The following is a 72,089-nucleotide window of genomic DNA, read 5'->3' on the forward strand; positions in this document are numbered from 1 at the left end:
ATCGCCTGGAATTCTTCGTCGCTGATGATCTCGTCGCCGCTGTCGTCGTCGTCAGAATCAGATTCCTCTGGCTCGTCCTCCGCCTTCCTCTTCCCGCCCATCACGTACGCTCCGTGCGGCCGAGGAATTCCGTGGGGTTCTGGAGGCGGCTGCGTGGTCTTGTACTTCAAGGCGGAGGAAGAGGAAGATGGTGTCGCCCAGTCCGTCTCGGAGTCCAATCCATGCCTGCCCGGCCCAAAACAGGTACTAGGCCGAGCCCAAAGCGAAGCCACGGCCCACGGGCGCCTCACGTGACGGCACGTGTGGGCTGGCATCCGATGTGTGCCTGTCTGTCTGTCGCACGAAGGAACACGAAGCCCAGAGCTGAGCGACGGGGACAGCGAGAGATCGGGCGACCACCACCGAGTCGCCGGGGAGCGCTCGCCGGATTCCGCGGTGAGCCCCGCCGCCCGCCGCCCGCCGCCCGCCGCCCTCCCTCGGGCGCGACTCCACGCCCAAACTCCGCTCCTCTCTCTCCCTTCTGGAGTTCTGACCCGCCGCCGTGCCCTAACAGCTGACGCCGCGCCGCGCCGTAGCGTCGCCGCCACCGCCACCGCCGCAATCCGCCCCCCACGCCCCCCACGCCCACCCAAACACCCCCGCCTCTGACGCGCGTCGCAGTTGCTGCTATTCCTCGCCAGGGCATCGCGTTCCTGCCGTCCCAGTCAATGGCTCTGAGGTATGTATCATGTATGGGGCTGTTTAAATTAAATCCAGTGACTAGTTAGATTCCACCGACCTTTCGCAATTTCTGGGTGGGCACCCAGCACGCCATCTAGATCCAACCCTGAACTGTAAACAGTAGCGAATTTCAGTTGAATTAACTGCTGTATTGATCATATTGCCTCTGCTAGTCACTCAACTAATCAAGTCCAAGTCGAGGGACTTGATCCCCTGCTCTGTTTTGTGTGTGACCTCGAGTCTACTTTGCCCCTTGCCCTATTTAAGGCATTGTTTTAGTCCCATTCATGGCTCATTTTTATCGCAATTATCGGTTGCATTTATGATATATATATATTTTTTTTAAAAAAACTCAGACAAGACATCTTGTTAGAACTTAATTTTCAAAGAGGAATCATGTTTTGTGGGGGGGGGGGGGGGGGGGGGGGTAGTAGTACTATATGCAAACTGTTCTCCCTTGCACCTTTCCTTTCTCTGTTTCATGTTGGCTGACTCCCCTTTTTGTTTGTGCAAGCAATGCTGCTTGCTGCCACCATTAGCAGGTGAACCGGAGCAGAGTACCAATGCCCATATCTTGTGAGATGGATGATGGGCCCACTGTACTGCAGTTATATAAGTGGGAAAAGCCACAGCCCTTTCTCGAGCTATCGAAATTCCGGGAAGCTTCCATATCTCCTACAAGGCGCCTGTTTGGACTGCTCTCGGACCATGGTGAATCGTTGTTGCTTTCCTATATGCTCTATTATTCCTTGGTTCACCACCATCACCATCATCTTCGTCTTCTTATTTTTCAACTGATTATGTTTTTATTATTTTGCAACCCAGGCGATCTTGTCTTGTCAACGGTCATTGCCAAACCATCACAGGTTGAATCACCTAGGACTCTCTCGGATAGTGGCCTGCCAGTCTTTAAGTGCTTTTCTTCTATTCCCGGAGTGAAGTCTTTAGCATGGGGACACTGCTGTGATGCTTCTAGCAAACCTGAGGTTCCGGCTTTTAGTGAGTTTCTTGTTTTATCTGGTGATGATGCACTCACAGTTCATGCGTTTTGTCATTCATACAAAAGCACAGTAACAGTTAATGGTGATACTGAAGAGTTGCATGGGGACTGGAAAGAATGGTTTCCTACTGAGGGCTCACTGTCGGAGGATGGCGAGCCAGGTCGAAAGAACTGCTTTCGTTCTTTTCTGACTACAATCAGTGGGTCTGTTTGTAATGGAAAATACCAAGCCAGATTTCCCCTAAAATCTTCACTACCTCATTCAGCAGAGGTGGTATCATTTAGCATATATGACATTACTAAGTCCTTTTTGAAGTTCTGGTCTAGCAATAATACTATGGAAGCTAGGATGGAGACCGATCTTCTTAGTCATGTACCTGTAACTGAAGCATCATGCAGCTGTCAGTGGGAATGTTCAAAAGTTCTGCCAAGTCCTTCTGGTCATTTGATTGGTTTAGTCTTGACTCCTAAGGAATCAGTAAGTTGTGAGGTCCATGAACGCAACACAAACGATATTTTGGTGGCTATACTTGAGCTAAACCATTGGGGTATACAGTGGAACTTTGTGGTGGACCTTCAGAATGTATATAATGATGTAGGGCCCAATCCACCGTGGGTCGATTTCCAACTGTCAGATATATTTCTTGCCTCCCTTAACGCAGTGGGTATTGTTGCCATTTGGAATGTGAAAACTGGTCACCCTATCACCTCTTTTAGTGTTCTTCAACGGTGCAGAATAGATCTGGAGATGCCATTGGGGAGCACCATACCCGCTGTAACAAATTTAGATGGAGAAAGCACATGTGGTGGGAATGGCGTTGGCAGAATGTTTAAGAGGTTAGTCTTGGCACCATATTCTCTACTTGTTGCTGCCATAGATGAGGTTGGGGTAGTCTATGTGTTCTATGCTGATGACATCTTAAATTTCAAAGCCAATGCACATGAAAACTTTGGCCAGCCTTCTATGAATCAGTATGGTGACAATTATGCTGCCTGGGAAACTGCTGGCCGTGGGATTGGGACAACATTTTGCAGTCACCAGTCCAGTCAACAAGGGTCAGAAACATTGGTTTCTGATTTTTCAGAAAGAGACAATGCTGGTGTTGTCCGAGCTAGGAAAAGAAGAAAATACTGGAAAGGTAATGAAAATCAACTGGATAGCTGGCCAAGTGGTTTCAGTACTACGCCACAAATAAAAGATGTGGTAACTTATCCTTACACAATGGCAGTTTGTAGTCCCATGCGAAGAGTGGTCCTTCCTCCACACAGATTGCAGGATGATATATTAAGCCTCTCGCCATTTGGACTATCGAGGATCTTTAAAGGTTGCAATGCTGATGGAAACAAACACATAACAATTGTTCACACGAAGTTGCTTATGGCTTCACGTTTACTCGACGAGAGAGATATTAATGATGGTTTTCTGGACAGAAGGCTCTTGTTTCAGAAGGATTTCTCTGTTGCTGGAGAATCTGCTGTTTGCTCGTTTCAAGGATATGTATATTTGATTTCGCAAGATGGCCTTTCTGTTGTCCTTCCATCAGTGTCTACTTCATCCTTTTCATCTTGTATCGATGACATCCAATTTTGGCAACCTGGGTTTTCTGGTGGTAGTGCATGCAATGCTCTGAATTTGACATCAGTAAATAGACCTGAAACAAGGTGGAAGACTTGGCAAATAGAGGTTTTGGATAGAGCATTGTTGTATGAAGGACCTTCATTAGCAGACAGGCTTTGCTGGGAGAATGGTGTGTTGCCATTCAGTTGTCTCTGTCTTTTATTTCATCTTGTCTGCTATTCTTATATTCTTACTATGTTCTCCTAGCCTAGTTTCAGTATGTCAGTTGCGGAGTTGCCTGTCCTATGCTGTGTCCTGTCTTTTATTTATTTATTTATTTATTTATTATCTTTCTAGGTTTCTTTTATGGGCATGATGTAATCATTTTATTGACTGTTGAAACTTGAAATAATAGCTCAAATTTGCTTCTACTTTTAAGCTTAAAATCAAATGTTTGTGCGGGAAACACATTATGTGCCAGGTTGCAAATCAGTTTGGATCCATTAAATTGCTAAATTCCTTGAAGGCGTTATTCCCACACATTATAATTTTTTGCATCTGGTGATCTGGTTGATGTTAAAAATACCATTCTTGGTAACTGGCCAATCAGCATTTACTGAAATCGTGCACTGTGCTGGTGCTGGTGACAGTAATGAAAGCTTCATTGGCATGACTGCTACCTGAACATGATGCATCTATTAATTTAAAAAACGATGACAAGCAAGAATCTTCTTAACCTCTTTCAGTATAGATGTATTTTCCAAATGAGACATGTATGAGTCCAATTTCTAACAATACTACCTCCTGATGCTTATGACTTGGATATTCTGTGAAACGGTTATATCGTTCAGAAAACGCATCACACCCTCTAATGTTATTTATTGCATTGGCAGGATGGGACCTGAAAATATCTAGGCTACGTTGGGTACAATTGTCATTGCATTACACAAATATCAGTGATCTGGAGCAGTAAGATCCTCTATTTTCTTTAGTTTCAGAATTATTTTTTATTTTTTATTTTAACTTTGGCTTAAATTATATATCTCTTAGTTCTGCATTCTCATTTTCATAGATTTATGTTAGAACTTATGGAATGTAATTCACGATGATATGGCTTGATAATTTCGATGGAACAGTACTATTGCTTGGACTCCAAATACTGTATTCAAATTAACATTTTAATATAGAGTGAATGTGTGGAAACTACCTCCGTAGTTAAATGCATCTGTACAAGAACAATTTTTTTTCTATATTTACTTACCTTTATGATTTATTTGGAGGTCGACAACATATTTGGTCTTTTAGGGATGAACTTGAATTAATCGATGAAAGGATTTCTTAGGTTTATTCCAAAGTTAGAAGCTAAAAATAGATGATTGCATTTTATCTTGGATCTTCTTTTGGTAACTCTGATGTCCCAATGCAGTTATATGTGTATATTTCTGGCTTTGTGCTGTATGTGTGTTTTTGTTGTGTAGAAGAATTTTTCCAAGTTCTAATTGATGTTTATATGATTATTCTGTATGCATGAATGTTTTACATGAATCATTGCTAGATCATTATATATGCTCGCGGAGGTCAATCTTGCAGAAGAAGGTGTTCTGCAACTGCTATTGGCATCTGTATATCGGCTATTATGTACAAGAGGAAGTGATTATGAGGCTGAAGTGTCATCCAAGTATATTTCTTTTCTGATGGCATATTTATATAATTAGGATTCTTCTGTAAAAAGATCCATTTTAAGAAATATCCCGCTCTCTGTCTAATATCTGTTTAAGCTATATGTGCCAAACACTCACTCAGGTAGTACCTCAGTGTGTAGCCTGAAACTTCACTTGCATCAGTTTTAATTGATTGAGCTCATTTTACATCCTATGAACATAATGTTTCATTTCAACTGTTCATTATCTTCACCTGCTTCCGCAAGGGAAGGAAATTGCATGAGTTACATACTAGCTAAACTTCTTGAGCAGAGTATTACATATTGAAAGTTTTCAGATATTCATCATTTTGCTAAATGATTAATCACACTGAAGAACATACTTGTGATATGCATTGTTAAATTCCGCCATATGGTCAAGAATAATTTATGTACAGAAAAGGTGGAAATTCGAATGGTACGCACTTGAACTTATGTTTAATGATGTGGGCAATAACAAAAACATGTTTCAATACTTTCTGTCATCCTGCAAAGATTATATAGGGAAAATCATTTGATGATCTAGTACAAATGGACAGAAACTTGTGCTGTGTGGTGCAACTCAACTATAATGTTGCGTTGACATGTCTTCAAACTGCTGTGGAATATGTTAGAGTATGCCACAAGGAAGTGTGGCTTGTATTCCTTGTAGTTTGTACTAGTTGGACTTATTTAGTTGACGAAGCTTGCAATATGAGATATGCTTGTAGCTTTTAGCTTCATGTAATTTGTAAGCTTACAGTGTGAAAACAGGTTATTGGTTTTAGCTGTCCGCTTTGCGACAAGAACAATCAAGAGTTATGGGCTAAATAAGCAAAAAGAAGGTAACACCTCTTCTCTCTCTGTCTCTCTCACAGCGTACATTTTGTTCTTTGTGAGGTTTATTCTATTTTTTTTTTCTCTGACAAGCCAGACAATTCAGTAAAGCTTCATGAAATGGCTTTCCTTTTGGGGGTAATTAGAAGTATCCAGGGCCGAGTCATTGCAAAGAACCAGAATTCTATCCGGATGGTAACAATGATAGCTTCTTTTTTTAGAATTATTTATCTTCTAATGTTTTCTTACACACTCTATCGAAATATACTAATCAAACAATTCTTCTTACTTGTTGTGTTATGCTTTATAGCAGGGAGATGATAGAAACTCGCTGAAAATAGACAAAGAAGTGCTGCAAAATGATTCTTCTCTCCCAATTGTTGTAGTGGATGGTGTTTCATCAGGACTACCAGGTGGTTTAGATGCTGATGACAGACAAGGATCAGCATCTACTGTGTTTGAGTTTGTTCCTGGTAGCAGTAGGCAGTTAGCGTTAACACCAGTTGAAACCTCTCTTACTACTCAGTTTCACGAAAATAACACTGATCAAGGAACCACACAAGTTGTAAGACCAGTTACTCAAGGAAATGTCAAGGATATGATGAACCGTTGGGAAACAAATAAATTTGACTTGAAAGCAGTAGTCAGGGAAGCACTACAGTCTGGTCGCCTACCTTTGGCAGTTCTTCAGCTGCAACTATTGCGCCAGAGGGAACCATGTTCCAGTTATGATTCTGAAGATGCTTTCTCCGAAGTCCGTGAGATAGGAAGATCCATTGTTTACGATTTGTTAGTGAAGGTAATTTTTTGCCCTCAGCTTACAAATGTATCTATCCATCATTCCCTGTTGTCTGACACATAATTTATAGGGTGAAAGTGGATTGGCTGTAGCAACACTAGAAAGACTAGGAGATGACATAGAGTCGGACCTTAGACAGCTTATGCAAGGTACTGTCAGAAGGTCACTTAGGCTACAAATTGCCGATGAGATGAAACAGCGTGGGTACATGAGGTCAAATGAGTGGACAATGTTGGAGACCTTAGCACTGATTGAGGTTTGCTACTGCACACTGCTATAGCTAAATGATAAAATTATGTCCATACAATAAATTTTGTTTTTGGCATACGTTTTCAACACATACAGAAAAAGGTAAATGCTTGAACTGTGTTTGTTTTTGTACTGATCAACCTCTTTTGCTCTGTGGAAAAGCGGTTTTACCCAAGCAGCAGCTTCTGGGACACGTATCTTGGCAGGGAGAATGTCATTCATGATGCTGCAAATATTGTTACACTTCCAGGGGAAGATAAACCAGTGCTAACTCTCAACATCTATAACCATCCTGCTATTGAATGCGGCGATGTTGATGGAGCTGTGCTTGGTTCTTGGGTGAATGCTAGCGATTACACTGATTTAAAGGAGTTCTCTCAAAGCAACCTTTCCGATGGTTATTGGGCCTGTGCTGCTGTGTGGTCTGATGCTTGGGATCAAAGAACTGTGGACCGTGTAAGTCATGTTTTGCCCTTTCACTTGTTAACTAGACGATTACACCTTATTTCTGATAGTAGCCATGTGCTGTAGCTCATCTATAGAAGTGTGGGAATTTTCTTGTTCCTTCACCATTGCTTTTTTCCTTTATTGAAAATGTGTGTGGTGTGCGATTTATTTTTTGTCACAATGTTTTTTCGGGGAAGTTGAATATATTTTAGCACACCAAACTCTAAATTAGGGCCTGTGTTACTTATTTTCTTAACTAAAGACTTAAGATTCTTATTATATGTTTTTTAGATAATACTGGACCAGCCTTCGGATATGTCTGCTCAATCCAATCTCCCATGGGAATCTCAGTTTGAATATTTTGTTGCTCATAGTGATGTGGGGGGAGTCTGCAAACTCCTGGACATGATTCCTGACAGTGTACTACTGGAAGGGATTCTTAGAGTTAATGTGGACAATTCACGAGTTGGTTACAGCACTTTGTCTGATGTGACGGTCCCTGATTATAAAATGTATATATGTGACTCAGAGGAGCTAGAACCTGTTTGCATGGAGGTACCACATGTCAAAGTATTCAGATCCTTGTCTAATAATGAATCAACATCATGGATGAGAATGCTAATGCAGAAAGAACTGGCAAAGAAACACATCTTTATGAAAGAGTACTGGCAAAGTACTACTGAGATTATACCTGTACTTGCTCGTGCGGGCATACTTATTAATACAGAAATTGGTTCCAAGAAAGAATCTTCTATGCCATTTTATGCTTCGGAGATGCCAGATGATGATGAACGTCACCGGGCTTGTGAAAGAGCATTGCATAAACTAGTCATGCGTTTCTGTGTGCAATATGACTCTCCGTACCTACTTGATATCTATCTGGACAACTGCAATTTTGTTCTCGGAGAAGACTCTGTCCCTCTGCTCAAAGAAGCCGCAGTAAGTCATGCTGTATTTTTAGTTTATGATACTTCTGTTTCTTTGTGTTCAGCTCTGATTCAAACCTACCTAACTTGCCAGTTTTGTGACCCCCAGCAGTGGGGATCAGGCTGGTTGTTGCAGATAAACTTGTTTATTTTGTTAGGATGTGTACTTGATAATTTGGCTGTCACATGGGTAGTGTTTATGCGGAGTCGAGTTTTTATGATAAGTAATGGCTGAGTTTGCTCCTTCTCAATTGTTCCATGAATTTTACATTTTAGTAACTAGTTTTACATTATTGTTTAGAAAATATCAGAAAGTTCAAAGTTCCGAACCTTCCATTTTCAGTGGGAATCTGCATGTGCATTCTTGTCACCTGTTCTTATCTGGTTCCCTGTTAAGTGACCAACTGCCCCTTTACATCCCCATTGAATGGTAACTGTGTGACACTTGCTACCCTGCATCTTGGCACCTCCATGCCGGGTATTTTAATAACCAGCTACTACAGTGTTATTCGAACCATTATTGGCCCATAGATCTGTCTTATTTGTTGACACCAGGAACATGCTATTATGACTACTTTATGGCCACTTGTCCAGTAGTGGTAGACAAAATCAGAAAATACTTCTAATGCTGCCTTATGTTACAGATGTAAGATTGCTGCTCAACCTGTTTCCCAGTTTAATAAGCATTAATCTGACTTGGTTGTTATGGCATGTAATTGCTCAGGGTGATTGCAAGTGGGCACAATGGCTACTCTTCTCCAGAGTCAAAGGTTATGAGTATGAAGCATCCTTCTCTAATGCCCGTTGGAATCTGTCACAGAAAATGGTTAATCATGGCAATCTAACTGCAATTGAGATAGATGAGATATTGTATACTGTTGATGATATGGCTGAACGGATCGGGGAAATGTCTGCACTAGCTACCTTAATGTATGCTTCACTACCAATTCAGAAGTCCATATGTACTGGAAGTGTGAACAGAAATCGTGGGCTGTCTTCTCAGTGCACATTAGAGAACCTAGGTCCTTGTCTCCAGCAATTTCCGACACTATGGAAGACACTTCGTTCTACTTGTTTTGGGGAAGATGGGTATGGCTGTCAAAATTATTCTCCAACTAATGGTAATCAAGATACAACTTCATTACTTTGTTGATTTTGAAGCCAAACACTACTCTTTCCCTTTTTAAGAAAAAAAAGAATGTAAAGAAAAATCCTTTTCCTTTTCAGTTCCTGGGAAATCCTCAATTTCAGAGTACCTATGCTGGCGCTATAACATTTTTTCCTGTGCTGGAGGAGACACTTCATTGCTGCAAATGCTTCCGTGTTGGTTCCCGAAGTCTATTAGAAGGTTAATTCAACTATATGAACAGGTTTTTTTCTGTCTTTTGGATAGCATCTTGCAGCTAGTTTTTTTTTTTTTGAATTTCAGTATCGGTTTGCATTTTGCTCTGAATCAGTATGTTTTGTAGTTCTACGCTCTGCCCCACATGTTATTACTTTCGTTTATGTTCCTGTTACATAAATATAGACGGGGATTTTTCCTAAAATTCCTTCTGGAAAAAATCAGAAAATTACATTTTTGTTGTCAATATCTTTGTTGTTTCTCTGTGGAGGGTATTTGTAACTTTAGTTTAATTTAGTGTCTAATTTTGGTTACCATGAAGGGAAGCAGTATATGGGGGACATCTTTTGGGCTTGTGCTTATGCATAAGCCAGCTTGTAGAAAACGGTGGGGGGAAACTGTGGTGGGAAGAAGCTCCTAGAAACTAGTTCCTCCCATGGGCTTCTAGAACCTTAGCTTATTTGATGTAAAATCTCTCTAATGCCCCTTAATTTAGAAATGTGCTCTAGACAAGTGCTGATTATCAAAAATTTACAGTGACGTACATGTGTTATTTCATACTTAAATTACTATAGCAGAATTACGGTCATATTCAGATAACAATTGCAATCAAATTGAGCAGCAAAACATTCAAAATCAATTGACCAAAAAAATCTCGAGGTGCTACATCGTTGGGGAGGACGAACTCGATGAAGCAGGTTCGGGGCGAGGTTGCGCGCTGGCTAGGGAGGTCGCCGCCTCGGGAGGATGACACCGTCGGTCAGCCGTTGGGGGCTGAGTGGCCAGCTCGTCCTCGACGCGGACATGTGGATCTAGTCGCCGGCGCGGGTCGCTGCTGCTGCTGATGGGATGGGGCCGCGCGGAAATAGAAGGGGAGGAGGTGGGAAAGGAGGCTGGTTGTGTCCTGTCGGAGCAGCAGAGCCGGCGGCGGGTCCGGCGGTGCAGCGGCGGCGCTCGCGGAACCCTAGCTCGCTCGGGCCTCGCTCTCGCTCGAAGCGGTACCGCTCTGGAGCGATACGGTCGCTGTATGATAGTTATTTTTTTCTTTTTTTCTTTCATCTCCAAACAGTACCCCTCCAGAATGGCATTGTGATGTAAATTCGAGCAACAACAGGGGCAACCCTGTGTACCGTTTCGCGTCCGCGGGGAGAAGCTCGGGAAGCTCTCCAGAAACAGGTCGTGACCAGTTTCTCCCTATAGACAGGAAGTGGGCTTCTCGGTGGAAATAAGCTAGATAGAAGCTGGAGAGTTCTTTTGGGCTTCAGCGGTGCACCACCTCGAAGCTGGGCTAGAAGCCCAAAAGAAGTCCCCCTAAGTATTTGAGATATATAAGGCTAACTTACAAGCTGTGAGAGTATTTGAGATGCCAAACTTCCCTAGGATAATTCTTCTTATTGACCACATCTTTGATCAGGGCCCTTTTGGAATGCAAATGCTATCAAGTGCACTATCATCAGAAGAGTTATTTACTCACAGCGTCACAGATTACATATACAATACCACTGGATATAGTGAAATCAATGCGTTGTCCTTAGAAGCATCCATTCAAAGAAGTGTTGAAGAAGAACTATATTCTTCCCTTGAGGTATGCTTATCTTGCAATGAATATACTCAATTGCTTATTGGAATAAAGTTCTTTGTTTTTGTATCTTGCATCACTTCTGCGTCATGTTATTTTTGAAATCCAAGCACTTCATATGTTATCTTGAATGAGTGCTAATACTCTAGTTGGACTCTGATCAAGACTATGCAAAATACTACTTCGTCATGACAAGGGCCAGAGCAAAGGTGCTTGATAAGCCTAAGCCCTAACAGGCTTGAACTGCAAATGGGTCGTTTTGAAGGATGCTTCTCCATATAGCATAAACCCATCTATAGTAAATAAGCACAAACTTGAATGCTTTTTCACTTACATATATTTCTTAAACTTAGGGAACTTAGGGTTATTGCTCACATTCTTGCTGTGTTCTGTTACAGTATTATAGCTTTTCATTTGAAAGTAGCAAGTTTAATTAATCCCCTCCCCCCTTCAGGAGAAAGACTTGAGGGTGGAACATCATTTGCACCGTGGTCGAGCACTAGCCGCTTTCAGGCATCTTCTTGGTAAAAGAGCTTCACAGTTAAAATCAGCAAATGCGGGCCAAGTGATCTCCACACAGTCTGATGTTCAAGCAGATGTACAACTGATCCTAGCTTCTTTAAGTCAAACTGAACGACCAGTTCTTCTATCGGTACGTTCATGTTCCTTACTTGCTTTTCTTTTTCTATTAACTAATTTGTACTGATCCGATATCCATCTAGGCTTTACACTGCCTGATTCAGATTTTTTTTATCTGAATACTATGATTAATAAAAATATTGGGAAGGTGGACTTCTAGTGAAATTCACATATGTCACTTATGAGGTGGCAATGTTTGATATGCCAAACTTTTGGTACCATCATAGTAGTATGCTTAATGCCTGGATGATAGAACGTATAACGAACATAACTTTGTAAACACGTTTCATATATTATTTATTATTTTGTTGATTTAGAAATAAGGTTCTCAGTTTCTACTTTAAGTTATAATGCTTTAGTTTCCTGGATGTGCTGTAATATCTTATCACTTCTCCAGGTGGCTCCACTAGCAATTACAAACTTTGAGGACTCAACACTAGTTGCTTCCTGCACATTCTTGTTGGAACTCTGTGGCATGTGTGCCAACATGCTTCGTCTAGATATTGCTGCTCTTCAGCGGATCTCTTCCTACTATAGCTTGGCTCAGCAAAATAAAAAATATGAGCTGTCTTCACAAAGTAGCCCTGGGTTACATGTTCTCTCCCATGGAGCTGATATTGCCCCTGCTCTTGCTCGAGCATTAGCTGATGATTATGTCCAGTCTGATCATCTTCATGTTTTGGAGCAGAAGCAAAACTCTGGGGCTCCCAAAAGGGAACAGCCATCACAGCCTCTTATTGCTATATTGGAGCACCTGGAACGAGCAAGTTTGCCACTATTAGATGAAGGTAGAACCTGTGGATTTTGGCTGTTCAGTGGCATTGGTGATGCATCTGTTTACCGGTCACAGCAAAATGAAGCCAGCCAACATTGGAATTTGGTCACAGAATTCTGTCAGACGCACCATCTCCCATTAAGTACAAAATATCTGGCTTTACTGGCTAATGATAATGATTGGGTACTGACACTTTTTTTCCTTATCTTGTACTTTTATATGTCCTTCCACTGATGTGATCATGCTATTGGCAGGTTGGTTTTCTAACAGAAGCCCAGAGGGCTGGTTTTCCAATCGAAGTTGTTATCGGAGTGGTACCTTTTCTTACTGTAGATAGGAGTTCTGTTAATAATTATAGTTGAGAAAACACTATACTGATTCTTCTCCCTGGTGTTGTTTTCAGGCTTCCAAAGAGATAAGAGACTCAAGATTGAGGACTCATATACTAACAGTTCTGAAACACACACAGTCAAATAGAAGGAAATCTTCTAGCAATACACTCTCAGGAAGTAAGGAGTCATCTTTCTTGTCTGTTGATGGTGACGACCCCATGGAAATTTTCTGCATACTAGCTGTTTGTGAAAAGCAAAAGAACCCTGGAGAGGCACTTCTGAATAAAGCGAAGCAAATGCAGTGGTGTTTACTGGCATTGATTGCTTCATGTTTTCCAGATGTGACTATTCTCTCATGCTTAAGTCGTTGGCTTGAGATTACAGCTGCAAGGTAATACATGAGTATTGTAGTGGTTTGTGATGTATATGACATGTTGCAGGATTCTATTGCTATTCTTGTGTAATTTTGTCGCGTTAAATATTTCTTGCTTGTCTTCAGGGAGTTGTCCTTGATCAAGGTGGACGGTATTTCATCTAAAATAGCTAAGAATGTTGGATCTGCTGTTGAGGCCACGAATAAATTGCCAAGCATGAGTAGGAATGTTGAATTTCGTTACAACAGAAAGAATCCAAAACGAAGACGGTTCTTGGAGGCCTCTGCAGATAGCTTCACAGCAGGTTTCTTGTTGGACATCACATGTGGGCCAAATGCTACTGCAATTTCCAATCCTTCCGATCTCAATGCCCAGCAAGAAAAAAGAAAGCCCACCTCCAAAGATACTAAAGTTCCAGTTGATATGGATGAGAGGCTTACATCTTTGTCAAGTATAATAGCGGTGCTCTGCGAACAACAGCTATTCCTACCATTACTTAGAGCATTTGAAATGTTTCTGCCCTCCTGCTCCCTTCTCCCCTTCATTCGTTCCCTTCAGGTTAGTAAAACTAGATCAGTTAGGGCATGCTTGGTTGACAGCCAAAAATTGGCACGCCAACATTTGGCAACTCCAAGATTTGCAAGGTACTCCCTCCGTTCTAAAATAATTGTCGCAATTTTATCTAGATACAGATGTATTTACAACTAAAATGCGTCTAGATAAATCTGCATCTAGACAAAGTACCGACATTTATTCTAGAACGTAGGTAGTATGTTGGTAGCCAATATTTTTCTTGCCTAGATATTGGCAAGCCAATTTTTGGCACCAAACCAAGCAGCCCCTTAGTTTACTCGTGGCATACCAACTAACTTGAGCATTTTGTTTTTGTTACCATTAAAAGGCATTTTGTCAAATGCGTCTGTCTGATGCTTCTGCACATTTGACATCATTTTCGGTGAGAATAAAAGATGAAGCCTCTCAGTCGAACTCATCCAAAGAATCATCATCTATAACAGGATTGGTAGTTCATACGGCTGTAAAAGCCGCAGATGCAGTACTCTCAACCTGCCCATCAATTTATGAGAAGAGGTGTTTGCTACAGCTCCTTGCAGCGGTTGATTTTGCAGATGGTGGCTCTTCATCAGCTTACTTTAGCCGAAGTTATTGGAAAATTAATCTGGCTGAACCTTCCTTATGCAAAGATGGTGATATCTACAAGTGGAGCGATTCCATGGATGATGCTTCTCTCATGGCAGCATTAGAAAAGGATGGCAGATGGGAGGAAGCTCGCACTTGGGCAAGACAACTTGAATCAGGTGACACAGCTCGGGAATCTACATTTGATCATGTGACAGAATCACAGGTATTTGGCTTGTATCCTTTATTTCCTATATGACTCATAATTTCTGCTTCAACTATGGCTTGCGATTTATTGCTGACATCCATCTGTCCAATGTTTCAGGCAGAAGCTATGGTTGCCGAATGGAAAGAGTTTCTCTGGGATATTCCACAAGAACGTGCAGCTTTGTGGGGCCACTGTCAGACACTTTTCATGAGATATTCTTTGCCTCCTTTACAGGTATTGAGAGTGCATTGAGACATTATATTGGTGATCACTAATCTGACCTATTCAAGTATATGTGCAGGCTGGGTTATTTTTTCTTAAGCATGCTGAAGAATTAGGAAAAGAGATACCAGCACAAGAGCTTCATGAAATACTCCTGTTATCTTTACAATGGCTTAGTGGAACTATTACCAAATCTTCTCCGTAAGCTCCCTTTATCTATATCGGTGTTACGTTCGGTCCCATCTTCTCCTTACAAATATATACCTTTTTTGCAGGGTATATCCTCTCCATCTTCTCAGGGAAATTGAGACTAGGGTTTGGCTCCTGGCTGTTGAGTCAGAGATTCACTTGAAGGCTGATGGTGAATGCACACCTTCTGCTGTTACTCAAAATCTAGCTATTGGAAATACTACCAGTATCATAGAACAGACTGCTGATGTTATCACAAAAATAGACAACAGTATGAGTTTGCCTAGCATGAGAGCTGCAGAAAGAAATGGCATGATGGATAATAACCTATCACGCCATCAACATTTGCAACTCTTTGAATACAACAGTGAAGCAACAACAACAAATAACACAAGAGCAAAGCGAAGAGGAAAAACAAATCTACCACTTAGACGAGGTGTCAATGACAATTCTGGAAGTAGCACAAGTGATTCTGGTGATAATTCTAAATTTTTTCACCATTCTAAGATTGACGAACAAGCAAGAAATTTACTATCTGAAGAGGAATTTGCAAAGATGGAAGCGTCTTTGTCTGGTTGGGAGCAACATGTCAGGCCTGCAGATATGGAGAAGGCTGTTCTCTCCTTATTAGAATTTGGACAAATAACTGCTGCTAAGCAGCTCCAACAGAAGCTATCTCCATCTTATGTCCCTGAAGAACTTGTTCTCGTTGATGTTGCACTAAGAGTTGCAGATAATGGCAGTAATGGAGACATCAGTTTATTATGCTTTGACACAGAAGCCCTTTCAATACTTCAATCACTCGAAATAGCAAGTAGAAGTAATATGATTGATCCATCTCAGGTCTGGTTATTTTGTTCTGTTCATTTTCTTTTCTATTGAATAATAGTGACCACCAAATGTCAACACTGATTATTTACATCAATTAAACATAAATTATAAATTTTGGAATTACGGTTTACATTTGCTCAGGTGTTCTGTCCGGTATACTAGTTCAAGGTTGGAGATTCAATTTAGTTTTGACATGTCTCATGGTATTCTAGAATAGAATGAATACTCCTGACATGAACATGTAAAGACTAGGGTGGAACTTCAATTTAATTTTGGCATGTTTATGGTAATCGACGTAGAATGATTACTCCTGACATGATATGAAAAATTTACATAGCATTTGTATTCTGGAAACACTGGCCTGACTATGAACATGCAAAATAACTCCATATGTTTTCTCTAGTTTATTTGGTTTCCACTGTTCAATTTGCCACAAAGAAATACATAAGGTTTAAAGGCTAAACTTTTTATCCAATTTCCCGACCATTTTTTCTTATAAATTTTGCACTAAGATTCTTGTTGCTGACAGTCTGCTGGGAACAAACAATCTTCATGTTGAGAATATACACAAAAGTCACAAAGTTGTATTGCAAACTGGCAGCCATGTTGTAAACTTTGTTCAGATTAAATAAACGGCATAGTTGCTTGGTACATCAAAGGACTTTCATTTCTTTTGAAACATATTGATCTAGTAAATGTTAGACGGTTATTTTCGAGATATGGTTTCATTTTATTGAAAAGATAAGGTTTAGTTTAATAGTTTTACAAGCCTCCTAGGAGGTGGGTTACAGCATGATAATGAGGATCCTAGTGAACATCCCAGGTTGTCAGCAGTGCCGTCCTGAGACCAAGGACGCCGGCTTGGGCCCATAACGCTGCTTCCTCCTTAATTCTGGCCATCAGGTCGCTGGCTGAGGGTTGTGCTCCTTCAAAGTGGTTATTACCAGATTCTGGTTATAACTAGTCCAATATCACACAAAACATTTTCTTTTTTAACTTTGAGCAAGTTGACCTGAATAATTCTTGTGAATAGGAAGTTCCTAATCTAGGCGTGAAATTCAAAACTATGCAGTTATTGTGAGATTAGGATCTGAGGGTAGTAGCTATTGCTTTTGTCAATGGTTGTGATGTTAGATTTACTATTATTGTATGATGAACTTTGTTGGTAAATGTTGACTAGTAAACAGTCCATAAAAAAAAGATGTTTGGCTAAAAAAAAACAGTCCATAAAAAAAAGATGTTTGGCTAAAAAAAAAGAACAGTCCATCAATCAGATTATTATTTCATGTCAGGCTATGGAGAAATTAGCCATGAAATGTGGTGAAGGCCGTGGGCGAGCTCTTATTAGGAGAATAATAGCAGTCGTGCAGACTGCAAAAATACTGGGACTGTCATTTTCTGAAGCATTTGAGAAACAGCCAATTGAACTTCTGCAGTTGCTTTCCCTGAAAGCTCAGGACTCTTTTAATGAAGCTAAATTTCTTGTGGAGACACACATCATGCCTGCATCTAGCATTGCAAGAATTCTTGCTGATTCATTTTTAAAGGTATATGTCTACTGCACCAGCATTTATTAGTGCACTTTGTAATTAGGAGGAAAACACCCATATATTATGTTACATGTCTTGACTGATACATCCAATAACTATAGGGGCTTTTGGCTGCACATCGTGGAGGCTATCTGGACTCCCAGAAGGAAGAAGGCCCAGCACCACTATTATGGAGATCAAGTGACTTCTTGAAGTGGGCAAAGCTATGCCCATCTGAACCAGAAATTGGCCATGCTTTAATGCGTTTGGTGATGACTGGGCATGAAGTACCACATGCTTGTGAGGTTGTGTTACCTTCTGGTTCTTTTATTCTGGTTTCAGTTTCTTAATATATTCAATGTTTGCAAGTACTCCTTTCCATACGCCGGACTGGCATTGCTGAAACTGGCCTAGAGAGGTGCTTAAGAACAATATAGGATCATCACCAAACCTGATGTAAGGTAGGGATTAGTGGAGTGGTATGAGAGCTACACTGGGTATGGCGAAGCTAGAGGTGCACACCGAAGTCCCATATGGCTCAACTGTCCCCCAACATAAATCTTGGGAGTTAGGATAGTCTTCAGTGGTGTTGCCAAACAAGACCAACTGTGGGAGGATGATGTGGCTATGGCGGGTGAATTTGGACGATGACAGTGAGTTGGAGGGGATGTGGTCTGGACGATGACAGTGAGTGGGGTGTTAGGTACTAACACCTGGCAGATTTGCTGGGAGGTTATTGAGGATGACAGTTCGGAAAATGCAGGCATCAGGGTGCAAGTGGGCCGGTTCGCGGGAGCCCTCTTATATGCCGCATGGGCCCGCGATGAGTAAGAGGGACGCCGCTGCAGCCTGCCAAAAGTAAAGCGCACTTCCGCATCTGCCCGCTTTTAGGCCCGCATAGAAGTATAGGCCATAGGATCCCAGGATCCCAGTATTTGCCTATGTTGTATATGCCACAGATTCAGATCCCGTTCTTGTGTCAGTAAGTACTGTAGTTCAGAAGCTGTACTGACAGCTAAACGCATACGCGCATGACGAGCACTGCTGCTGCTTGTGCCGCTCCCACCATGGCCGCCCCATTTTTTGTGCTGCCTCCACATCGGGCGATGACCATGCCAACGCCGCGGCACGGAACTCGTCCAGCCGACCGACTCCGACGCGCCGCCGGCGCCGGGGAAGGAGAGCTCTGCGCGCAAGATTTCTACAGCTTCCTCCGCGCCCTCCTCCTCTCCGTGTTCCTCCTCGCCGTCGACGTCGCTACGCACGCGCAGGTCTGACACCTCGTCGACCTAGGGGACGTCGAGGGGCTCTTCGCCGCCGCCTATGGTTTCCGGATGAGGCTCTGCTCTTTCTTATTATTTGGGATTTTTGTGTACCACGGTCGGCCCGCAAAGTCCCGCATAGTTTTTCCTTCTTCCTGCGGGCCTCCACCAACGACTTTACGTGGGGCGGGCTGTGCAGTGCCGCAGACGGCCCACGTCCACTTGCAGCCTGATGCAGGCAGCCATGCTGGTGAGTGATGCTGGTGCCTGCAACTCTGATGGGGGTGCGCGCTAGATGGTGGTGTTTGTGTTGATGTGGAGGAGATTAAGCTGGAAGATTGATATTGCCGTCTTATGGTGTTCCTCTATCCTGCTGTTTTTAAGTATTGTAAGTTAACCAATGATAAGAGATGACGAGGTTTAGGTGGTCAAGGCCTTGAACACCAGGTGTTAGAAAACTGCAATCGTTCGGTCCTGGTTTGTTTGTCGGTAGCCGGTGGTTTTCTAAGCCCTGGCTGCATGCATTTTGTCTTGATTGGGCTAATATAGTGAAACGAAGAACCAAATTCCTTATTCAGATGACCTTTTCAGTGTAAACCAGCAGCTTTAATTTTTTTTATGAGCGTGCACTCTATTCATTTCAGTAATTATAATATTATATAGTTAGAAATTGATTATTTGCGTACTGGAGCTATTTTGTTGAATAGTAATATGCAATACTCTCCAAAGCTGCATTAACATTTTTATCTTTGCTGTTGTATAGAAACTCAAAACTCAGACACAGACAAGATACATTTAGATCAAGTTCTTTCTGGTTTGAGATTTACTGATTTCTTGCTGTTCTTTACCATCTCAAAGGTGTTCATGTCAAATGTTGTTGCAGGTTGAACTCCTTATACTGTCACATCACTTCTACATGTCGTCGTCTTGTCTTGACGGTGTGGATGTTCTGGTCACATTCGCGGCTAATAGAGTGGATTCATACATTTTAGAGGGGGATTTTACTTGCTTAGCTCGTTTGATCACTGGAGTGAGCAATTTTCACTCCTTGAGCTTCATTCTTTCCATCCTTATAGAAAATGGGCAATTGGACTTGCTGCTTCAAAAGTATTCTTCCACTGACACAGCCACAGTGACACCCGCATCAGTTCGAGGGTTCAGGATAGCTGTTATTACATCACTCAAACATTTTAACCCTAATGACGACGAGGCTCTCTCTTTGGTATGTATCCCCCTCTCTCTCTTTCGCTTGCTCTCATTCAGTTCATAAGTTTGTTAACATTTTCCCCTGAGACAGGCAGTAGAAGTAGGTCCAAAAGCATGTTTAGCACGTTCTGTAAACTAATTTACTAACCAATAAACACTTCTGAGTATCTTGGTTACTTGCTTGTTTGTGTTGATCTTTTTTGTGAAGAATTGATTGAAAACTCAATGTATGGAAAAATTGAAGCAAGCGCTTCACGACCTACATAGCTTTACTGAAGCATAAAATCTGTCGATTCATGTCATGCTAGTTTCTCATTAGTTCGGAATGGAAATGTACTGAGCACTAGTAGCTTGTTCCTTACAAATTGGCTCCTATCATGACAAGATGGGACTTCCTGCTGTTTCCTTTCGTCCCTCATGTAATCTATGTGTCTGATGCAGGTATACACACACTTCGATATGAAACATGAGGCTGCTTCTCTTCTGGAGTCACGAGCAGAGCAGTACATGAAAAGCTGGTTACTTCGGCAAGATAAGGAACGGCGGAATGACGAGCTCCTTAAGGCTATGCATGACCTTGTACAAACGGCTGAGGTTCTTTCAACAATTGATGCTGGCCAACGGACACATCGTGCTTGTGCTCGTGCTTCCCTCCTATCTCTTCAGATTCGTATACCCGATCTTGTATGGATTGGTCTTACAGAAACCAATGCACGTCGGATTTTCGTGGATCAATCTAGGTTCCAGGAGGCCCTTATCGTTGCTGAAGCATACAGCATAAACCAGCCAATGGAATGGGCCCCTGTCTTTTGGAACCAGATGCCGAGACCTGACCTGATCGAGTTATTTGTGGCTGAGTTTGTACTTGTTTTGCCCCTTCAGCCACCAATGCTCGTCGAGCTTGCTAGATTTTACCGCGCAGGGGTTGCTGCCAGGGGTGAGCAGCCGCACTTCTCCGCCTGGCTTTCGCCTGTAGGCTTGCCTGCTGAGTGGGTGAATCTCGGCAGATCATTCAGGAGCCTGCTGCGTAGAACGAGGGATATGAGGCTGAGGCTGCAGTTGGCAACCCTTGCGACGGGGTTCAGCGATGTCGTTGACGTCTGCAATGGAGTTCTGGACAAGGTCCCTGAGAAAGCTGGCCCGCTAATTCTGAGGAAGGGCCACGGGGGTGCATACCTCCCTCTCATGTAAATCATCTTCATCCGATGCATCTACTTCCAGCCTGGTAGCGCTGTAAGGTGGATAAATTTGTATAGGACGAATGCACAGTCGTCCAGCAATCAGTTTTCTCTCATTTTTCTCTTAATTCTCTGAACGTGGGTGAGAGCCATGATGCCATTCGTGCTTTCGGTTTGTATATAAAGCATTTTGAGTGTACAGGTTGGACACAGCCGATGGAAGTCAGTTTTGCAGCTCATCCGCCCAATATGTATTTCCCTGGAATGGATGGCGATCTTCCATGGACCCATGATGTATTTGTAAAAAGGTGGCTGTTTTGGCATATCAAGCTTAGGCTCTACCCTAGAAATAAACAAAAAACAATTTTCACTATTGAAATAGTACAATTATATTTCGTTCTGCTGGGTTTTGATCTGTTGATAGTTTTGTGTATTGGAGTCGCTGTCCTGCAGTCATCAGATCATGGCATGCTTATGATGATAACAGACCATTCAACGGCTGGCGATTCTTGCTCCTTGAAGCGAGCAGCTGCATGTGCGAGGTCCTGGCGCAAGCTGTAGGAAATGATCCACTGTTTGATACCGACAAGAGTTTTGTCTGCCTCCAACCAACCCCTCCACGGAATCACGGGTAGCATCTCCTTCGGCTGCTTGCCCGTTAAGGAGTTGGATGGATGGTCGCCGGCGGCCGGAGCCTCACTGAGGCGATGTCTCCGGTCGTTCGGCCGCGCTGGTCAGGCCTGCCGCCGCCTCGTCACCTGGCACAGCCGCAGGTCGCCCGAGCTGTGGCCACCATTTGCTTCAACCACCGATGTAATGTTACTGAGCCCTCTTCATACACCATGTTTAGACTTCAGAGATGCAGAGCCAGTGGTAGCCTAGAGAAACATGCGCGTGGCGATGAATTACTCGTTGATCTCTTGGCTTAGAGTATCTCTAGTCAGCATCCACAAACCGTGTAAGCGTTGGATCGAGTGTTTGAGGATGCCGTCGCTTGTTGCTGTTTTTGAGGAATGTTTGTTCCGGCTATAAGATCACACTGGCGCGGGTGCCGACGCGCCCGTTCGGTGCCCTGTCCGAAGGGTGTCATTGGAACAAAGAAAATTTCCGTAAGGTCGAATTATCTTTTCTACTCCGTATTAAATTTTATGAAAAGTAACCCATGATGAAACATTGGGTGCTCACACCAACACAAACTTTATACAGTATAATTTTTTTTATCTTAGAAGTAGATTTGCCCAAAATTCTGTAGAACTCTTTTAAACCAAGGACACCCTATCATGCACCTTTTCATTCGAACAAGTACTTTTGTGCCCTAACAAAAAAAATGCCTTTTCCATTCCTGTAAAATTAATATGACATCCATTTTCACTCTTGTACTGTATATATTTGTACACTTCCAAAATCCACAAACCAAACGGACCTCGAAGTGAAACTTGCGTGTCTCTCTCCCTACCACGTGTGACGTGTCCCACCTGAGACGTACAGCTAGCACCCTATCAACTGACGTGGCCCCTTGTTCAGTTAGCAATCCCGATTCCAAACCCAAATCCCAAACCCATCATTCCCTCGCCCATCAAACAACTCTCGCCAACCGAACCCAACGACACCGGCACGGCTCACACCCCCTTGGAACCCGCAGATCGCCGCCCCCTGCCGCTCCGCCGCCGCCGCGGGTCCCCAATGGCCGCCGCCGGAGGCCACGACGCCGCCGCGGGCCCCGCGCTGAGCCGGAGCGCCAGCATCGACCGCATCCCGGCGGAGGCGCGCCGCATCCTGCACCGCCTCGCCGGCGAGCTCTGGGGCGCCGACGTCGACCCGGCCGCCCTCGCCGTGTCCCAGCTCAAGGGCGCCCTCACCAACGAGGTCTTCCGCGTCACCTGGCCCGGCGGCGAGGGCGACCCGCGCAAGGTGCTCGTGCGCATCTACGGCCAGGGCGTCGACGTCTTCTTCGACCGCGCCGACGAGGTGCGCACCTTCGAGTGCATGTCGCGGCACGGCCAGGGGCCCCGCCTCCTCGGCCGCTTCCCCCAGGGCCGCGTCGAGGAGTTCATCAATGCCAGGGTATCGTCACCATCTCCCGTTTCGCAATGTCCCTTGTCTTGTTGTTACTGACGCCATTTCTACTTTTGCTGTGGCTGCCTCGTTTGCTCAGACGCTGTCGGCGCCGGATCTGCGCGACCAGGAGATCTCCGCGCTGATTGCCAGGAAGCTGCGGGAGTTCCACGAGCTCGACATGCCTGGACCCAAGGACGTCTCGCTGTGGCAGAGGCTCAGGTAGCCTTGCTGAATAGTGATTCCTTCTTATATGCTATGGCAGCAAACGTGCTATGTCAACGGAGGCTAATTCCTCTGTTGTATCAATCAGGCGGTGGCTCGAGGAAGCTCGTGGCAGGTGCTCGGCTGAGGAGTGTAAGGAATTCCGGTTGGACTCGCTTGGCGGCGAGATCGCAGAGCTGGAGAAAGCACTGTCGGCGGTCGATCAGGGAGTAGTGTTTTGCCATAATGATCTGCAGTATGGGAACATTATGATATATGAAGAGACCAGACAAGTGACCCTAATTGTAAGTAGAGTTCTTTCTGATCTTGTTTATATAGATGGATACAAATGAGTATATGTGGATCGTTGCTGAAAGACAAACTAGTTAGCACCTTGTTGCACATACAGACAGTATTGGGGGGAAAATCTGAATCAGGGATGGTCGACTCGTAGTTACTGCTAGTGTAGCCTAGTGATTCTAGGGAGCAGGCACAATTCAGTAGTGTTTTGCCATAATGATCTGCAGTATGGGAACATTATGATATATGAAGAGACCAGACAAGTGACCCTAATTGTAAGTAGTTCTTTCCGATCTTCTTTATATAGATGGATACAGGTTCTGTTCTAAATATATGGATACAGATGAGTATATGTGGATCGTTACTGAAAGACAAATTAGTTATCACCTTGTTCCACAGACAGAAGGGTATTGGGGGAAAAAATCTGAATTATGGATGGTGACTCGTTGTTACTGCTAGTGCAGCATAGTGATTCTAGGAGCAGGCACAATCTGGTTGCCACTTTTATTTATTCTACCTGATTGCGACCTTGTTGATCTTTTTTATCCTCCAGGACTACGAGTACGCCAGTTTTAACCCTGTTGCGTTTGACATCGCTAATCACTTCTGTGAGTTCGCTGCTGATTATCATACTGCTACACCCCATGTGATGGACTTCACAAAGTATCCTGGTTAGTTCTATTGACAGCCAAATGTACAGAGTTTGAACAATGCTACGTGTCTTGTGCTTTCTCATTGTTGATTTCCCTGCTTAATTTCAGACATGGATGAACAGCGGAGATTTATTCAGACTTACCTTGGTTCTTCAGGTAACTGGAAAGTTCTTTAATTACAACACGTTCTGCTACATTGAAAATGTTAATACTCTTTTGTAAGCTGGTATCCCCAGCATGCCCGATGTCTGTACTCGTGGCCGTGTGTGGCTTTATTAATTTAAAGCCAGGCTCTGTCCAAAAAAACATTGAAATGTTAATACTTCAGAATGCACTCTTGTTTGTCGCTCAAGTACGTTGCTCAAGTGTGCTGTTACTAAATGCTTCCTCTGTCTGTCAGGTGAAAACCCATCTGATACAGAAGTCGAAACATTACTTGACTCAGTTGCAAAATACACTCTTGCAAGCCAACTCTTTTGGGGCCTCTGGGGAATTGTCTCGGTAAGCTCCATGAAACAGCTATAGACACTTACCTAATTAGGCGTAATCTATCAAACCTGACTGGTTTCACTTCCTCCTCTATGTCTGTAGGGGCACGTGAACAAAAACATCGACTTCGAGTACAAGGAGTACGCGAGGCAACGGTTCAACCAGTACTGGCACACAAAGCCTAGAATATTACTGAAAGCCTGCAATCCGACGTGTTGATCTTGCTCAGAGGCTCTTTCTTTCTTCTAGTTTTATGGTCTCTTGAGTAAGCTCCGTCGAGTCCTCTGAATGTTGTTTCTTTGCTGCAAATCGTTCATGTCAATAGAGTGTGTTCTGTAATCAAGTTACAGTTTACACAAACTTTTTTTTAGAGGAAATAGCTGCGTTTATTTATTCAACTAGCCCGGCAAGATCCGTAGCCAAACAGTTCACAATGCAACTAGGTGGTACAATAAACCAAGTCGTAACTAATTCTGAAACCCAGCCTTCCTGTGATAATTTGTGAGCAGCTTCTTTCGCCGAGCGCCTCGCCCACTTCACCGTACGGTCTCCCAATGATCGAAGCATCTCCTTTGATCTCAACAAGCGGACCATGCACCGATCTATCCTTCAATTCAGCTTGCGATATAGGTGCCATCATGATCACGAATGACCACTCCTCCGTCGCCTTTCCCTGAAGATTTTGCCACGCCATCAACGTTCACCTTAAACCAATCTCTAGCTGGGGGAGCCCAGCATTCTTATCTCTAGCTGGGGGAGCCCAACATTCTTTTGGCTTTTCAGGTTTTGGAGCTGGCAGGCTGCGAACATTACGCCATTCTTCCAGTACTCCTAGCGTCCTGTTAGCAATGCTAGCTGGATCATCAGTTTTCCTAGACTCCCTGGCGTCATTTCGCGAAAGCCAAGTCTAATAGATAACTATCATAGTAGTCTCTATCTCCACATCCTTCAGTGATCCCAAAACGTCTAGAAACCATAACATCATGTCCCTCTGACAACGGACATCCTTCGGTGGTTCACCAACAACAGCTGTTTTGGACACAGTTCCAAACCTGTTGCGCATAAGGGCAGTGCCAGAAACGATGAAGAGCCCTCTCCTCATGTCCGCACGCCACGTAGACAACACCTGCTTTGATCCGCCGTCGTGCTAGCTCGGCTCCCTCAGCCAAACCATTTTTCAGTAGCCGCTAGACATGGATTTTAACCTTGCCTGGGACATTCGTACTCCACAACACCAGCTAGCCTCTCAGAGACATACACGACGAGGAAGATTCCGTCATGCCCGTCTTCACCTTCTTTAGTTTCATTGCCAAGTGATAGGCAGACCGTACGGAGAAAAATCCATTTTTTTTTTGTATAATTTCAAGCGTGGTAATCCTCCGTGCTGGCTCCTCCTGCTGATATGTGCTTGATGTCGTGAACATCTTGATCATAAAAAACTTCCTGGAGTTTCTCTTCATTCCAACCTGATCCATCAGCAGTAAGTAATTCGCCGACTCTCTGAACATTTGTATTAATTTTGCTTACGACCCAGTGCTCGTTGAGCGCTACCTCTCGGTATCCAATTGCTTTCCCACATCTTCACCTGAGAACCATCACTTATTCTCCAGATCAGGCCATTCCTAAGGAGATCCCTGCCATACAATATGGTTCTCCAAGTGAAGGAACCTCTGGCTGGGCAGTACCGTTCATGCAGCAAATCTGTGTTACTGAAATACCGAGCTCTAAGCACTCTAGCACACAATGAGGACGGCACAGTAAGGAGACGCCAGGCTTGTTTGGCTAGCAACACCAGGTTAAAGGCTTCGAAATCGCGAAACCCCATCCCCCTTTCCTTCCTTGAGTTGCACATATTCTCCTAGGAGATCCAATGGACCTTGTGTTGTCCATCAGCCGAGTCCCACCAGAAGTTGGAGGAAATTGAGTTCAGATTTTTTGCTTTGCCTCCTACTAAATCTTTTTTTTTTGCGGGGGAGCCTCCTATTAAATCTAAAGCAGCTCATCGGATAGGTACGTGTAGCCTGCAAAATGGATTTCATTGAAAATTTTCTTTGCCGTTTTTTTAGAAAGGCCTTGTCCTTTCTACCCTCCCACCTTCGCTACTGAGCTCTCCGTCACATATTTGAAGATGCCTTCTTTCGATCTACCCAACTCAGTTGGTAGACCTAAGTACATTTCATGAAGAGCCTCTGCCTCAATACCACAACTCCTTTTCAAATTATTCTTTAGAACCGATTCACATCCTTCACCAAAATAAATCAATAACTTTTGAAGGTTAACCTTCTGACCTGAGGCTGCTTCATACGACTAAAGTACCTCCTTTAGTGCATGCATGCTCTCCACCGAGGCTTCCAGAAAGACAATGATGTCGTCCACGGAAATAAGATGGCTAATATGATCCTCATCTGATCCAAATTTAACGCCCTTGATCATAATATCGTCACACACTTTCTTTAGCAGTGTGGAAAAACCTTCGACATGGAAAAAGAATAAGTAGGGGGACAAGGGATCCCCTTGGTGGAGCTTTTGTGAGGGAATAAAAGCATCTGATAATCCCCCGTTCAGTTTTACATAAAACCTCATAGTAGACATGCATATCAAAACCATATTAATCCAATATTGATTAACCCCCATCCTTTACATCATCGGGAAGATCCACTCGACTCTATCATACGCTTTCATCATGTCCAACTTCACCACACAAAGAAGATTTTTCCTTCTCCTTATCCCGATTGAGTGAACACATTCATGTGCAATAAGGACATTGTCAGTTATAAGGTGCACCAGCACAATCACAGTTTGCTCCTCGGAACATACTATTGTTGAAAAAATACAATTTTCTTTACCACTAGAATTAAGAGTAATACACTATGATTTGCTAGCACTAGCACATCGCAAAGATAACCACAATTTGCACATCAGCCACTACATAAACATAACACATCAAACATTTGTAGATCATCCTTTCCTACTAATCGAAAAGGAAAAACTACTACTTGCCCATGGAAATTAGGGTTAGTATAATGTAAGACACGATAGAACGAAAATTATAATTTATACCAAACTTTTATACTTTTAGAAATGATAATTTTGTATACAATAATATTTGGCGAGTATAATTTTATATGCATTTGGCATAGTTAATCACATAGCGTGGTGCTAAATGTTAAACGTAATGTTCTTTATCATAGTTGTAATGTTCATCTACAAATATATTTTTTGTGGTAAACATAAAATGTATTTTTTTTAAAAAATTATTTCTTGAATTATTTCTAATATTTTTCATAAACTCTACAGTTTAAATGTTCTGTGCAAAGATCTCTAAAGTGTACAAACCTAACAAATATTTTAGTAGTGGTTTCTAGTACATGTCTTACGATCTTGATTGAAACTTATTGAGTATAACTTGAACCAGCCGTATGATTCTTTACTTGTTTTTTCATGGTCAAATATGACCGCGAGTCACAGTGAGTTCAATGACAGATTTCGCTGTGTGCATGATATGTACTTGACGTGTGCATGCTATGTACCTTGTACTTTATTAAATTAGCATCATTATACACTATATAAAGTTCAATCAGTTCAACGCACTCAAGATTGATTTGAGTACTGTTTATGTGGTAATTTCTGTGGTTTTCCTCCATACATTGATCGCCACGTGCAGTACTTCCCGTTCTACCCAACTACTGGTTATTTTCTTCTGGTTTTTTTCCAGATGAATCGGTGACCGGTTACCGGAAAGTGCAGATTTAATGCGTGTGTTGTTGAGGTTTCCCCGGTCTCCACGTGATTGAGCGTAAATATTGCGGTGGCTGTTTTAGACGGTGTGCGCCACGTTATTTCTGTTTACCCTAACGTGTCGCCTCTATATTCTCATGCAGGATTGACGCGTCGCCGCCCCATGTTTCCTCCTCACTTATCATTCTTTCCTTTCTGGCGATCCCTTATTTTCTCTGTTCGTTGGCGTTTGGCGTCATGGAGAACTCCGAGGTTCACAGCTTTCGTTTGCCGGTCTGTGGTGGCGCTGGCGAGTTTTGCCATTCCCTTCGTCGTCTGCTGCCTTATTTTTCTTTGTTCCTTCGCTTTATCTAATGTGGTTTGTTTCTTCTTGCAGGTGCTCTATGAGTGCGCGGGGCTCTGCTGGCCGACGAGCGGCCGGCCTCCTTCCTTTTCTGATTCTCTGTTGCTGCATCGGCGGCATGGTCCGGATGTCATGCTTTCACGGCCTTCTCGACCTGGTGCCTTCTCTGACGGTTCAGGGTTTACGGCGGCCGGGTAGGCCTCCGGGTCATGGTCGTTCTGAGCCAGTGCGTGCCGGATCGGTTCTTTTGGCTGGTTCTGATGTTCTGCCTGTGGACGTATGGGCTGCGTCTGTGCCTATTTCGTCCGGTGCCGTTACTGCTCCGCTGTGGGCAGGAGGAAGCTGACGGTTGAGGCATGCACGCACGCGGTGCAGAACGAGTGGCTCTCGCTATGCGTGGTGCTGCAGGCGCTCTTTTTCGAGCAGCTGCAGCTCTGGCGCGCCATCACCGGCACGTTCCTGGCGTCCACGGGCGGGCTTCCGCAGCAGCAGCCGCGCGCGGCTCTGCGACACACGGCCAGACCCAGCGATACATCGCGGACGACGGCGATGCAGGAGAGCCAAGTGTTGCGGGTGGACATGGACGGCATGCGGAGCCGGGTGCTGGGCCTCGAAAGGGAGTGCTCCAGCATGCGGGGGGCCATCATGATGGTTGACAGCCGCCGACGACGTTGCGGACGCCGGGTCGCCCGGCAGGGCGGACGCCGCCTCGAATAGCTGTAGGTCGCGGTACCTATGGGTGCAAGTTCAGCAGTTTGAGTTCGACTCGCAGGCGCGCGACGCGATTGGGTCCACGGCGTCCAGGATGGGGATGAGCCCGTGAACGAACGCATACAGTTCCGTTAGGCCATTCCGTTCGTAGGCGACATGTATGATGACCAGAAATCACTCGAGACTAAAATGGTTGAGAGGATCCAGGTTAGTTGTCACGACTCACTTCTTAAAGCTCTGCGCAAGAAATCGGTATACTGTTCATAATTCTAGGCTAAACATTCTCGCCCAAATGCAGGCCCAAGGGCTCTAACATCATGCAAGCCTCAACATTAAAGGCTCTGTCGCCGTAGAGATTCAGTCGGAAAGTTGTCATGCACATTTCCTGAATCAGGAAATGCAGAGACCAAGAAACAAGACAGGATGTGTGGCTAGGCTTCGTTGATGTGGACCATGGAGTATAATTTATTGACTTCTGTTTTGCTGCCTTGCACACACTTTAGATCAGTCGAAACAGATGTGTGCCTTTACTTATATCTATCTATATATTAGCATATTACACTGCTTTACATTATACTCGCTGTGCAGCTTCTCAGTTTAAGTCGCACTTTTAGCAACAAGCAACTCCCATACATACTTCATCTGGGTTCTTTTTGTATCTGAACACTGCCTTGCATGGAAAAAAAACCGGATGAATCAAAATAGATGATGCATCTTTAATTATACTTACTTATCATTATGGTGCGCTGTCTTACATTATACCCACTTTCAGTAATTTCACACATTAGTGATCTGCATTTGAGATTCTTTTTGTGTCAGAAAAATATTTCTCATGTGAGTGTCCTCAAACTCATGCTTCCTACACTGTATAGTTAATTTTATGCCATGGAGATACATCAAGAATATTTCTCATTTCTACCGATTCATGCATATACCTGACCTCTTGAAGTATACTCTGCGCAAATCTCTTAAATGACGTCTGCATCCACTCCATATTGAACAAAATGGACAAGGTAGCCAAATGTTCCTCCTGCCATGATTATTCTTTCTTCAGTTTTCTGCAGTTAGTATTTGAATTTTGTTCTTACCATAGGGAACCATAATTTGTTTGAAACGAGTGGGAATCATAATGGAACGGTGTGCTCGGTATTCAATCCCCGAAGCCCTCCACTCAAATTAAAACGGCGCCATTCTTAGACTGGACGCGTGGTGTCGGTTTAGAAGGGTCTATCGTGATCCAGATCGACAGCAAGCAACAAAGCACAACTAATTTGGGGTACCAGCAAGAGAGTTGCTCAGAATCGTCAGTCTCCACTCCCCACAATACCTACATCTACTATCTAATTTGGCTAGAACATTCATAGGCGTCATTTGGGTGTAAATGTGAATCGCCTTGCTGCAAAATAGTTCGGTAACAAATGTGTCTCCGTCATGTAAGTTATTGTATATACATATGCTACTACCTCAATATATCATCTGCCTAAGTAAATTCAAACTCCACGAAAAAACAAAATACCGCAACATAATGCCTCTAACACACAACTCTATCATTACTATTATGATTGCACCACGGGCGCGGCGTGCCGCCGCGCCTATGCCTCCTAGTTTAACTAAGCACTAGTGACCATAAAAATATTTGGCTCTACTATGTTTGCATACAAACAATTTATTTGGCATGCTCGCCTGCAATGCATTTCTTATCATCTAGCGTATACAAATGCTCTGTACTCATGTAAAAAGTGGTGGTCGCAATTAAACATGGAATTTAGTTAGCATATATTTTGGTGTGACATAACTAAGCTTGACATGGTCATCCTATCTATCTATATCTCTTATAAAGCAAAATCCCACTATGGATTCATTTAAGTTGTCTATCTCCACATGCAGCCTGTCCACATCATCTATTTATAGCCGCTTGATTCTGATCATCCTATTGATTCCCGATCGTCCGATCACATGCCTACTCAAAGTGTATGTGTCAATTTCTGCCACCACAACCTGATGACTGATCTGCTTCCAACACGCTATGCAGAATTGTTTTGCTTATGCGTCAGTCTACCTCCCTCAATGTCAGTTGATGCTACTAAATGGTAACCGAGTGCATGGTTGATCTTCTCTCAGCTGGCAATCAATTTATCATACTAGCATCACCGCATGATAACATGGAGTTTTACTGGTGACGTTGTGCCTCCCACGTCCCTTCACTTCCCATCCCATGAACCTTAATATTTGAGGCTTTTTACGGTAGGGATTAACAAATACCAACTGTTCCAACTAACAAATTGGATGGTTCAGATTTATCAATACTTGTTGATTGGAGTAGTAGTATATTTTCAGCGAAGGGCAAACTGGGTACATGCAAAAATAGAAAAGGGAAGATCTTGCATGTATGGCAGACTAGATTGTTGATATTTCGGCAACGCAACCATGTAATACAAGAACATAACTACTATACTAAAGCGTAACAGGTTCGATTTTTCTCCTAAATTTGAGTTATTTTTTGGATTAATGTGATGCTGACACGTCTCTGTTTGATAGTTTGATTACCACTGGGTTTTTTATGTGTACAGTTTCGGTGCCCTCTAAGAATTTTTTTCGTTTAGCCGTCTCTCTTCTCTTCTTCTTTAATGCTGCATCGTGTGACTTTAGCATTTTATGGTGGGCCAGCTGATCTCCTCAATTCTTGCGTGATGGCCTTGGTCTTGAGGCGCCGCTTTGACCTGCTGCTTTGTCTCTCCTTTATTTTATTTCTCTAGAAGACTCCCGTCGAGTGAGTGCCACGTCCTCCGTCATCTTCATTGTCTCGCCATGCTCTACCTCTGCCATATTCCCCTGCTCTGGATTCTTCCCCTACATGAGTTCTTCCGTGGCCGGGTACTCCATCGCCTGGTCAGCGGACTTGCTTTTAGGTTTTCCGACGCCGTGGTCATCGCCGAGGCCGCTCCGTCCGTCCGTGATTCAGCAGACCAGTTCGGTTGGCGCTCTAGCCTCTCCCTCTTCCGCTCCATCAGGTGGGCACAAGGTGCTGCTCTAGATCTCCTCCCGATGGGCCGTGGCATGGATTGGGTCCTCTGACGTCCCAGCCGTGCTGATTCGTCCGCCGTCTTATCTCGAGAGGGGCTTGGGGTGGAGGCGACGCCGTGGCATGGAGGCGGGGCGGCGAGCAGGGAGAGGCAAGGATGGTGATGCTCTCGCCCACCACGGTCCGACGGCCACCGGTGGTTACGCCCGTCGGGCGTCCATACGTCGGCTCCATGGCTACTTCTGTCAGCCGGCGTGCGTCGGGGTTTGCTAGCAGTTTCGGGCGGTACCAGCAGCGGCGGGGTTCGGGTGAGCACCACAGAAGGACGGGAGAGCTCCTTCCCCTGCTAGAACGTTGAGCAACTGCATGTCCTGGTGAGGATGAAGAGTAAGTCCACAGCCGAGCTTTCGTGATCTCTGATTTCTTTCTAAGTTAATTTCTTCATCCTTGTAGTTGCAAATTAGATGTATAATTAAGTTCCTAATTTACTTCGCTACTGGTTATGGACATCTTCTAGGTCAGTCATGGTTAGTGCAAGCTTTGTCAATTGATTGTTGTTCTCTTTCTGTATGTAACGTGTTTACTATTTGGATTTTTTGCGTGTAGTCAACATTCAGAAGACTTCCTAAGAAAGCAATTACTGTTAAATTTAATTTTATTCACTATTTTTGCTCTTCTTTAGACCATCACTGATTGCACAATTGTTTCTCTAGGAAACTGATTAATTTCCCTTTAATTTGTGCCTTTTGGTTTTCCTGAATTTATTTTGTTGTTTTGGCCTTACAGCTAGCTGGAGGACTTGGTTTTGGTCTAAGAGGTAGAGCATGAAGGCCACTGCGCAGAAGTTGCGCAACCAAAGTAAGGTAAAGTCTCATGCAAATTGATTTTTCTCTGTAGCATGGTCTAAGTTTACCAAATATGATCTTTCAGTTTGTTATGTAGAAAGTGGGAAGATATATCTTTTTCCTATGTGCTCCTTCAATAGGTTTTCTTACAAGCTTGCATTCTTTTTGTAGGTGGTTTACCAAATAATTGACCTTGCTGATGATTATTTTCTTGAAAGGTGAGCTATGATTGAATCACATGGTGCTCTATCAGATTAGAAGGTGTAATTAGTTGTCTTTGTTTCCTTCATGTTCATTCAATTGGTTTACTTACAAGCTACCATTATTTTTTCATCGCATTATAATATATATTATTAGCTATTCTGACTTGTGAGTTCATGTTTGTCGAAGGAAGTTGGATGCAGTGGACTCTAACTTGGCTCATGAGAATCTTACTGATATGCAAATAAACGAGTTATTTTGAATTGAGTGATTGCACAAACTATGTAGGATGTTACAACCAGAAGTAAATAAATTATTTTGAAAAACATGTACTATGTATGATCACAACTCGCCATACAATCATTTCATTGTAAATTATAATGCATGATACAAATGCTACAAAATGACATGTACAGTATTTTTCAGCTGACACTAAATGTTGCAGCCTACGTTGTCTCCAAACTTCCATTTTATCACTCTTACTACATCGATATCTTTGAGTTAGCTTCTCCAATTCAGTTGTTGTGGCTTTCTTTGTCAATAAAAATGCCTTAATTCTGCGATTAGATGTTTTTGATACATAGGATTGTGAAGTTTTTGTTGGACATTATCTTCTTGTGGTCCATACTGGAAACGATGATGACCGTCTCTGGCTCTTCTGCTTATTTTTTTTTTGATAATGATCTGATGTTACTTGAGTGCAGTGTCGCGGATTTGGGCGATCGGGATTTTCTTTGTGAGGTGCTGCACTGCGTTGTGACCTGCGTTTTCTTTGGTCGGGGTTTGATTTGGGTCATCGTCTTGCCGGTTAATTTTCCTCGATCTTTTGCTTTTTTTGCTTCTTTGCTCGGATTATTTGAGTGTTGCTTTTTGATTCTGTAAAAAGATTTTCCCCTTGTGCACGTTGTTGGACTAGGCTGCTACTTTTATGAGTGATCCACATTTTGCTGGCTATCGTCGAGGTGTCTCTCCTTCTGCCTCAAGATGGTCTATTTGCCTTACTGATTCTGAATTCAGACAGTTATTGTAGAAGATACATGTTTCAGACATAATGTCTAAGATTGCAGATTTGCTTCTCCCCTTGCTGTCAGTTCATCTACCGCAGCATCAAATTCTGATTCCATGTGGACTTGTTTAAACATGAATAGCAATGATAGATTTAATTCGCTCCCGACGACGATCAAGAACTCACCATGCTGACAAGATTGTTCTACCATTGTCATATCTAAAGACAGGTACCTAGGCTTCACATTATTCTTCAATAGAATAGCTGGCAGCTTATTCAATCCTGCATCAGCTTTCCTCCCAAGATTCCTTACTTCTTCTTACTGTTGGCAAATTAATTTCCGAGGAAAACAGTGGCCTTCTTTTCCTTATTATGTGAGTCATTGTTCAACGATTTACTCTCCTAAAACAAAGCTAAGTATCATTCCCGAAACAGGGCCAATTGTTCAATTCTGCATTTCCTGTCACCGAAGATAAAGAGTTATTTTGTAAGTGCCAACATCTCCACCAAAGAGAAGCTTTGAAATCATATCATTGTTGTACTGACTTGAAGGACTAGAACCCAGTCAGTAAGTAAGCTACTGAATTTGCTATCCATAGGCAAGGTCCAATGTTATTTTAAGCGGTGTCAAAGACCTCTACCTTTTGAACAAACCACCATCCCACAAGTGATAAGTGGGAATCAGATCCAAGCTTACACGTCGGTCGGTGGGTAATGAGAGCATACTATATTGTCTTGCAAAGTGCTTGCAACAGAATTATGCATTTAGAGTTCTTCAGTTGCAGGCTCGAGGTGATGATACCATACATTGTTTTGCATGCCGCAGCATATGTTATTTGTCAAAACGTACTAGAGAAACAAGATTGAATTAATAGCTCAATCAGTTTTTAGTTTGCAAGGCTAAACGTAGTGCTCTAAAGTATTCATGAATTTCTGCTAAAAGTCCGTCTCTCTCCATTCTTTTCTGTTTCCATATGTGTGTATGTATCTCTATGCTTGATGGATTCACTTGCACGCAGGTTACAGGGACAATTTACACTTATTAAGTTAAGGATATCTTGCTTCGAGCCCATCAATGGAAATATTCTATGTGCATCAGCAGCGACGGCTCTGCCTGCTCTGCCCATCAACAGCCATTCAGATTAGAGTCGCAGATGATCTGCCCCCTCTATAGTTTAGCTCAAGCCAATGTACAAACCTGCAGAACAGCCCCATCTGTTTCAGGCCAGCGGGAAGATGTATCGGCGCCCTCTAAACCATGTAATGTTGTCGTCTGGCCCACTCCGGTGAACTGGCATATTCTCCATATAATCCAGTGTGAATGTTGTTATTCACCTAAGTATCCCTGCTTATATTATGCATGCCTCAACTTAGTTCAAGTATATTATGTATGCTTCAACTTATATGCGTCATTTTTGTTGTCACAGTGTTCAGAGACTCTGATTTTAAAAATGCTGCAATCAAACAGTCTATCGTATGCATAGATTTCTTAATATTGATCACATATGCCAAAGATGGGCACGGAACCACCGTATTTTGCATGGACCAAAACAGTAATGACCGCATTTTAAATTACCGTAGAAGCCAAAACAGTATTTACTAGCCCATCCATTTTTACATGAGCCAAAACAGTAACCACCCTATTTTAGGCGCCCATAGGTATTTACTAGCACATCCATTTTTGTTAATCCGATTTATTATGCATATTACAATTTAAGTAGTGTATCATGTTTTTTTTACCAAAACTTCAATTAGTCGGTCACTCTGTTGGCACGGCGTGCCGCCGTGCCCATCTTTTGCTAGCTCCTTATATAGCTATACTTGCTTTCATATCTTGACCAGACGATCTATTTCATTTTACATGGTCGGGAACATCTCCACGGAAGCCCCCAAAAAGAATAAAATAGAATATGAAATTTAACTGAAACATGACAATTTCATGTAAATATTTAGGATTTTTAAAATTTGAACAAAATTTAACTAAAAATGTCCTAAGCCCTAGATTAGTAGTCACGGAGGTCGAATGGGCGCCAGTCGAGGCCACATCTGCCACTGTTCATAAGGTTGCCGCCATCGCCAATGTCATCATCCTAGAAAGAGGGCGAGAAGGTGCTCGACTCGCCGCTATCAACCTTGAAGACTGAGCCGCTGCTATCCTCCACCGACCGTCACTTCGTGAACTCTTCGTCCTCCGCGGACCGTCACTTCGTAAACTCTTCGTCCGCCACCGACACGCCGTTAGCGGATTTTGCCAGCACCTTGCTGAGCCCCAATGAGTCCTTCGGGTTTTCGGGGGTGTGGAGAGCCACCTTCTGCCGAGGTTCTCCGTGGAGCACTACATGTTCTCCTTCTTTTGCAACGATGGCGACAACCAGCCTCTTCTTGCCGGGGCGCTGGGGAAAGCGGCACCCCCGAGGGGGCATTTCCCCTTCTCCTTCTTCGGGGCAACGAGCAGCTCGGTCTTTGGGACAAGGTGTGGCTCGCTCTTCGAGACGACGAGCGGAGCATCCCAGAAGACAATGTCAGTGGAGCAGCGAGGTGGTGGTGAAGGTTCCGTCTTGGGGACGAGCGGCAGTCTCGCACTTGACGACCCGTTGCGTGACGATGACCATGACACGCTAGTCGGGAGACAAGGTGGGGACTGGGCCACGATGTGGCATGCCATGGATGCTTCGTGGCCGGCCCAAAAAGAGTGGTGTCCGACGCAGTTGTATGGCATGCCGTATGGCCCGTAGGTGGCCATGAGCGCTGCCTCGTGCTCCACCACGGAGAGCGGCTGTCACAACGCACTTTTGAGGGCCTAGTTGGGGTCCACCCTTTATATAGAACTTGGTAAATTTTGAAAAAATGGTCATATTTGTGTAATAAATATTCAGAATGATAATAATTTCTCCACGTAGTGAAACAATGTACAACTTGCTTTTGGAGTAAATTTTTGCACGCATAGGTTCGCTAGTGTTGGGTGTCCAATGACAGCCTCGGATTTCAGGAATCCTCGCTTGATTGATGGTTAGACAAACACAATTTAAAATAGATCAAAACTCTATTGCAATGAAGATGAATTTCTATCTAAATGCCAGTGGTAAGTATTGTCAACTTGACCAGATGGTTCTTGGTTCGGGCCACCCTAGTTTTATCAAGTTGCTATATTTCTGATTTTAAAATTTATTTAAAATCATGTGATATATTTTATTTGTCCGCAAACCCATATATCTTGTTGTATCATATTTATACATCTCATAGAGGAACTCCATATATCGTCCAACAGTAACGAACGATCGAGTGTGCGGGGATGCAACCACTAGTAGCCGCATACGTGGGGTGCCTCTCCAAAGCCACCCCTAGAATGATTTTAAAATTCAAAGGAAAACTTAAATTTCATTAATATTTTGTTACATTTTATAAATTAGAATGAAATTCAATTAAAATTTAAACTTAAACCAAGCTAAAGCCTGTCATTGGAGTGATGGTAGTATACCAACTTGTAGTCAAACTTCTCCTTCTCCCGTGTCATGCGGCAGCCAAAATAGGACGCCTTGCCTGCCACTGCATAGGAAACCGTCACCGCATTAATCAAGGCTGACTGGCGGTTGACCGGCATTAAATTAGGCTGGCCAGAATGTGCTAATGACATAGCTGGCCCGCCGGAAAAGACGTGGCGTCGACATCGGCTTATGTTCGTTGCTCTCGCAACACCAGATTGGGACGACGCCACGTATCCTTTTAGGACCAAAGAAAAATATTCCATATAGAGATACATTATCATACCCAACAAAATTACCGAAAATTTTGTAATTGCGGAAAACATTTCGAATTTTGGTATTATTAATTCAAATATAATTTATCTAAAACTTGCATGGAACCTTCTCTGCCTTTTTTCAAAACAGGTAAATGAAGGAGATATGCCCTAGAGGTAATAATAAAGTGGTTATTATTTATATCTTTATGTTTATGATAAATGTTTATATATCATGCTATAATTGTATTAACCGAAACATTAGTACATGTGTGATATGTAGACAACAAAGAAGTCCCTAGTATGCCTCTTAACTAGCTTGTTGATTAATGGATGATTAGTTTCATAATCATGAACATTGGATGTTATTAATAACAAGGTTATATCATTGTATGAATGATGTAATGGACACACCCAATTAAGCGTAGCATAAGATCTCGTCATTAAGTTATTTGCTATAAGCTTTCGATACATAGTTACCTAGTCCTTATGACCATGAGATCATGTAAATCACTTATACCGGAAAGGTACTTTGATTACACCAAACGCCACTGCGTAAATGGGTGGTTATAAAGGTGGGATTAAGTATCCGGAAAGTATGAGTTGAGGCATATGGATCAACAGTGGGATTTGTCCATCCCGATGACGGATAGATATACTCTGGGCCCTCTCGGTGGAATGTCGTCTAATGTCTTGCAAGCATATGAATAAGTTCATAAGAGACCACATACCACGGTACGAGTAAAGAGTACTTGTCAGGAGACGAGGTTGAACAAGGTATAGAGTGATACCGAAGATCAAACCTCGGACAAGTAAAATATCGCGTGACAAAGGGAATTGGTACTGTATGTGAATGGTTCATTCGATCACTAAAGTCATCGTTGAATATGTGGGAGCCATTATGGATCTTCAGATCCCGCTATTGGTTATTGGTCGGAGTGAGTACTCAACCATGTCCTCATAGTTCACGAACCGTAGGGTGACACACTTAAAGTTGGATGTTGAAATGGTAGAACTTGAATATGGAATGGAGTTCGAATATTTGTTCGGAGTCCCGGATGAGATCCCGGACATCACGAGGAGTTCCGGAATGGTCCGGAGAATAAGATTCATATATAGGATGTCATTTTATGTGAATTAAAATGACGCGGAAGGTTCTATGGAAGGTTCTAGAAGGTTCTAGAAAAGTCCGGAAGAAACCACCAAGGAAGGTGGAGTCCACATGGGACTCCACCTCCATGGCCGGTGATACGTCTCCGACGTATCGATAATTTCTTATGTTCCATGCCACATTATTGATGATATCTACATGTTTTATGCACACTTTATGTCATATTCGTGCATTTTCTAGAACTAACCTATTAACAAGATGCCGAAGTGCCAGTTCCTGTTTTCTGCTGTTTTTCGTTTCAGAAATCCTAGTAACGAAATATTCTCGGAATCGGACGAAATCAACGCCCAAGTTCCTATTTTCACCGGAAGCATCCAGAACACCCGGGAAGGACCAGAGGGGGCACGGGCCCCGGACCATAGGCCGGCGCGGCCCAGGCCCTGGCCGCGCCGCCCTATGGTGTCGTCACCCCTTCGACCCTCCTGCGCCGCCTCTTCGCCTATATAAAGCCCCTGGATCGAAAACCCTGATACGTTCGACGAAACCCACAGAAACCTTCCAGAGCCGCCGCCATCGCGAGGCCAAGATCTGGGGGACAGGAGTCTCTGTTCCGGCACGCTGCCGGAACGGGGAAGTGCCCCCGGAAGGCTTCTCCATCGACACCGTTGCCATCTCCACCGCCATCATCATCACCGCTGCTGCTCCCATGAGGAGGGAGTAGTTCTCCATCGAGGCTCGGGGCTGTACCGGTAGCTATGTGGTTCATCTCTCTCCTATGTGCTTCAATACAATAATCTCATGAGCTGCCTTACATGATTGAGATTCATATGATGATGCTTGTAATCTAGATGTCATTATGCTAGTCAAGTGAGTTTTACTTATGTGATCTCCGGAGACTCCTTGTCCCACGTGTGTAAAGGTGACAGTGTGTGCACCGTGTGGGTCTCTTAGGCTATATTTCACAGAATACTTATTCACTGTTGAATGGCATAGTGAGGTGCTTATTTATATCTCTTTATGATTGCAATGTGCTTGTATCACAATTTATCTATGTGCTACTCTAGCAATGTTATTAAAGTAGTTCTATTCCTCCTGCACGATGTAATGGTGACAGTGTGTGCATCCGTGTTAGTACTTGGTTTATGCTATGATCATGATCTCTCGTAGATTATGAAGTTAACTATTGCTATGATAGTATTGATGTGATCTATTCCTCCTACATATGCATGAAGGTGACAGTGTGCATGCTATGTTAGTACTTGGTTTAGTCTTTTGATCTATCTTACACTATAAGGTTACTAAAATATGAACATTAATTGTGGAGCTTGTTAACTCCGGCATTGAGGGTTCGTGTAATCCTACGCAATGTGTTCATCATCCAACAAGAGTGTAGAGTATGCATTTATCTATTCTGTTATGTGATCAATGTTGAGAGTGTCCACTAGTGAAAGTGTAATCCCTAGGCCTTGTTCCTAAATACTGCGTTACTACTGCTTGTTTACTGTTTTACTGTGTTACTACTGCTGCAATACTACCACCATCAACTACACGCCAGCAAGCTATTTTCTGGCACCGTTGCTACTGCTCATATATATTCATACCACCTGTATTTCACTATCTCTTCGCCGAACTAGTGCACCTATTAGGTGTGTTGGGGACACAAGAGACTTCTTGCTTTGTGGTTGCAGGGTTGCATGAGAGGGATATCTTTGACCTCTTCCTCCCTGAATTCGATAAACCTTGGGTGATCCACTTAAGGGAAAACTTGCTGCTGTTCTACAAACCTCTGCTCTTGGAGGCCCAACACTGTCTACAGGAAAAGGAGGGGGAAGTAGACATCAAGCTATTTTCTGGCGCCGTTGCCGGGGAGGAAAGGTAAAAGGTACTCACACTCCGGACCTCGGCTACTAAGCTATTTCCCGGCGCCGTAAGTACTCAAAGCTATTTCCTTTAGATCCTGCAATTGCAACTTTTTGTTTCTTGTTTACACTAGTTTGGCATAATGGACAAGAATGAGCTTCTTATTCTATTTCCTGATTTAAAACATGGATTGTTTGACGCGAAAATTAAAAAACCTATTGAATCTTATTTGCATGCTGGTAGTAATATTAGTATGAACGCTTTGAACACCATTGTTGATAATAATATAGAAAGTTCTAAGCTTGGGGAAGCTGGTTTTCATGATCTTTTTAGTCCCCCAAGCATTGAGGAGAAAATTTTCTTTGATGATACTTTGCCTCCCATATATGATGATTATAATGATAGTGGTCTTTTGGTTCCACCTACTATGGAGAGTGAATTTGATTATGATTACAATATGCCTCCTATATTTGATGATAGCTACTTTGTTGAATTTGCTCCCACTACAATTACTAATAAAATTGATTATGCCTATGTGGAGAGTAATAATTTTATGCATGAGACTCATGATAAGAATGCTTTATGTGATAGTTATATTGTTGAGTTTGCTCATGATGCTACTGAAAGTTATTATGAGAGAGGAAAATATGGTTGTAGAAATTTTCATGTTACTAAAACACCTCTCTATGTGCTGAAATTTTTGAAGCTATACTTGTTTTATCTTCCTATGCTTGTTACTTTGCTCTTCATGAACTTGTTTATTTACAAGATTCCTATGCATAGGAAGCATGTTAGACTTAAATGTGTTTTGAATTTGCCTCTTGATGCTCTCTTTTGCTTCAAATACTATTTCTTGCGAGTGCATCATTAAAACTGCTGAGCCCATCTTAATGGCTATAAAGAAAAGAACTTCTTGGGAGATAACCCATGTGTTATTTTGCTACAGTACTTTGTTTTATATTTGTGTCTTGGAAGTTGTTTACTACTGTAGCAACCTCTCCTTACCTTAGTTTTGTGTTTTGTTGTGCCAAGTGAAGCCTCTAATCGAAGGTTGATACTAGATTTGGATTTCTGCGCAGAAACAGATTTCTATCTGTCACGAATCTGGGCTGTTTTCTCTGTAGAGAAATCAGAAAAATATTCCAATTTACGTGCGTGTTCCTCAGATATGTACGCAACTTTCATTAGTTTTGAGTTTTCTGATCTGAGGAACGGAAGTATTTATTAAAAATTCATCTTTACGGACTGTTCTGTTTTGACAGATTCTGCCTTTTATTTCGCATTGCTTCTTTCGCTGTGTTGGGTGGACTTCTTTGTTCCATTACCTTCCAGTAGCTTTGAGCAATGTCCAGAAGTGTTAAGAATGATTGTGTCACATCTGAACATGTGATTTTTTGATTATGTACTAACCCCTCTAATGAAGTTTATGAGAAGTTTGGTGTGAAGGAAGTTTTCAAGGGTCAAGAGAGGAGGATGATATACTATGATCAAGAAGAGTGAAAAATCTAAGCTTGGGGATGCCCCGGTGGTTCACCCCTGCATATATCAAGAAGACTCAAGCATCTAAGCTTGGGGATGCCCAAGGCATCCCCTTCTTCATCGACAACATTATCAGGTTCCTCCCCTGAAACTATATTTTTATTCCGTCACATCTTATGCACTTTACTTGGAGCGTCTGTATGTTTCTTGTTTTTGTTTTGTTTGAATAAATGCTTGTGTGGGAGAGAGACACGCTCCGCTGGTTTATATGAACACATGTGTTCTTAGCTTTTAGTACTCATGGCGAAGTTTCTTCTTTGTTAAATTGTTATATGGTTGGAATTGGAAAATGATACATGTAGTAATTTGCTATAATGTCTTGGGTAATGTGATACTTGGCAATTGTTGTGCTCATGATTAAGCTCTTGCATCATATACCTTGCACCCATTAATGAAGAAATACATAGAGCATGCTAAAATTTGGTTTGCATAAATTGGTCTCTCTAAGGTCTAGATAATTTCTAGTATTGAGTTTGAACAACAAGGAAGACGGTGTAGAGTCTTATAATGTTTTCAATATGTCTTTTATGTGAGTTTTGCTGCACCGGTTCATCCTTGTGTTTGTTTCAAACAACCTTGCTAGCCTAAACCTTGTATCGAGAGGGAATACTTCTCATGCATCCAAAATACTTGAGCCAACCACTATGCCATTTGTGTCCACCATACCTACCTACTACATGGTATTTTCCGCCATTCCAAAGTAAATTGCTTGAGTGCTACCTTTAAAATTCCATCATTCACCTTTGCAATATATACCTCATGGGACAAATAGCTTAAAAACTATTGTGGTATTGAATATGTAATTATGCACTTTATCTCTTATTAAGTTGCTTGTTGTGCGATAGCCATGTTCACTGGGGACGCCATCAACTACTCTTTGTTGAATTTCATGTGAGTTGCTATGCATGTCCGTCTTGTCTGAAGTAAGAGAGATCTACCACCTTATGGTTAAGCATGCATATTGTTAGAGAAGAACATTGGGCCGCTAACTAAAGCCATGATCCATGGTGGAAGTTTCAGTTTTGGACATATATCCTCAATCTCAAATGAGAAAATTATTAATTGTTGTTACATGCTTATGCATAAAAGAGGAGTCCATTATCTGTTGTCTATGTTGTCCCAGTATGGATGTCTAAGTTGAGAATAATCAATAGCGAGAAATCCAATGCGAGCTTTCTCCTTAGACCTTTGTACAGGCGGCATAGAGGTACCCCTTTGTGACACTTGGTAAAAACATGTGCATTGTGATGATCCGGTAGTCCAAGCTAATTAGGACAAGGTGCGGGCACTATTAGTACACTATGCATGAGGCTTGCAACTTATAAGATATAATTTACATGATACATATGCTTTATTACTACCGTTGACAAAATTGTTTCATGTTTTCAAAACCAAAGCTCTAGCACAAATATAGCAATCGATGCTTTTCCTCTATGGAGGACCATTCTTTTACTTTCAATGTTGAGTCAGTTCACCTATTTCTCTCCACCTCAAGAAGCAAACACTTGTGTGAACTGTGCATTGATTCCTACATACTTGCTTATTGCACTTATTATATTACTCTATGTTGACAATATCCATGAGATATACATGTTATGAGTTGAAAGCAACCGCTGAAACTTAATCTTCTTTTGTGTTGCTTCAATGCCTTTACTTTGAATTATTGCTTTATGAGTTAACTCTTATGCAAGACTTATTGATGCTTGTCTTGAAGTGCTATTCATGAAAAGTCTTTGCTATATGATTCACTTGTTTACTCATGTCATATACATTGTTTTGATCGCTGCATTCACTACATATGCTTTACAAATAGTATGATCAAGGTTATGATGGCATGTCACTCCAGAAATTATCTGTGTTATCGTTTTACCTGCTCGGGACGAGCAGAACTAAGCTTGGGGATGCTGATACGTCTCCGACGTATCGATAATTTCTTATGTTCCATGCCACATTATTGATGATATCTACATGTTTTATGCACACTTTATGTCATATTCGTGCATTTTCTGGAACTAACCTATTAACAAGATGCCGAAGTGCCAGTTCCTGTTTTCTGCTGTTTTTGGTTTCAGAAATCCTAGTAACGAAATATTCTCGAAATCGGACGAAATCAACGCCCAAGTTCCTATTTTCACCGGAAGCATCCAGAACACACGGGAAGGACCAGAGGGGGGGGGCACTGGGCCCCCAGACCATAGGCCGGCGCGGCCCAGGCCCTGGCCGCGCCGCCCTATGGTGTCGTCACCCCTTCGACCCTCCTGCGCCGCCTCTTCGCCTATATAAAGCCCCTGGATCGAAAACCCTGATACGTTCGACGAAACCCACAGAAACCTTCCAGAGCCGCCGCCATCGCGAGGCCAAGATCTGGGGGACAGGAGTCTCTGTTCCGGCACGCTGCCGGAATGGGGAAGTGCCCCCGGAAGGCTTCTCCATCGACACCGCTGCCATCTCCACCGCCATCATCATCACCGCTGCTGCTCCCATGAGGAGGGAGTAGTTCTCCATCGAGGCTCGGGGCTGTACCGGTAGCTATGTGGTTCATCTCTCTCCTATGTGCTTCAATACAATAATCTCATGAGCTGCCTTACATGATTGAGATTCATATGATGATGCTTGTAATCTAGATGTCATTATGCTAGTCAAGTGAGTTTTACTTATGTGATCTCCGGAGACTACTTGTCCCACGTGTGTAAAGGTGACAGTGTGTGCACCGTGTGGGTCTCTTAGGCTATATTTCACAGAATACTTATTCACTGTTGAATGGCATAGTGAGGTGCTTATTTATATCTCTTTATGATTGCAATGTGCTTGTATCACAATTTATCTATGTGCTACTCTAGCAATGTTATTAAAGTAGTTCTATTCCTCCTGCACGATGTAATGGTGACAGTGTGTGCATCCGTGTTAGTACTTGGTTTATGCTATGATCATGATCTCTCGTAGATTATGAAGTTAACTATTGCTATGATAGTATTGATGTGATCTATTCCTCCTACATATGCATGAAGGTGACAGTGTGCATGCTATGTTAGTACTTGGTTTAGTCTTTTGATCTATCTTACACTATAAGGTTACTAAAATATGAACATTAATTGTGGAGCTTGTTAACTCCGGCATTGAGGGTTCGTGTAATCCTACGCAATGTGTTCATCATCCAACAAGAGTGTAGAGTATGCATTTATCTATTCTGTTATGTGATCAATGTTGAGAGTGTCCACTAGTGAAAGTGTAATCCCTAGGCCTTGTTCCTAAATACTGCGTTACTACTGCTTGTTTATCGTTTCTTGTGTTACTACTGCTGCAATACTACCACCATCAACTACACGCCAGCAAGCTATTTTCTGGCACCGTTGCTACTGCTCATATATATTCATACCACCTGTATTTCACTATCTCTTCGCCGAACTAGTGCACCTATTAGGTGTGTTGGGGACACAAGAGACTTCTTGCTTTGTGGTTGCAGGGTTGCATGAGAGGGATATCTTTGACCTCTTCCTCCCTGAGTTCGATAAACCTTGGGTGATCCACTTAAGGGAAAACTTGCTGCTGTTCTACAAACCTCTGCTCTTGGAGGCCCAACACTGTCTACAGGAAAAGGAGGGGGAAGTAGACATCAGCCGGCCAACCCTAGTTGGGGTGGAGTCCCAAGTGGACTCCCCCTTAGGGGGCCGGCCAACCCCCCCATATGGGAGGTGGAACTCCCACCTCTAGTGGGAGTCCTAGCTTGGGTAGGTTTCCCCACCATATGGAAGGTTTTTGGTTCGGGTCTTATTCGAAGACTTGGAGACCAACACTTGGGGTTCCACCTATATAATGAGGGGCCAAGGGGAGGGGGCCGGCCACCCAAGAACCACAAGGTGGCTGCACCCCTATAGTGGCTGGCGCCCCCTCTCCCCAAACCCTAGCGGCCTCTCTCCTCCACTAAATCCCGCACGCTTAGCGAAGCTCCGCCGGACTTCTCCACCACCACCGACACCACGCCGTCGTGCTGTCGGATTCAAGAGGAGCTACTACTTCCGCTGCCCGCTGGAACGGGGAGGTGGACGTCGTCTTCATCAACAACCGAACGTGTGACCGAGTACGGAGGTGCTGCCCGTTCGTGGCGCCGGAAGCGATCGTGATCAAGATCTTCTACGCGCTTTTGCAAGCGGCAAGTGAACGTCTACCGCAACAACAAGAGCCTACTCTTGTAGGCTTTGGAATCTCTTCAAGGGTGAGACTTGATAAACCCCTCGTTGCTACCGTCTTCTAGATTGCATCTTGGCTTGGATTGCGTGTTCGCGGTAGGAAATTTTTTGTTTTCTATGCAACGTTATCCTACAGTGGTATCAGAGCCGTGTCTATGCATAGATGGTTGCAAGAGTAGAACACAATGGTTTTGTGCGCATTGATGCTCTTGTTATCTTTAGTTTGAGTACTTTGCATCTTTGTGGCATAGTGGGATGAAGCGGCTCGGACTAACTTTACATGACCGCATTCATGAGACTTGTTCCTCGTTCGACATGCAACTTGTATTGCATAAGAGGCTTTGCGGGTGTCTGTCTCTCCTACTATAGTGAAGATTCAATTTACTCTTCTATTGAAAACATTAGTATCAACGTTGTGGTTCATGTTCGTAGGTAGATTAGATCTCTCTCGAAAACCCTAAACCACGTAAAATATGCAAACCAAATTAGAGACGTCTAACTTGTTTTTGCAGGGTTTGGTGATGTGATATGGCCATAATGTGATGATGAATATGTATGAGATGATCATTATTGTATTGTGGCAACCGGCAGGAGCCTTATGGTTGTCTTTAAATTTCATGTTGAGTAGTATTTCAAAGTAGTTGTAATAGTTGCTACATGGAGGACAATCATGGAGACGGCGCCATTGACCTTGACGCTACGCCGACGATGATGGAGATCATGCCCGAAGATGATGGAGATCATGTCCGTGCTTTGGAGATGAAGATCAAAGGCGCAAAGACAAAAGGGCCATATCATATCACATATGAACTGCATGTGATGTTAATCCTTTTATGCATCTTATTTTGCTTAGATCGCGACGGTAGCATTATAAGATGATCCCTCACTAAAATCTCAAGATAATAAAGTGTTCATCCTTAGTAGCACCGTTACCATGACTTGTCGTTTCGAAGCATCTCGTGATGATCGGGTGTGTTAGAATCAACAAGTACATACAACGGGTGCAAGACAGTTTTGCACATGCGGATACTAAGGTTGCCTTGACGAGCCTAGCATGTACAGACATGGTCTCGGAACACGTGATACCGAAAGGTAGAGCATGAATCATATGGTTGATATGATGAACACTTTGAGTGTTCGCCATTGAAATCACACCTTGTCTCGTGATGATCGGACTTAGGTGCGGTGGATTTGGTTCGTGTGATCACTAAGACAATGCGGGGGATATTGTTTTGAGTGGGAGTTCACCTAGATTTTCAATTATGTTGAATTAAAATTTGAACTCAATTTGTCAGAAACTTAGTCTAAACTTTTGCAAATATATGTTGTAGAGATGGCGTCCCCAATCAATTTTAACCAGTTCCTAGAGAAAGAAAAACTTAAGAGCAACGGTAGCAACTTCACCGACTAGTTCCGTCATGTGAGGATCTTCCTCTCTGGCGGAAATCTGCAATATGTGCTTGATGCACCGCTAGGTGACCCTCCTGCAGAAACTGAAACCGATGAAGTAAAAGCTGTTTACGAGACTCGGAAAATTTGGTACTCTCAAGTTCAGTGTGCCATCCTGTGCAGTCTGGAATCCGATCTTCAAAAACGTTTTGAGCACCACGATCCTCATGAGTTGATGAAAGAGCTGAAAGCTATTTTTGAGACTCATGCAGCCGTGGAATGCTATGAAGCATCGAAACAATTCTTCAGCTGTATGATGGAAGAAGGCAGCTCCGTTAGTGAGCACATGCTCGCCATGACCGGGCATGCGAAGAAACTCAGTGACTTGGGAATAGTGATTCCTAACAGGCCCGGGGATTAATCGTGTCCTTCAATCACTGCCACCAAGTTACAAGAACTTTGTGATGAACTACAATATGCAGAACATGAACAAGGAGTTACCTGAACTCTTTGGCATGCTAAAAGCTGTTGAGATTGAGATCAAGAAAGAGCACCAAGTGTTGATGGTCAACAAGACCACCAGTTTCAAGAAACAGGGCAAGTCTAAAGGAAAATTCAAGAAGGGTGGCAAGAAAGCTGCCACGCCTCCTATGAAACCTAAGAACGGCCCTAAGCACGATCTTTGAGTGCTATTACTGCAAGGAGAAGGGACACTGGAAGCATAATTGCTCCAAGTATCTGGCTGATCTGAAGAGCGGCCTAGTCAAGAAGAAGAAAGAAGGTATATCTGATATACATGTTATAGATGTTTATCTCACTGGTCCTCGTTCTAGTACCTGGGTATTTGATACTGGTTCGGTTGCTCATATTTGTAACTCGACACAGGAACTAAGGAATAAATGGAGACTAATGAAAGATGAAGTGACGATGCGCGTTGGAAACGGATCCAAGGTCAATGTGATCGCAGTCGGCACACTTCCTCTACATCTACCTTCGGGATTAGTTTTAAGCCTAAATAATTGTTATTTTGTACCTGCGTTGAGCATGAACATTATATCTGGATCTTGTTTAATGCAAGACGGTTATTCATTCAAATCTGAGAATAAAGGTTGTTCTATTTTTATGAATAATATCTTTTATGGTTGAGCACCAGAAAAGAATGGCTTATTTCTCTTAGATCTCGATAGTAGTGATACGCATATACATAATGTTGATGCTAAGCGAATTAAATTGAATGATAATTCTACTTATATATGGCACTGTCGCCTTGGTCATATTGGAGTGAAACGCATGAAGAAACTCCATAAAGATGGATTACTTGAATCACTTGACTTTGAGTCACTTGATAGATGCGAAGCATGTCTAATGGGAAAAATGACCAAGACTCCATTTTCTGGTATGATGGAGCGAGCTACTGACTTATTGGAAATCATACATACCGATGTGTGCGGACCAATGAGCGTAGCATCGCGCGGTGGTTATCATTATGTTCTAACCTTCACAGATGATCTGAGTAGATATGGGTATATCTATTTCATGAAACATAAATCCGAAACTTTCGAGAAGTTTAAGGAATTCCAAAGTGAAGTAGAAAATCAACGTAACAAGAAGATTAAATTTCTATGATCTGATCGTGGAGGTGAATATCTGAGTTATGAGTTTGGCATGCATTTAAAGAAATGCGGAATACTTTCACAATTGACACCGCCGGGAACACCTCAACGAAACGGTGTGTCCGAACGTCGTAATCGAACTCTCTTAGATATGGTTCGTTCTATGATGTCTCTTACTGATTTGCCGTTATCATTTTGGAGTTATGCATTAGAGACAGCCGCATTCACTTTAAATAGAGCACCACCAAAATCCGTAGAAACGACACCGTATGAATTATGGTTTAATAAGAAACCTAAGCTGTCGTTCCTTAAAGTTTGGGGTTGCGAAGCCTATGTAAAGAAGTTACAACCGGACAAGCTAGAACCCAAAGCGGAGAAATGCGTCTTCATAGGATACCCTAAGGAAACTATAGGGTACACCTTCTATCACAGATCCGAAGGCAAAATCTTTGTTGCTAAGAACGGAACCTTTCTTGAGAAAGAATTTCTCACTAAAGAAGTGACTGGAAGAAAAGTAGAACTCGATGAGATTGATGAATCTATACTCGTTGATCAGAGTAGCGCAGTACCGGAAGTTGTACCTGTACCGCCTACACCGGCAACAGAGGAAGCTAATGATAATGATCATGAAACTTCGAACGAGGAAACTACTGAACCTCACAGATCGACAAGGGAACGTGCCACTCCTGATGGGTATGATCCTTGTCTAAATGTCATGATTATGGATAACAATGATGAGGATCCTGCGACGTATGAAGAAGCGATGATGAACCCAGATTCCAACAAATGGCAAGAAGCCATGAAATCCGAAATGGGATCCATGTATGATAACAAAGTATGGACTTTGTGAAGGAGATATGCCCTAGAGGCAATAATAAAGTGGTTATTATTTATATCTTTATGTTTATGATAAATGTTTATATATCATGCTATAATTGTATTAACCGAAACATTAGTACATGTGTGATATGTAGACAAACAAGAAGTCCCTAGTATGCCTCTTAAACTAGCTTGTTGATTAATGGATGATTAGTTTCATAATCATGAACATTGGATGTTATTAATAACAAGGTTATGTCATTGTATGAATGATGTAATGGACACACCCAATTAAGCGTAGCATAAGATCTCGTCATTAAGTTATTTGCTATAAGCTTTCGATACATAGTTACCTAGTCCTTATGACCATGAGATCATATAAATCACTTATACCGGAAAGGTACTTTGATTACACCAAACACCACTGCGTAAATGGGTGGCTATAAAGGTGGGATTAAGTATCCGGAAAGTATGAGTTGAGGCATATGGATCAACAGTGGGATTTGTCCATCCCGATGACGGATAGATATACTCTGGGCCCTCTCGGTGGAATGTCGTCTAATGTCTTACAAGCATATGAATGAGTTCATAAGAGACCACATACCACGGTATGAGTAAAGAGTACTTGTCAGGAGACGAGGTTGAACAAGGTATAGAGTGATACCGAAGATCAAACCTCGGACAAGTAAAATATCGCGAGACAAAGGGAATTGGTATTGTATGTGAATTGTTTATTCGATCACTAAAGTCATCGTTGAATATGTGGGAGCCATTATGGATCTCCAGATCCCGCTATTGGTTATTGGTCGGAGTGAGTACTCAACCATGTCCGCATAGTTCACGAACCGTAGGGTGACACACTTAAAGTTGGATGTTGAAATGGTAGTACTTGAATATGGAATGGAGTTCGAATATTTGTTCGGAGTCCCGGATGAGATCCCGGACATCACGAGGAGTTCCGGAATGGTCCGGAGAATAAGATTCATATATAGGATGTCATTTTATGTGAATTAAAATGTCGCGGAAGGTTCTATGGAAGGTTCTAGAAAAGTCTGGAAGAAACCACCAAGGAAGGTGGAGTCCACATGGGACTCCACCTCCATGGCCGGCCAACCCTAGTGGGGGAGGAGTCCCAAGTGGAATCCCCCTTAGGGGGCCGGCCACCCCCCCATATGGGAGGTGGAACTCCCACCTTTGGTGGGAGTCCTAGCTTGGCTAGGTTTCCCCCTCTTATGGAAGGTTTTTGGTTCGGGTCTTATTCGAAGACTTGGACACCAACACTTGGGGATCCACCTATATAATGAGGGGCCAAGGGAGGGGGCCAGCCACCCCAAGACCACAAGCTGGCCGCCCCCCTTGAAGTGGCCGGCCACCCCTCCCAAACCCTAGCCGCCCCCTCTCCTCCATAACTCCCGCGTAGCTTTAGCGAAGCTCCGCCGGACTTCTCCACCACCACCGACACCACGCCGTCGTGCTGTCGGATTCAAGAGGAGCTACTACTTCCGCTGCCCGCTAGAACGGGGAGAAGGACGTCGTCTTCATCAACAACCGAACGTGTGACCGAGTACGGAGGTGCTGCCCGTTCGTGGCGCCGGAACCGATCGTGATCAAGATCTTCTACGCGCTTTTGCAAGCGGCAAGTGAACGTCTACCGCAGCAACAAGAGCCTCCTCTTGTAGGCTTTGGAATCTCTTCAAGGGTGAGACTCGATAAACCCCTCGTTGCTACCGTCTTCTAGATTGCATCTTGGCTTGGATTGCGTGTTCGCGGTAGGAAATTTTTTGTTTTCTATGCAACGTTTTCCTACAGTGGTATCAGAGCCGTGTCTATGCATAGATGGTTGCACGAGTAGAACACAATGGTTTTGTGGGCGTTGATGCTCTTGTTATCTTTAGTTTGAGTACTTTGCATCTTTGTGGCATAGTGGGATGAAGCGGCCCGGACTAACTTTACATGACCGCGTTCATGAGACTTGTTCCTCGTTCGACATGCAACTTGTATTGCATAAGAGGCTTTGCGGGTGTCTGTCTCTCCTACTATAGTGAAGATTCAACTTACTCTTCTATTGAAAACATTAGTATCACCGTTGTGGTTCATGTTCGTAGGTAGATTAGATCTCTCTCGAAAACCCTAAACCACGTAAAATATGCAAACCAAATTAGAGACGTCTAACTTGTTTTTGCATGGTTTGGTGATGTGATATGGCCATGATATGATGATGAATATGTATGAGATGATCATTATTGTATTGTGGCAACCGGCAGGAGCCTTATGGTTGTCTTTAATTTTCATGTTGAGTAGTATTTCAAAGTAGTTGTAATAGTTGCTACATGAGGTGAACAACCATGAAGACGGCGCCATGGACCTTGACGCTACGCCGACGATGATGGAGATCATGCCCGAAGATGATGGAGATCATGTCCGTGCTTTGGAGATGAAGATCAAAGGCGCAAAGACAAAAGGGCCATATCATATCACATATGAACTGCATGTGATGTTAATCCTTTTATGCATCTTGTTTTGCTTAGATCGCGACGGTAGCATTATAAGATGATCCCTCACATTAATATCAAGATAATAAAGTGTTCTCCCCTCGTATGCACCGTTGTAACAGTTCATCGTTTCAAAGCATCTCGTGATGATCGGATGTGATAGATTCAATGATTCACATACAACGGGTGTAAGCCATGTTGCACACGCGGAATACTTGGGTTTGCTTGACGAGCCTAGCATGTACAGACATGGCCTCGGGACAATGTAAACCGAAAGGTTGAACACGAGTCATATGGATGATATGATCAACATGTTGATGTTCACCATTGAAACTACATCATCTCACGTGATGATCGGTTTTGGTGTAGTGGATTTGGATCGTGTACCACTTTACAACTATGAGGGATGTTGTATTAAGTGGGAGTTCATTAGTAATTAGATTAAAACATGAACTAATTATCATAAACATAGTCTTAGTAGTATTTTGAATTAATTTTGTAGTATTGGCATCCGTTTACTACTATGCGCTAGTCTTATAATTGAGATAGAAATACTGTTAAAATCTGACAAGAAACTTTACGGATTGGTACCGTATTGTTAAAGAATCAAGAATTGATTAAGTCCTATTGCAAACTTTTCGTAAACCTCACATTATTGATTCAAAGAGCTATGGTTTCAATTAGTACCTAAAGTTATCTTGTCTCCGTGAAACTTGAAGTTCAAATCTGTTTGAAAAGTAAGGAGCTGAAAATTTAGTTTTCAGAAATAATCAAGGTATGAGATATATGTGATATCTAAGACCTTATTGCAAGATGATAGAATATAATTTGGTGAGACTACATGAACTCATAAGTTTTATGGGAATGTACGAAGGTTGAAGACGCAAGGCGTCACAATCCTCCAACTATTGGGGCACTAACGATATTCGCATATCCATGAAGTGACCATCATTAATATGCACCGTTACTAAAACTCGTCGTTTCGAAGCATCACGTGATGATCGGGTGTGATAGATTCTACGTGTGCATACAACGGGTGCAAGCTAGATTTGCACATGCAAATACCAAGGTTAAAACTTTACGAGCCTAGCATGTACAGACATGGTCTCGGAAAGTCATCATGATATGATGGATACAATTATGAGTGAAATTGTTCATCATATTACAAAGTTACTAATAGTGAAATCTGGAACACTTGTCATATGATGATCAACTTCAAAGTAAGAACCTCAAGGTTATTGGTATTTGACCAACAAACCTAGAAGTTATTAATGTTGAAGTGTTTTTCTGAATAATGAGGAAAGCTAAAAGAGAAACTGCAAAAGATATTTTGGCAAAAAGAAAAGACTAGAAAGTCTAGCTCAGGTGTATATAAATGATATACATGTTATGGTTGTATTCCTAGTTAAGTCACACAATGAAATTCTTGGGTATTAGTACCATATTGGTTGGTATGAAGTATCATACAAAACAACGCAATACAAGAATACAATGGCCTAAGTGAGTGACAAGGAATATGATAGGAATGCACGTCTGGAACAAAATAAAGTGTTATTATGTTCGTCGTTGACATTCTATCTAGCCCTTAGAATTTATAATAAAGAACTTAATAATTGTTATTTTGCTCTGGTCAAATGAAAACAATGAGTTGTTTAAATTATGACATTACTCCATGTAAAATGGAAAAGTTATTATAAATCTTAATGGTGAAACACACATACATAACACTGACGCTAAAAATGCCATAAGGAAAATGATTTGAATTCCACTTATTTGTGGAACCGCAATTTAGGTCATGTTAGAAAGGATCGCATGAAGGAACTCCATGCAAATGGATTTTTGGAGTCATTCGATTTGTTGAATCGTTTGACACTTGCAAAATCTTTTCTGAAAGGTAATGACTGAAATACCGTTCATAGGCCGAAGAGTTGAACGGGCAACTAACTTAGTGAAAACATACATAATGATATATGTGGTTCACTGGGCATAGTTGTGTGCGGAAGATTCTTCTACTTCATGAAAACTTTCAAACAATGAATTGAGTATATATGTGGATATATTCAATAAGGAAAAGTTTGAAACATTTAAATAGGATTCAAATAAATTTCAGCATGAAGTGGAAATCATCGTAATAGAAAAATCAAATATCTATGATTGGATCTTGGTGGAAATATTTGAATTACGAGTTTTAGCGAACATCTAAGAGAGTTATGAAATTGTTCTAAAACTCACATTTCTTGGAGTATCATAATGATGATATAGTATCCGAGATATGTATCCAAACCTTGTTGGATTAATGATGAGATAAAATATTATGACGCCATTATATTTTTTGTGAATTATGCTTTAGTGACTACCGCTTTTACACTGAATAGAGCATCATCATGATCCGTTGAAATGACACCATACGAGTTATGGCATGGGTATAAACCTTAATAGTCCTTTCTTTAAATTTTGGTCTAAGAGTTTTCAACCAAAATCGGATGAATGTCTTTGTTGGTTATCCCAGAGATTTAATTGGGAATTCTTCCCACGAGACAAAGACAAAAGTGTTTGTCAATGTTTCTTATTTCCAAGAAATTGTTTCTAGTGAAGTTTTTGAGTGGGAGGACAATATAATTTGATAAGGTTTATGAACCTGAGCATAATGATCAGAGTAGCGCAGCATCGAAATTGGTTTCGGAAGCGGCTACGATGATCATGGCTCCCATGACTACAAAGTGTTTTAGCCATGGAGATCGAAGTACATATTGAACCTTGTAGGTATGGTTTACTTTGTGATCAAATAAAAGATTTGTGGACAAAGGATTGATTTTGAACAATAATAAACCAACTACAAACAAAGAAGTTATGATGGGCCCTGACTCCGTTAAAATGGCTATACGCCATGAAATCCAAGATAGATGAATACTTTTTGAAAGTAAATGGATCTATGAAATTGATGGACTTGGATGCAATATCCTTGAAGAAGCTCAACTTGTCGAAAAGTTGTTTACGACAAAGTTCAAAGAGTTGACTACGATAAGATTAAATCTTCCGTAGCAATGCTTATAGTCTATGTGGATTATTCTAGTAATCACTACATATTTCTTTTATGAGATATGTTAGTAGAGTGGCAAAATACACTACTTAACAGAAGTGTGTATTAAAGGTGTATACAAGATACAACCAAGAGTTTTGCTGGTCCGTGGAATACTAGATAGGTATACGAACTTCAATTGGATGAAGTAAGTATCGCGGAGTTAGAATCTTCACCAGATGAAATAGTTAAAGAGTTTTTGATTTCATCAGAAACGATGGAGAGGCTTGCATTTGCAAGAAATTAAGTGGGAGCGCTAAGACATATTTATAATACTTTATGTAGATGACATATAGTTGGTTATAAATGATGTAATTATATACTTGATTAAAAGGTTTCATTGAAAATTAAACTTCAATGAAAGGATATGGACTGAAACAAATTTAGTGTCAAGATCTATGAAGATAGATTGAAACACAAAATAAGTTTAAGTCAAAGTACATAGAATGGATATTGAAATAGTTCAATATAGAAATATTAAGAAGATGTTCTTGTCATGTGAAGTTTTAACAAGACTTGAGTGTATCTGACACTCAATGAGTAAAAACACATGAGTGACTTTAGATCACGAATAATATGTACACAATCAGATATCTTGTGCTCTAAAATGTTATGAGCATATACCAGAATGATTCATGAGATGATCATTGGACGACAGTAAGAGTATCCTTGAGTACTTTAGAAGAACCAAGGATATATATATAGTTTTGTATGGAGAAATGACAAACAAATCGCTGTAATGTGATTACACCGATATTTGTTTTGTCACATATAAAAATAGAATTTCAATCTCAAATTAGACTAAGTGTTGTTTTAAAGGTAGCACAATGAGCTAGAAGTTGTCTATGTTAGATTTAGAAGAGTTCTAAATATTGTGACGGATTCTACAAACGAAAGGCAGAGTATGTCATTGTTTTGACAATGACTGAGGATGTTAAGTCAAGAAGTTCTTTGAGAACTTGGTGTAGTTCCGATATTGTCAGAACTTTGAAGCTATATTGTGTGTGACAATATTAGTGACATATTTCAGACCGCGGAATTAAGGTTCCACCAGAAGACTAAACATATTTAATGCCGACTCATTTGGAAATGAGTGATGCGTTGAGACGCAAATACATACGTTTCTGAGCATGTCAGATCCGTTGACTAAAACCTCTCCCGTGAGCAAAACATGATAAAACACCAGAAGGCCAAGGTGTTATATCTTTACAAATGTAAACTAGATTATTGACTCTAGTGCAAGTGGGAGACTGAAGGAGATATGCCCTAGAGGCAATAATAAAGTGGTTATTATTTATATCTTTATGTTTATGATAAATGTTTATATATCATGCTATAATTGTATTAACCGAAACATTAGTACATGTGTGATATGTAGACAAACAAGAAGTCCCTAGTATGCCTCTTAAACTAGCTTGTTGATTAATGGATGATTAGTTTCATAATCATGAACATTGGATGTTATTAATAACAAGGTTATGTCATTGTATGAATGATGTAATGGACACACCCAATTAAGCGTAGCATAAGATCTCGTCATTAAGTTATTTGCTATAAGCTTTCGATACATAGTTACCTAGTCCTTATGACCATGAGATCATATAAATCACTTATACCAGAAAGGTACTTTGATTACACCAAACACCACTGCGTAAATGGGTGGCTATAAAGGTGGGATTAAGTATCCGGAAAGTATGAGTTGAGGCATATGGATCAATAGTGGGATTTGTCCATCCCGATGACGGATAGATATACTCTGGGCCCTCTCGGTGGAATGTCGTCTAATGTCTTGCAAGCATATGAATGAGTTCATAAGAGACCACATACCACGGTACGAGTAAAGAGTACTTGTCAGGAGACGAGGTTGAACAAGGTATAGAGTGATACCGAAGATCAAACCTCGGACAAGTAAAATATCGCGAGACAAAGGGAATTGGTATTGTATGTGAATGGTTCATTCGATCACTAAAGTCATCGTTGAATATGTGGGAGCCATTATGGATCTCCAGATCCTGCTATTGGTTATTGGTCGGAGTGAGTACTCAACCATGTCCGCATAGTTCACGAACCGTAGGGTGACACACTTAAAGTTGGATGTTGAAATGGTAGTACTTGAATATGGAATGGAGTTCGAATATTTGTTCGGAGTCCCGGATGAGATCCCGGACATCACGAGGAGTTCCGGAATGGTCCGGAGAATAAGATTCATATATAGGATGTCATTTTATGTGAATTAAAATGTCGCGGAAGGTTCTATGGAAGGTTCTAGAAGGTTCTAGAAAAGTCCGGAAGAAACCACCAAGGAAGGTGGAGTCCACATGGGACTCCACCTCCATGGCCGGCCAACCCTAGTGGGGGAGGAGTCCCAAGTGGACTCCCCCTTAGGGGGCCGGCCACCCCCCCCCCCATATGGGAGGTGGAACTCCCACCTTTGGTGGGAGTCCTAGCTTGGCTAGGTTTCCCCCTCTTATGGAAGGTTTTTGGTTCGGGTCTTATTCGAAGACTTGGACACCAACACTTGGGGATCCACCTATATAATGAGGGGCCAAGGGAGGGGGCCGGCCACCCCAAGACCACAAGCTGGCCGCCCCCTGATGGCGTGTAACTCACACGTTCGTTGGGAACCCCAAGAGGAAGGTATGATGCGCACAGCAGCAAGTTTTCCCTCAGAAAGAAACCAAGGTTTATCGAACCAGGAGGAGCCAAGAAGCACGTTGAAGGTTGATGGCGGCGGGATGTAGTGCGGTGCAACACCAGGGATTCCGGCGCCAACGTGGAACCTGCACAACACAACCAAAGTACTTTGCCCCAACGAAACAGTGAGGTTGTCAATCTCACCGGCTTGCTGTAACAAAGGATTAACCGTATTGTGTGGAAGATGATTGTTTGCAGAAAATAGTAGAATAGTAATTCAGTAGATTGTATTTCAGTATAGAGAATTGGACCGGGGTCCACAGTTCACTAGAGGTGTCTCTCCCATAAGATAAACAGCATGTTGGGTGAACAAATTACAGTTGGGCAATTGACAAATAAAGAGGGCATGACCATGCACATACATATTATGATGAGTATAGTGAGATTTAATTGGGCATTACGACAAAGTACATAGACCGCCATCCAGCATGCATCTATGCCTAAAAAGTCCACCTTCAGGTTATCATCCGAACGCGCTCCATTATTAAGTTGCTAACAACAGACTAAGGCTTTAAGTTTTTCGCGTAATGTTATCAGTAACGACATCCTTGAACATCGCACCTATGTTTTATCCCTAGTGGCAACAAGACATCCACAACCTTAGAACTTTCTATCAACATCCCGAGATATCAATGGAGGCATGAACCCACTATCGAGCATAAATACTCCCTCTTGGAGTTACAAGCATCTACTTGGCCAGAGCATCTACTAGTAACGGAGAGCATGCAAGATCATAAACAACACATAGACATAACTTTGATAATCAACATAACAAGTATTCTCTATTCATTGGATCCCAACAAACGCAACATATAGAATTACAGATAGATGATCTTGATCATGTTAGGCAGCTCACAAGATCCGACAATGATAGCACAATGGGGAGAAGACAACCATCTAGCTACTGCTATGGACCCATAGTCCAGGGGTAGACTACTCACACATCACTCTGGAGGCGACCATGGCGGCGTAGAGTCCTCCGGGAGATGATTCCCCTCTCCGGCAGGGTGCCGGAGGCGATCTCCTGGATCCCCCGAGATGGGATCGGCGGCGGCGGCGTCTCTGGAAGGTTTTCCGTATCGTGGCTCTCGGTACTGGGGGTTTCACGACGGAGGCTTTAAGTAGGCGGAAGGGCAGGTCAGGAGGCGGCACGAGGGGCCCACACCATAGGGCCGCGCGGCCAAGGGGGGGCCGCACCGCCCTAGGGTGTGGCCACCTCGTGGCCCCACTTCGTCTCCTCTTCGGTCTTCTGGAAGCTTCGTGGCAAAATAGGACCCTGGGCGTTGATTTCGTCCAATTCAGAGAATATTTCGTTACTAGGATTTCTGAAACCAAAAACAGCAGAAAATGAAGAAGCGGCACTTCGGCATCTTGTTAATAGGTTAGTTCCAGAAAATGCACGAATATGACATAAAGTGTGCATAAAACATGTAGATAACATCAATAATGTGGCATGGAACATAAGAAATTATCGATACGTTGGAGACGTATCAGCATCCCCAAGCTTAGTTCTGCTCGTCCCGAGCAGGTAAAACGATAACAAAGATAATTTCTGGAGTGACATGCCATCATAACCTTGATCATACTATTTGTAAAGCATATGTAGTGAATGCAGCGATCAAAACAATGTATATGACATGAGTAAACAAGTGAATCATATAGCAAAGACTTTTCATGAATAGTGCTTCAAGACAAGCATCAATAAGTCTTGCATAAGAGTTAACTCATAAAGCAATAATTCAAGGTAAAAGCATTGAAGCAACACAAAGGAAGATTAAGTTTCAGCGGTTGCTTTCAACTTGTAACATGTATATCTCATGGATATTGTCATCATAGAGTAATATAATAAGTGCAATATGCAAGTATGTAGGAATCAATGCACAGTTCACACAAGTGTTTGCTTCTTGAGGTGGAGAGAAATAGGTGAACTGACTCAACAATGAAAGTAAAAGAATGGTCCTCCATAGAGGAAAAGCATCGATTGCTATATTTGTGCTAGAGCTTTGATTTTGAAAACATGAAACAATTTTGTCAACGGTAGTAATAAAGCATATGCATCATGTAAATTATATCTTATAAGTTGCAAGCCTCATGCATAGTATACTAATAGTGCCCGCACCTTGTCCTAATTAGCTTGGACTACCGGATCATCACAATGCACATGTTTTAACCAAGTGTCACAAAGGGGTACCTCTATGCCGCCTGTACAAAGGTCTAAGGAGAAAGCTCGCATTGGATTTCTCGCTATTGATTATTCTTAACTTAGACATCCATACCGGGACAACATAGACAACAGATAATGGACTCCTCTTTTATGCATAAGCATGTAACAACAATTAATAATTTTCTCATATGAGATTGAGGATATTGTCCAAAACTGAAACTTCCACCATGGATCATGGCTTTAGTTAGCGGCCCAATGTTCTTCTCTAACAATATGCATGCTTAACCATAAGGTGGTAGATCTCCCTTACTTCAGACAAGACGAACATGCATAGCAACTCACATGAAATTCAACAAAGAGTAGTTGATGGTGTCCCCAGTGAACATGGTTATCGCACAACAAGCAACTTAATAAGAGATAAAGTGCATAAGAACATATTCAATACCACAATAGTTTTTAAGCTATTTGTCCCATGAGCTATATATTGCAAAAGTGAATGATGGAATTTTAAAGGTAGCACTCAAGCAATTTACTTTGGAATGGCGGAAAATACCATGTAGTAGGTAGGTATGGTGGACACAAATGGCATAGTGGTTGGCTCAAGTATTTTGGATGCATGAGAGGTAATCCCTCTCGATACAAGGTTTTAGGCTAGCAAGGCTTATTTGAAACAAATGCAAGGATGAACCGGTGCAGCAAAACTCACATAAAAGACATATTGTAAACATTATAAGACTCTACACCGTCTTCCTTGTTGTTCAAACTCAATACTAGAAATTATCTAGACCTTAGAGAGACCAAATATGCAAACCAAATTTTAGCATGCTCTATGTATTTCTTCATTAATGGGTGCAAAGCATATGATGCAAGAGCTTAAACATGAGCACAACAATTGCCAAGTATCACATTACCCAAGACATTTATAGCAATTACTACATGTATCATTTTCCAATTCCAACCATATAACAATTTAACGAAGAAGAAACTTCGCCATGAATACTATGAGTAGAGCCTAAGGACATACTTGTCCATATGCTACAGCGGAGCGTGTCTCTCTCCCATAAAGTGAATGCTAGGATCCATTTTATTCAAACAAAACAAAAATAAAAACAAACCGATGCTCCAAGCAAAGCACATAAGATGTGATGGAATAAAAATATAGTTTCAGGGGAGGAACCTGATAATGTTGTCGATGAAGAAGGGGATGCCTTGGGCATCCCCAAGCTTAGACGCTTGAGTCTTCTTAGAATATGCAGGGGTGAACCACCGGGGCATCCCCAAGCTTAGAGCTTTCACTCTCCTTGATCATGTTGCATCATACTCCTCTCTTGATCCTTGAAAACTTCCTCCACACCAAACTTTAGAACAACTCATTAGAGGGTTAGCGACAATAAAAATTAACATGTTCAGAGGTGACATAATCATTCTTAATACTTCTGGACATTGCATAAAGCTACTGTACATTCATGGATCAAAGAAATTCATCCAACATAGCAAAAGAGGCAATGCGAAATAAAAGGCAGAATCTGTTAAAACAGAACAGTTCGTATTGACGAATTTTATCGAGCCACCAGACTTGCTTAAATGAAAATTCTAAAATTGAATGAAAGTTGCGTACATATCTGAGGATCACTCACGTAAATTGGCATAATTTTCTGAGTTACCTACAGAGAAAACAGCCCAGATTCGTGACAGCAAAGAAATCTGTTTCTGCGCAGTAATCCAAATCTAGTATGAACTTTTCTATCAACGACTTTACTTGGCACAACAAAACACTAAACTAAGATAAGGAGAGGTTGCTACAGTAGTAAACAACTTCCAAGACACAAAATAAAAACAAAGTACTGTAGTAAAAACCATGGGTTGTCTCCCATAAACGCTTTTCTTTAACGCCTTTCAGCTAGGCGCAGAAAGTGTGTATCAAGTATTATCAAGAGACGAAGTATCAACATCATAATTTGTTCTAATAATAGAATCAAAAGGTAACTTCATTCTCTTTCTAGGGAAGTTTTCCATACCTTTCTTGAGAGGAAATTGATATTTTATATTACCTTCCTTCATATCAATGATAGCACCAACAGTTCGAAGAAAAGGTCTTCCCAATATAATGGGACAAGATGCATTGCATTCAATATCCAAGACAACAAAATCAACGGGGACAAGGTTATTGTTAACGGTAATACGAACATTATCAACTTTCCCCAAAGGTTTCTTTGTAGAATGATCAGCAAGATTAACATCCAAATAACAATTTTTCAGCGGTGGCAAGTCAAGCATATTATAAATTTTCTTAGGCATAACAGAAATACTTGCACCAAGATCACATAAAGCATTACAATCAAAATCTTTAACCTTCATCTTAATGATGGGCTCCCAACCATCCTCTAGCTTTTTAGGAATAGAGGCTTTGCGCTCTAGTTTCTCTTCTCTAGCTTTTATGAGAGCATTTGTAATATGTTGCGTGAAAGCCAAATTTATAGCACTAGCATTAGGACTTTTAGCAAGTTTTTGCAAGAAATTTATAACTTCAGAGATGTGGAAATCATCAAAATTCAAACCATTATAATCTAAAGCAATGGGATCATCATCCCCAATGTTGGAAAAAATTTCAGCAGTTTTATCGCAGGGCTTTCAAATAGCTTTAGCAATTTCAGGCAGTTTCTCGCGCTTTGCATTAGAAGTGAAAACATTGCTAACACCAATTCTTTTATTATTAATAGTAGGAGGTGCAACAACATGTGTAGCATTAGCATTACTAGTGGTGGTAATAGTCCAAACTTTAGCTACCTTCTTTTCTTTAGCTAGTTTTTCATTTTCTTCTCTATCCCACCTAGCACGCAGTTCAGCCATTAATCTTATATTCTCATTAATTCTAACTTGAATGGCATTTGCTGTAGTAACAATTTTGTTATGATGATTTTCATTAGGCATAACTTTCAATTTCAAAAGATCAACATCAGCAGCAAGACTATCGACTTTAGAAGCAAGTATATCAATTTTCCCAAGCTTTTCTTCAACAGATTTGTTAAAAGCAGTTTGTGTACTAATAAATTCTTTAAGCATGGCTTCAAGTCCAGGGGGTGTGTTCCTATTATTGTTGTAAGAATTCCCATAAGAATTACCATAGCCGTTGCCATTATTATAAGGATATGGCCTATAGTTGTTACTAAATTGTTCCAGTAAGCATTGTTGTTGAAATTATTATTTTTAATGAAGTTTACATCAACATGTTCTTCTTGTGCAACCAATGAAGCTAATGGAACATTATTAGGATCAACATTAGTCCTATCATTCACAAGCATAGACATAATAGCATCAATCTTATCACTCAAGGAAGAGGTTTCTTCGACAGAATTTACCTTCTTACCTTGTGGAGCTCTTTCTGTGTGCCATTCAGAGTAGTTGATCATCATATTATCAAGAAGCTTTGTTGCTTCACCAAGAGTGATGGACATAAAGGTACCTCCAGCAGCTGAATCCAATAAATTCCGCGAAGAAAAATTCAGTCCTGCATAAAAGGTTTGGATGATCATCCAAGTAGTCAGTCCATGGGTTGGGCAATTTTTAACCAAAGATTTCATTCTTTCCCATGCTTGTGCAACATGTTCAGTATCTAATTGTTTAAAATTCATTATGCTACTCCTCAAAGATATAATTTTAGCAGGGGGATAATATCTACCAATAAAAGCATCCTTGCATTTAGTCCATGAATCAATACTATTCTTAGGCAGAGATAGCAACCAATCTTTAGCTCTTCCTCTTAATGAGAAAGGGAACAATTTTAGTTTAATAATGTCACCATATACATCTTTATATTTTTGCATTTCACATAATTCAACAAAATTATTAAGATGGGCAGCAGCATCATCAGAACTAACACCAGAAAATTGCTCTCGCATAACAAGATTTAGTAAAGCAGGTTTAATTTCAAAGAATTCTGCTGTAGTAGCAGGTGGAGCAATAGGTGTGCATAAGAAATCATTATTATTTGTGGTTGTGAAGTCACACAACTTAGTATTTTCAGGGGTAGCCATTTTAGCAACAGTAAATAAAGCAAACTAGATAAAGTAAATGCAAGTAACTAATTTTTTTGTGTTTTTGATATAGCAAACAAGATAGCAAATAAAGTAAAACTAGCAACTAATTTTTTTGTATTTTGATTTAGTGCAGCAAACAAAGTAGTAAATAAAACTAAGCAATACAAAAACAAAGTAAAGAGATTGGGATGTGGAGACTCCCCTTGCAGCGTGTCTTGATCTCCCCGGCAACGGCGCCAGAAAAAGAGCTGTTGACGTGGGAGTTGAAAATCTTTGTGGTGTAACTTTTCTTCGTTCCCCGGCAACGGCGCCAGAAAAAGAGCTTGATGGCGTGTAACTCACACGTTCGTTGGGAACCCCAAGAGGAAGGTATGATGCGCACAGCAGCAAGTTTTCCCTCAGAAAGAAACCAAGGTTTATCGAACCAGGAGGAGCCAAGAAGCACGTTGAAGGTTGATGGCGGCGGGATGTAGTGCGGCGCAACACCAGGGATTCCGGCGCCAACGTGGAACCTGCACAACACAACCAAAATACTTTGCCCCAATGAAACAGTGAGGTTGTCAATCTCACCGGCTTGCTGTAACAAAGGATTAACCGTATTGTGTGGAAGATGATTGTTTGCAGAAAACAAAGAGAACAAGTATTGCAGTAGATTGTATTTCAGTATAGAGAATTGGACTGGGGTCCACAGTTCACTAGAGGTGTCTCTCCCATAAGATAAACAGCATGTTGGGTGAACAAATTACAGTTGGGCAATTGACAAATAAAGAGGGCATGACCATGCACATACATATTATGATGAGTATAGTGAGATTTAATTGGGCATTACGACAAAGTACATAGACCGCCATCCAGCATGCATCTATGCCTAAAAAGTCCACCTTCAGGTTATCATCCGAACCCCCTCCAGTATTAAGTTGCTAACAACAGACAATTGCATTAAGTATTGCGCGTAATGTAATCAGTAACTACATCCTTGAACATAGCACCAATGTTTTATCCCTAGTGGCAACAGCACATCCACAACCTTAGAACTTTCTATCACTGTCCCAGATATCAATGGAGGCATGAACCCACTATCGAGCATAAATACTCCCTCTTGGAGTTACAAGCATCTACTTGGCCAGAGCATCTACTAGTAACAGAGAGCATGCAAGATCATAAACAACACATAGACATAACTTTGATAATCAACATAACAAGTATTCTCTATTCATCGGATCCCAACAAACGCAACATATAGAATTACAGATAGATGATCTTGATCATGTTAGGCAGCTCACAAGATCCGACAATGATAGCACAATGGGGAGAAGACAACCATCTAGCTACTGCTATGGACCCATAGTCCAGGGGTAGACTACTCACACATCACTCCGGAGGCGACCATGGCGGCGTAGAGTCCTCCGGGAGATGATTCCCCTCTCCGGCAGGGTGCCGGAGGCGATCTCCTGGATCCCCCGAGATGGGATCGGCGGCGGCGGCGTCTCTGGAAGGTTTTCCGTATCGTGGCTCTCGGTACTGGGGGTTTCGCGACGGAGGCTTTAAGTAGGCGGAAGGGCAGGTCAGGAGGCGGCACGAGGGGCCCACACCATAGGGCCGCGCGGCCAAGGGGGGGGGCCGCGCCGCCCTAGGGTGTGGCCACCTCGTGGCCCCACTTCGTCTCCTCTTCGGTCTTCTGGAAGCTTCGTGGCAAAATAGGACCCTGGGCGTTGATTTCGTCCAATTCCGAGAATATTTCGTTACTAGGATTTCTGAAACCAAAAACAGCAGAAAACAGCAACTGGCACTTCGGCATCTTGTTAATAGGTTAGTTCCAGAAAATGCACGAATATGACATAAAGTGTGCATAAAACATGTAGATAACATCAATAATGTGGCATGGAACATAAGAAAATATTGATATGTTGGAGACGTATCACCCCCCTTGAAGTGGCCGGCCACCCCCTCCCAAACCCTAGCCGCCCCCCTCTCCTCCATAACTCCCGCGTAGCTTTAGCGAAGCTCCGCCGGACTTCTCCACCACCACCGACACCACGCCGTCGTGCTGTCGGATTCAAGAGGAGCTACTACTTCCGCTGCCCGCTGGAACGGGGAGAAGGACGTCGTCTTCATCAACAACCAAACGTGTGACCGAGTACGGAGGTGCTGCCCGTTCGTGGCGCCGGAACCGATCGTGATCAAGATCTTCTACGCGCTTTTGCAAGCGGCAAGTGAACGTCTACCGCAACAACAAGAGCCTCCTCTTGTAGGCTTTGGAATCTCTTCAAGGGTGAGACTCGATAAACCCCTCGTTGCTACCGTCTTCTAGATTGCATCTTGGCTTGGATTGCGTGTTCGCGGTAGGAAATTTTTTGTTTTCTATGCAACGTTATCCTACACTTTGGTAGACTTACCTGATAGCCGAAAGGCTGTCGAGAATAAATGGATCTTCAAGAGAAAAACAGATGCTGATGGTAATATTACTGTCTATAAAGCTCGACTTGTCGCAAAGGGTTTCCGACAAATTCAAGGAGTTGACTATGATGAGACTTTCTCACCTGTAGCGAAGCTAAAATCTGTGAGGATTTTGTTAGCAATAGCTGCATTTTTCGATTATGAGATTTGGCAGATGGATGTCAAAACGGCGTTCCTTAATGGAGACATTGAGGAAGAGTTGTATATGGTACAACCCAAAGGTTTTGTCGATCCTAAAAATGCTGACAAAGTATGCAAACTTCAGCGTTCAATCTATGGACTGAAGCAAGCATCAAGAAGTTGGAACCGATGCTTTGATAAGGTGATCAAAGACTTCGGGTTTATACAGTGTCATAGAGAGGCCTGTATTTACAAGAAAGTGAGTGGGAGCTCTGTAGCATTCCTGATATTATATGTAGATGACATATTATTGATCGGGAATGATATAGAACTATTAAGCAGTGTTAAAGGTTATTTGAATAATAGTTTTTCAATGAAAGACCTTGGTGAAGCATCGTATATATTAGGCATCAAGATTTATAGAGATAGATCAAGACGCCTAATAGGGCTATCACAGAGTACATATCTGGACAAGATTCTAAAGAAGTTTAGAATGGACGAAAGTAAGAAAGGGTTCTTACCTATGTTACCAGGCAAGGTCTTGAGTAAGACTCAAGGACCGGCTACGGCAGAAGAAAGAGAAAGGATGAGTAATATCCCCTATGCCTCGGCAGTAGGATCTATCATGTATACCATGCTATGTACTAGACCGGATATAGCACATGCTGTTAGTTTGACTAGCAGATATCAAAGTGATCCAGGAATGGAACACTGGACAGCGGTCAAGAATATCCTGAAGTACTTGAAAAGAACTAAGGATATGTTTCTTTGTTATGGAGGTGACCAAGAGCTCGTTGTAAACGGTTACACCGATGCAAGTTGGAACACTGATCCTGATGACTCTAAGTCACGATGCAGGTACGTGTTTATATTGAATGGTGCTGCAGTAAGCTGGGCAAGCTCGAAGCAGTGCACGGTGGCGAAGTCTTCAACAGAATCAGAGTATATAGCGGCTTCAAAGGCTTCATCAGAAGCGGTATGGATGAAGAGGTTCATTGTAGAGCTCGGTGTGGTTCCTAGTGCATTGGACCCATTAATCATTTATTGTGATAACATGGGTGCCATCGCCAATGCACAAGAGCCAAGGTCACACAAGAGGCTGAAGCATATCAAGCTGCGTTACCACTCGATTCGCGAGTACATCGAAGATGGAGAAGTAAAGATTTGCAAAGTACACACTGATCTGAATGTAGCAGATCCGTTGACTAAAGCTCTCCCTAGGGCAAAGCATGACCAACACCAGAATGCCATGGGTGTTAGGTATATTACAATGTAATCTAGATTATTGACTCTAGTGCAAGTGGGAGACTGAAGAAGATATGCCCTAGAGGCAATAATAAAGTGGTTATTATTTATATCTTTATGTTTATGATAAATGTTTATATATCATGCTATAATTGTATTAACCGAAACATTAGTACATGTGTGATATGTAGACAACAAAGAAGTCCCTAGTATGCCTCTTAACTAGCTTGTTGATTAATGGATGATTAGTTTCATAATCATGAACATTGGATGTTATTAATAACAAGGTTATATCATTGTATGAATGATGTAATGGACACACCCAATTAAGCGTAGCATAAGATCTCGTCATTAAGTTATTTGCTATAAGCTTTCGATACATAGTTACCTAGTCCTTATGACCATGAGATCATGTAAATCACTTATACCGGAAAGGTACTTTGATTACACCAAACGCCACTGCGTAAATGGGTGGTTATAAAGGTGGGATTAAGTATCCGGAAAGTATGAGTTGAGGCATATGGATCAACAGTGGGATTTGTCCATCCCGATGACGGATAGATATACTCTGGGCCCTCTCGGTGGAATGTCGTCTAATGTCTTGCAAGCATATGAATAAGTTCATAAGAGACCACATACCACGGTACGAGTAAAGAGTACTTGTCAGGAGACGAGGTTGAACAAGGTATAGAGTGATACCGAAGATCAAACCTCGGACAAGTAAAATATCGCGTGACAAAGGGAATTGGTATTGTATGTGAATGGTTCATTCGATCACTAAAGTCATCGTTGAATATGTGGGAGCCATTATGGATCTCCAGATCCCGCTATTGGTTATTGGTCGGAGTGAGTACTCAACCATGTCCTCATAGTTCACGAACCGTAGGGTGACACACTTAAAGTTGGATGTTGAAATGGTAGAACTTGAATATGGAATGGAGTTCGAATATTTGTTCGGAGTCCCGGATGAGATCCCGGACATCACGAGGAGTTCCGGAATGGTCCGGAGAATAAGATTCATATATAGGATGTCATTTTATGTGAATTAAAATGACGCGGAAGGTTCTATGGAAGGTTCTAGAAAAGTCCGGAAGAAACCACCAAGGAAGGTGGAGTCCACATGGGACTCTGATGTCTACGCCCCCTCCTTTTCCTGTAGACAGTGTTGGGCCTCCAAGAGCAGAGGTTTGTAGAACAGCAGCAAGTTTTCCCTTAAGTGGATCACCCAAGGTTTATCGAACTCAGGGAGGAAGAGGTCAAAGATATCCCTCTCATGCAACCCTGCAACCACAAAGCAAGAAGTCTCTTGTGTCCCCAACACACCTAATAGGTGCACTAGTTCGGCGAAGAGATAGTGAAATACAGGTGGTATAAATAAGTATGAGCAGTAGCAACGGCACCAGAAAAGTGCTTTGCCCAGGACAGTAAACAAGCAGTAGTAACGCAGCAGTAGTAACGCAGTAAAACAGTAAACAAGCAGCGATAGCAGTATTTGGGAACAAGGCCTAGGGATCATACTTTCACTAGTGGACACTCTCAACATTGATCACATAACAGAATAGATAAATGCATACTCTACACTCTTGTTGGATGATGAACACATTGCGTAGGATTACACGAACCCTCAATGCCGGAGTTAACAAGCTCCACAATTCAATGTTCATATTTAAATAACCTTAGAGTGTAAGATAGATCAATACGACTAAACCAAGTACTAACGTAGCATGCACACTGTCACCTTCATGCTAAGAAAGGAGGAATAGATCTCATCAATACTATCATAGCAATAGTTAACTTCATAATCTACAAGAGATCATAATCATAGCATAAACCAAGTACTAACACGGATGCACACACTGTCACCATTACACCGTGCAGGAGGAATAAAACTACTTTAATAACATTGCTAGAGTAGCACATAGATAAATTGTGATACAAAACACATTGCAATCATAAAGAGATATAAATAAGCACTTCACTATGCCATTCATAACAGTGAATAAGTATTCTGTGAAATATAGCCTAAGAGACCCACACGGTGCACACACTGTCACCTTTACACACGTGGGACAAGGAGTCTCCGGAGATCACATAAGTAAAATTCACTTGACTAGCATAACGACATCTAGATTACAAGCATCATCATATGAATCTCAATCATGTAAAGCAGCTCATGAGATTATTGTATTGAAGTACATAGGAGAGAGATGAACCACATAGCTACCGGTACAGCCCCGAGCCTCGATGGAGAACTACTCCCTCCTCATGGGAGCAGCAGCGGTGATGAAGATGGCGGTGGAGATGGCATCGGTGTCGATGGAGAAGCCTTCCGGGGGCACTTCCCCGTTCCGGCGGCGTGCCGGAACAGAGACTCCTGTCCCCCAGATCTTGGCTTCGCGATGGCGGCGGCTCTCGGGTGTTCTGGATGCTTCCGGGCAAAATAGGAACCTGGGCGTTGATTTCGTCCGATTCCGAGAATATTTCGTTACTAGGATTTCTGAAACCAAAAACAGCAGAAAACAACAACTGGCTCTTCGGCATCTTGTTAATAGGTTAGTTCCAGAAAATGCACGAATATGACATAAAGTGTGCATAAAACATGTAGATATCATCAATAATGTGGCATGGAACATAAGAAATTATCGATACGTCGGAGACGTATCAGCATCCCCAAGCTTAGTTCTGCTCGTCCCGAGCAGGTAAAACGATAACAAAGATAATTTCTGAAGTGACATGCCATCATAACCTTGATCAAACTATTTGTAAAGCATATGTAATGAATGCAGCGATCAAAACAATGTATATGACATGAGTAAACACGTGAATCATAAAGCAAAGACTTTTCATGAATAGTACTTCAAGACAAGCATCAATAAGTCTTGCATAAGAGTTAACTCATAAAGCAATAATTCAAAGTAGACGCATTGAAGAAACACAAAGGAAGATGAAGTTTCAGCGGTTGC

General features: G+C 42.2%; 2 protein-coding genes and 1 long non-coding RNA gene across 4 annotated transcripts; all 3 read left to right on the forward strand.

The window, feature by feature from the left end:
- The first annotated feature begins 349 nt into the window (after nt 1–349).
- LOC127341620 (uncharacterized) lies at nt 350–21,265 on the forward strand. 2 transcript variants are annotated; one of them, XM_051367485.2, is made up of 27 exons: nt 350–718; nt 1,235–1,431; nt 1,546–3,468; nt 4,172–4,247; nt 4,834–4,956; nt 5,731–5,801; nt 5,891–5,988; nt 6,104–6,592; nt 6,663–6,848; nt 7,004–7,297; nt 7,580–8,227; nt 8,939–9,335; nt 9,442–9,584; nt 10,971–11,141; nt 11,590–11,787; nt 12,172–12,732; nt 12,804–12,863; nt 12,953–13,272; nt 13,381–13,813; nt 14,157–14,618; nt 14,718–14,834; nt 14,902–15,023; nt 15,098–15,854; nt 17,135–17,389; nt 17,494–17,676; nt 19,517–19,855; nt 20,281–21,265. In XM_051367485.2, exons 2-27 carry the CDS (start codon nt 1,284–1,286, stop codon nt 21,028–21,030), a joined length of 9,324 nt encoding a protein of 3,107 aa, XP_051223445.1. In that variant the 5' UTR covers nt 350–718; nt 1,235–1,283; the 3' UTR covers nt 21,031–21,265. The 2 variants fall into 2 exon arrangements, with proteins under 2 accessions (XP_051223445.1, XP_051223447.1); XM_051367487.2 differs by having other exon boundaries at nt 6,107–6,592.
- A 376-nt stretch (nt 21,266–21,641) lies between these two features.
- Nucleotides 21,642–25,116, forward strand: LOC127341621 (probable choline kinase 2). Its single transcript, XM_051367488.2, has 8 exons — nt 21,642–21,830; nt 22,660–23,081; nt 23,173–23,294; nt 23,386–23,581; nt 24,130–24,247; nt 24,338–24,385; nt 24,630–24,730; nt 24,821–25,116. Exons 1-8 carry the CDS (start codon nt 21,692–21,694, stop codon nt 24,935–24,937), a joined length of 1,263 nt encoding a protein of 420 aa, XP_051223448.1. The 5' UTR covers nt 21,642–21,691; the 3' UTR covers nt 24,938–25,116.
- A 6,005-nt stretch (nt 25,117–31,121) lies between these two features.
- Nucleotides 31,122–35,954, forward strand: LOC127341619 (uncharacterized). The gene is made up of 3 exons (XR_007875669.1): nt 31,122–32,919; nt 33,319–33,395; nt 33,549–35,954. It is a non-coding gene; the product is annotated as an uncharacterized lncRNA (long non-coding RNA).
- Nucleotides 35,955–72,089: the final 36,135 nt, after the last annotated feature.

The sequence above is a fragment of the Lolium perenne genome, chromosome 3, assembly GCF_019359855.2.
Source record: "Lolium perenne isolate Kyuss_39 chromosome 3, Kyuss_2.0, whole genome shotgun sequence".
NCBI classification, from domain to species: domain Eukaryota; kingdom Viridiplantae; phylum Streptophyta; class Magnoliopsida; order Poales; family Poaceae; genus Lolium; species Lolium perenne.

Bases quoted from the DNA above. Each gene is read 5' to 3' on its own strand.
- LOC127341620 (XM_051367485.2), top strand. From the start codon at position 1,284: ATGCCCATATCTTGTGAGATGGATGATGGGCCCACTGTACTGCAGTTA. The intron at 11,788-12,171 runs GTACGTTCATGT...TCACTTCTCCAG, and splicing joins AACGACCAGTTCTTCTATCG to GTGGCTCCACTAGCAATTAC. The intron at 13,273-13,380 runs GTAATACATGAG...GCTTGTCTTCAG, and splicing joins CTTGAGATTACAGCTGCAAG to GGAGTTGTCCTTGATCAAGG.
- LOC127341621 (XM_051367488.2), top strand. From the start codon at position 21,692: ATGGTCGCCGGCGGCCGGAGCCTCACTGAGGCGATGTCTCCGGTCGTT. The intron at 23,082-23,172 runs GTATCGTCACCA...TCGTTTGCTCAG, and splicing joins AGGAGTTCATCAATGCCAGG to ACGCTGTCGGCGCCGGATCT. The intron at 23,295-23,385 runs GTAGCCTTGCTG...TGTATCAATCAG, and splicing joins TCGCTGTGGCAGAGGCTCAG to GCGGTGGCTCGAGGAAGCTC.